Consider the following 72,089-nt stretch of genomic DNA (forward strand, 5'->3'; position numbering starts at 1 on the left):
GAGCATCGGGAGCGCGCCGGCCGGACAGGTAAGTATGAGAAAGCGGCGTAACAGTACCCCCTCTCTTACCCCCTCTCTTTAAAGCTGGAAAGGAATCTTTTCAAGATTACAGGAGCATTGATATTCTCCAGGGGTTCCCAATATCTTTCTTCAGGCCCAAAACCTTTCCAATCAATTAAGTAAAAAGTCTTACCCTTAACAAATTTCCTAGCGAGAATATCCTTAACCTCAAAAGAAGCATCGGAAGAAATAGGTAAATGAGAATTCTACGGAGCAGAATGAAAATTATTAAAAATTGCGGGTTTGAGGAGTGATACATGAAAAGAGTTAGGAATACGTAGCAAGGTGGGCAACTTCAACTTGTAAGCTACATCCTTAATTTGACTAGAAATCTCAAAGGGACCGATGTATCGTGGACCTAGATTTTAAGAGGGAATCTTGAGTCTAAAGAAATGAGAGGATAACCAGACCTTGTTGCCAGGACGATATGGAGGAACATCTGAACGCCTTTTGTCAGCATACTTTTTCAATCTGCAACTAGCCCTCTGAAGCGCCTCTTTAGTCTCCTGCCAAATTTTGGAGAACTCCAAGGACAAGGAATCCACCGCCGGTACACCTGAGGTGGGGGAAACAGGGAGAGGAATGCCGGGATGTTGCCCAAAAACAATAAAAAAGGAGATTTAGAAGAAGATTCACTTGTATAGTTATTATAAGCGAATTCAGCCCAAGGAAGAAGAGACACCCAGTCATGATGATGATGAGCATTAGTAAAATGGCAAAGATAAGATGTGAGAATTTGATTCACATGCTCCACTTGTCCATTGGACTGGGGATGGTATGCAAAAGAAAAATCTAATGATACCTTCAAAAGTCCACAAAGAGCTCTCCAAAAACGAGAGGTAAACTGAACTCCACGGTTGGACACGATATGCAAAGGGAATCCATGAAGTTGAAATACTTGATGTAAAAAGACCTTTGCTAATTCAGGAGCTGAAGGTAAATCGGGTAGAGAAATGAAGTGAGCCATTTTGGAGAATCTATCCACCACCACCAAAATTACAGTGCAATTAGAAGATTTCGGTAAATCAGTGATTAAATCCATTGTAATATGACTCCAGGGAACCGAGGGCACAGGAAGTGGATGCAGTGGTCCGAAAGGAAGCTGTCGTGGAACTTTGTTCCTAGCACATGAGGAACAAGAGACAACGAAATCCAAGACATCCTTGTGAAACGAGGGCCACCAGTAATGGCGAGAAATCAGGGTGAGAGTTATCTTGCCTCCAATGTGGCCAGCGAACCGGGAAGAATAACCCCAACGTAAAACATTCATTCTGTCACGATTTGACACGAAAGTTTTTCCCGGGGGGTGTAGTGATCACCTTCAGAGGAGCCAACAAAACAATCTTAGCAGGATCAAGAATATGCGCTGGTTTTCATCCAAAGGTTGAAAAGATCTAGATAGAGCATAAGCGTTAATGCTCTTATTCCCGGGTCGAAAATGTAACTCAAAGTCGAAACATCCAAAAAACAAAGACCATCTGGCTTGTCGAGGGTTTAGCCTTTGAACGGACTGGACATAGGACAGGTTCTTGTGATCTGTAAAAATAATGAAAGGGTGTACAGCCCCTTCTAGGAGGTCCGCCACTCCTCCAGGGCCAATTTTATGGCCAGTAATTCCTTGTCACCAATGGTATTCCATTCCGGAGGAGAGAAAGCTTTAGCGAAAAACCCACAGGTGACTAAACGACCCGAGTTAGACCTTTGGAGAAGGACCGCTCCAGCTCCGATAGAGGACGCATCAACCTCAAGGATAAACGGTTTGTTGGAATCTGGTCGATGGAGCACCGATGCTGAAGCAAACTCTTGCTTCAGAGTTTGGAAAGCAGCTTCAGCCTCTGGAGGACAAAGATTAGAGTTTACTCCCTTGCGGACCAGAGCAGAAATTGGTTTGGTTAGAGATGAGAAATGAGGGATGAACTGTCTATAGTAGTTGGTGAAGCCAAGGAATCGCTGAATAGCCTTCTCTCCTGAAGGATGCGGCCGACACTTTTTCAGGATCCATCTTCAGACCATCCTCAGAGACGATATAACCCAGGCAGGATACCGAGGACTGTTCAAAGACACATTTCTCAATCTTCGCGAAGAGATGATTCTGTCTTAAAAGCAGTAAGACCTGGCAAACATCACGTCGATGAGTGGATAAATCTGGAGAAAAGACGAAGATGTCATCCAAGTAGACTACGACACAGGTATAGAGGCAATCTCGAAAGATATTGTTGACAAATTCTTGGAACACAGCAGGAGCATTACAAAGTCCAAAGGGCATTACCAAATACTCATAGTGACCGTCTCGAGTGTTGAACGCAGTTTTCCACTCGTCTCCAGCTCGGATACGAATTAAGGTGTAGGCTCCCCGGAGGTCTAACTTGGTAAAAATTTGTGCTCCTCTCAGGCTGTCGAAGAGTTCTGAAATAGGAGGCAATGGGTATTTATTCTTCACCGTGATGTTATTTAACCCTCTGTAGTCAATACAGGGACGAAGGGTACCATCCTTCTTTTTCACAAAAAAGAAACCCGCCCTGCTGGAGACGATGATTTGCGAATGAAACCTTTGGTAAGGTTCTTTTGAATATAGTCCGACATAGCTTGAGTTTCTGCAGGCGACAGAGGATACATTCTTCCTCTAGGAGGAGTGGTACCAGGTACAAGGTCTACAGGACAGTCGTAAGGTCGGTGTGCCGGAAGAGTATCTGCCTCCTTTTTGTCAAAAACATAAGCAAAAGAAGCATAAGCAGAAGGCAACCCGGAAGGGATGGGGAAGGGACAGGGAACACCAACAGGACGCACCGGCAGCAGACAACGAGTCTGACAGGAATCCCCCCAGTGAAGAATGTTACCCCTATGCCAGTCTAAGAAGGGTTCGTGGACCCGTAACCACGGAAGACCGAGAAGAATGGCATGAGAGATGTTGGCTAAAACAAAGAACGAGATTCTCTCCCTATGTAGAGCCCCCACTTGAAGCTCAACTACCTGAGTAACTTGAGAGACAGTCTCTTGCAGAGGTCTTCTGTCTACGGAAGCGAGGAAAAGAGGATTCTCTAACGACCTAATAGGGACAGAAAATTTAACAACCTCCTCCAACCTGATAAAATTTCCCGCAGCACCGGAGTCCACATAAGCCTCAAGGGAAATACGCTTATCATAAATGTGCAACAATACAGGTAGAGTGAGGGGTAGAGAGGTTTCACATGCACCTAGGGAGGCCTCTCTTACCTGTCCTAGGTGGAGGAGTTTTCTGCATGATCTGAGCAGGCTCGGAGAAGATGAGAGAAGCTTCCACAGTAAAAACAGAGGCCCTGGGCGCGTCTCTCCTTCCGACGTTGTTTGGAGAGTTTAATGCGATCCATTTTCATCGGTTCTGGAGCAGGAACCGAAGCAGAAACTCTGGGCCGTGGACTGGGAGGTCTACGAGAAGGCATAGAAGAGTGAGGAAATCTCTTCTCCCGAGCTAGCTCCTGAAAGCGAAGGTCAATGCGGGTAGCCAAAGCAATTAAATCCTCCAAATCAGTGGGAGTATCACGACCCGCCAACTCATCCTTGATACGGCCAGATAACCCCCGCCAGAAAGCCCCCACTAACGCCTCATTATTCCAACCCAAGTCAGAAGATAAGGTCTGAAACTGGATAGCGTATTGCCCAACAGTTAAAGACCCCTGCAGTAAATTAAACAAAGCCTCAGTGGTTGAGGCCAAGCGACCCGGTTCATCAAATATCCGACGAAACGTCTCCAAAAATGGAGTGAGCGGAAAAACAACTGGATCATCCCGCTCCCAAAGAGGATTAACCCAAGCTAGGGCTTCCCCCTCCAAATGAGAGAAAATAAAAGCTACCTTGGCCCGATCAGTAGGATATTGCATAGGAAGGAGCTCAAAATGAAGACGGCACTGATTGAGAAATCCCCAACATAGTTTGGGATCTCCATTAAAGTGAGGAGGTTTGGCCAAACGGGGAGTGGGATGAGGTGCTAGAGCTGGTGAAGGAACAGATGCAGCAGACTGGATAGATAGAAGACGACTATCACCGAAGCCATGTATCCCAGAATTTGGGACTGAGCGTCACGCTGCTGTGCCAGTTCTTGTTGTAAACTGGCCAGCTGAGAGGCATTCCCCGGATCAGAGGACTGGAGGGCAGAGAGACGGGAGTCCATAGATTTCATAAAGGACATCATCCGAGACTGGTTCTCCCACAGGAAAACAAGCTCTTTCTGAGCAGCCGCAGCTCCAGCGGGATCCATGGCCTTTGCGTACTTTGAGGACTAGAGAAGTGGACCCTCTCGGTCATGGCTTCAGAGCCCCCGAGGGCGAGCGGACCAGATGGAGCCACCTCCTGTACAGGGAGTGTTAGGGACAGGCCCAAGGAGGGTGAATCCACAACTGCTGGAGCCAAAGGGACGACTGAGGATATGACAGAGGGAGAACAGAAGATGGAAGAAGGTCGGAGCTACAGAGCAGACCAATATGGCGGAGGCACAAGATGGACGGCAGCAGCAAAGAAAGAGTACTGACCGGTAAGATGAAAACACACGTTTGACGGAACACAACAGGAACACAGGACTGGAAGGCACGGCAGGAACTCAGGGCTAGTAGATACGACAGGAACACAGGACTGGTGGGCACGGCAGGAAACACAGGACTGGAAGACACAGCAGGAAAGGCAGGACTGACAGGAATGGCAGAAACACTGGACTGGAAGACACGGCAGGAACAGCAGGAACGGCAGGAACGCAGGACTGGCTAGAACAGCAGGAACACAGGACTGGAAGACACAGCAGGAACAGCAGGACTGGTAGGAAGGGCAGGAACACAGGACTGGCTAGAACGGCAGGAACACAGGAATTGGATTACTAAGAGTCACAGCAAGGATGCAGGGACCGGAGCCAAAGAACCTAGAGAGATGATGACAAAAGCCAGCAAACGCAATAGACGCAAAGGCGTCTGAGTAGGGCTGGCGCTGGGAAGAAGTACCCGATGGGCACCGCCATATTGGAGGCGGAGCCGGCAGGTTACGACCTCCCAGAAGCCCCAGCGAGGAAAGGAGCACGCCTGCGCATGCGCAGCCCAGAGAATGGATGAGCGCTGGAGAAGCTGGAAGATGGAGAGCAGGAAGGAGCATCGGTAGCGTGCCGGCCAGACAGGTAAGTATGGGAAAGCGGCATAACAGCACTCTGCACCACATGATCGTTGCGCTCCCACAGCGGCGTAGCCCACTCCAATGCCCTGTCCAACAGCAGAGAAATTATGAATCCCACTTTTGCCCGCTCTGTGGGAAAAAGTGCAGCCAGGAGCTCGGGGTGTATACTGCACTGGCTCACGAAACCCCTACAGGATTTACTGTCACCAGAGTATTTCTCTGGCAGCGGGAGGTGAGATAAGGTCGGAACAGAGATGGCAGTGGGTAAAGCTGCCACAGCCATGCTAGCAGCCTGAACAGCTATTGTGGTAACGTCCACCGCTGAGGTTGCACGCTCGAGAGCCGCCAACCTGCCCTCCAGCAGCTGAATGTACCCCTGTGTTATGGACCTGGTGGTTAGGAGCACCCGGAAAGACCTGATGAGTAAACTCAAAATCGGGACTAGCTCTGGGGAAGTGGGAACTCTGCTGACCGCAAACCCTACTCCTATCACACACACTAGAAATAGCCGTGGAGCGTACCTAACTCTCCCTAGACGCCTCTTCACAGCCTAAGAGCTAACTACACCTAAAGATAGAAATAGAAGCCTTACCTTGCCTCAGAGAAATTCCCAAAAGGTAAAGGCAGCCCCCCACATATATTGACTGTGAGTTAAGAGGAAAGTCACAAACACAGGAATGAAACAGGTTTTAGCAAAGGAGGCCAGACTTCACTAAATAGTCAGAGGATAGGGAAGGAAACCATGCGGTCAGCACAAAAAACTACAAAAAACCACGCAGAGTAAGCAAAAAGACTCCCCACACCGACTCACGGTGTGGAGGTGCCACTCTGCACCCCCAGAGCTTCCAGCTAGCAAGGGAATATCATGATAGCAAGCTGGACAACAATTTAGCAGTACTAAGAAATATATTCAGGAAGCAGTGCAACAAATGAACTAGCAAAGACTTAGCTTCTGCTGGAGTAGACAGGTCCTCAGAAGTCCAAGAGAGATCTGAACCAATACTGAAACATTGACAGCTGGCATGAAGTAACGATCTGAGTGGAGTTAAATAGGGAAACCAGCATAGCACTAAACGAGGGCAGCTGGTAAAACCAACCTCAGTAACCAGCAGTTCCGCTCGAAGCCACCAGAGGGAGTCCAAGAGCAGAACTAAACAAAGTACCATTCATGACCACAGGAGGGAGTCCGAGAACGGAATTCACAACAGTACCCCCCCTTGAGGAGGGGTCATCGAACCCTCACCAGGGCCCCCAGGCCGATAAGGATGAGCCAAATGAAAGGCACGAACCAAATCGGCAGCATGGACATCGGAGGCAACAACCCAGGAATTATCCTCCTGACCATAGCCCTTCCACTTAACCAGGTACTGAAGCTTCCGTCTCGAAATACGAGAATCCAAAATTTTTTCCACCACATACTCCAACTCCCCCTCAACCAACACCGGAGCAGGAGGATCAACGGAGGGAACCATAGGCGCCACGTACCTCCGCAACAATGACCTATGGAACACATTATGGATGGCAAAAGAAGCTGGAAGGACCAAAGAAACGAGGCTTAAACTTAGGAGAAGAAACCTTCATAGGAACATAACGAGAAGACAACCAAACCAAATCCCCAACACGAAGTCGGGGACCAACACAACGACGGCGGTTAGCGAAACGTTGAGCCTTCTCCTGGGACATCGTCAGATTGTCCACTACGTGAGTCCAAATTTGCTGCAACCTGTCCACCACAGAATCCACACCAGGACAGTCAGAAGGCTCAACCTGCCCGGAAGAAAAACGAGGATGAAAACCAGAATTGCAAAAAAAAAGGCGAAACCAAAGTAGCCGAACTAGCCTGATAATTAAGGGCGAACTCAGCCAATGGCAAGAAGGTCACCCAATCATCCTGATCAGCAGAAACAAAGCATCTCAGATAGGTTTCCAAAGTCTGGTTGGTTTGTTCGGTTTGGCCATTTGTTTGAGGATGGAAAGCCGAAGAAAAAGACAAATCAATGCCCATCTTTGCACAAAAGGACCGCCAAAACCTAGAGACAAACTGGGAACCTCTGTCCGACACATTGTTCTCCGGAATGCCATGCAAATGAACCGCATGTTGAAAAAATAATGGCACCAAATCAGAGGAGGAAGGCAATTTAGGCAAGGGTACCAAATGGACCATCTTAGAAAAGCGATCACAAACCACCCAGATGACAGACATCCTTTGAGAGACAGGAAGATCTGAAATAAAATCCATGGAAACATGCATCCAAGGCCTTTTCAGGACTGGCAAGGGCAAAAGCAACCCACTGGCACGAGAACAGCAAGGCTTAGCCCGAGCACAAGTCCCACAGGACTGCACAAAAGAACGCACATCCCGTGACAAGGAAGGCCACCAAAAGGACCTAGCCACCAAATCTCTGGTACCAAAAATCCCAGGATGACCAGCCAACACCGAGCAATGAACCTCAGAAATAACTCTGCTAGTCCATCTATCAGGGACAAACAGTTTCTCCGCTGGACAACGGTCAGGTCTATCAGCCTGAAACTCCTGCAGCACCCGCCGCAAATCAGGGGAGATGGCAGACAGAATTACCCCCTCTTTGAGAATACCAGCCAGCTCAGGGACTCCCGGAGAATCAGGCACAAAACTCCTAGAAAGGGCATCCGCCTTCACATTCTTAGAACCTGGAAGGTATGAGACCACAAAATCGAAACGGGAGAAAAACAGCGACCATCGAGCCTGTCTAGGATTCAACCACTTAGCAGACTCGAGATAAGTCAGATTTTTGTGATCCGTCAAGACTACCACATGGTGCTTGGCTCCCTCAAGCCAATGTCGCCACTCCTCGAATGCCCACTTCATAGCTAGCAGCTCCCGATTGCCAACATCATAATTACGCTCAGCAGGCGAAAACTTTCTAGAAAAGAAGGCACATGGCTTCATCACAGAGCCATCAGAACTTCTTTGAGACAAAACAGCCCCTGCTCCAATCTCAGAAGCATCAACCTCGACCTGAAAAGGGAGCGAAACATCTGGCTGACGCAACACAGGGGCCGAAGAAAAACGACGTTTCAGCTCCTGAAAAGCCTCAACGGCCGCAGAGGACCAATTCACCACATCAGCACCTTTCTTTGTTAAGTCAGTCAAAGGTTTAACAACACTAGAAAAATTAGCGATGAAGCGACGGTAAAACTTAGCAAAGCCCAGGAATTTCTGGAGGCTCTTCACAGATGTAGGTTGAGTCCAATCATAAATGGCCTGAACTTTAACAGGATCCATCTCGATAGTAGAAGGGGAAAAAATGAAGCCCAAAAAGGAAACCTTCTGAACTCCGAAGAGACATTTAGACCCCTTCACAAACAAGGAATTAGCACGAAAGACCTGGAATACCATTCTGAACTGTTTCACATGAGACTCCCAATCATCCGAAAAGACCAAAATATCATCCAAATATACAATCATGAATCTATCCAGATACTTTCGGAAGATGTCATGCATAAAGGACTGAAACACAGATGGAGCATTTGAAAGCCTGAATGGCATTACCTGGTACTCAAAATGGCCCTCGGGCGTATTAAATGCTGTTTTCCATTCATCGCCCTGTTTAATACACACAAGGTTATACGCCCCATGAAGATCTATCTTGGTGAACCAACTAGCCCCCTTAATCCGAGCAAACAAATCAGACAGTAGAGGCAAAGGGTACTGAAATTTAACCGTGATTTTATTGAGAAGGCGGTAATCTATACAGGGTCTCAGAGAACCATCCTTCTTGGCCACAAAAAAGAACCCTGCTCCCAACGGTGATGAAGACGGGCAAATATGCCCTTTCTCCAAGGACTCCTTTATATAACTCCGCATAGCGGCGTGCTCTGGCACAGATAAATTGAAAAGTCGGCCCTTAGGAAACTTACTACCAGGAATCAAATTTGTAGCACAATCACAATCCCTATGAGGGGGTAGGACACTGGATTTGGGCTCATCAAATACATCCTGGTAATCCGACAGAAACTCAGGGACTTCAGAAGGAGTGGAAGAAGAAATTGACACCAACGGAACATCGCCATGTACCCCTTGACAACCCCAACTAGACACAGACATTGATTTCCAATCCAATACTGGATTATGAACCTGTAGCCATGGCAAACCCAACACGACCACATCATGCAAATTATGCAACACCAAAAAGCCAATTTCTTCCTGATGTGCAGGAGCCATGCACATGGTCAACTGAGTCCAGTACTGAGGTTTATTCTTGGCCAACGGCGTGGCATCAATTCCCCTTAATGGAATAGGATACTGCAAAGGCTCCAAGAAAAAACCACAGCGCCTGGCAAACTCCAAGTCCATCAAATTCAGGGCAGCGCCTGAATCCACAAATGCCATAACCGAGTAGGATGACAAAGAACAAATCAGAGTAACAGACAAAAGAAATTTAGGCTGTACAGTACCAATGGTGACAGATCTAGAGAACCGCTTAGTGCGCTTAGGACAATCAGAGATAGCATGAGTGGGGTCACCACAGTAAAAACACAGCCCATTCTGATGTCTGTGTTCTTGCCGTTCAGTTCTGGTCAGAGTTCTATCACATTGCATAAGCTCAGGCCTCTGCTCAGAGGACACCGCCAAATGGTGCACAACCTTGCGCTCGCGCAAACGCCGATCAATTTGAATGGCCAAGGACATTGATTCATTCAGACCAGCAGGCGTGGGGAACCCCACCATAACATCCTTAAGGGCTTCAGAAAGACCCTTTCTAAAAATTGCTGCCAGGGCACACTCATTCCATTGAGTAAGCACAGACCATTTTCTAAACTTCTGACAATATACCTCCGCTTCATCCTGACCCTGACACAAAGCTAGCAAGATTTTCTCTGCCTGATCCACTGAATTCGGTTCATCATAAAGCAATCCAAGTGCCAGAAAAAACGCATCTACATTAAGCAATGCAGGATCTCCTGGCGCAAGGGAGAATGCCCAGTCTTGAGGGTCGCCGCGCAACAAAGAAATAATAATTTTTACTTGCTGAATGGGGTCACCAGAGGAGCAGGGTTTCAAAGCAAGAAACAGTTTACAATTATTTTTGAAATTCAGAAACTTAGATCTATCCCCAGAAAACAAATCAGGAATTGGAATTCTAGGCTCCAACATCGGATTCTGAACTACATAATCTTGAATAGGGTTGAGCGACTTTCATTTTTTTAAGATCGAGTAGGGTTTTGGGAAACCCGATTTTGTCCAGAGTCGAGTCGAGTGCATTCGGCCGATTATCGCTAAAAGTCGGGGATCGACCGAAACACGAAACCCAATGCAAGTCAATGGGGAAGCATAGTCGGCAGTGAGTGGAGGCCAGGAAAACACCTACAGTGCCCATTTTAATGCCAAAAACATCCATTCTTGTTTCTGAAGCTTGCCAATCGTAATTAACTTTATAATAATAGTTGGGCATAGGGAATTGGGGGTCATTTGGCAAAAGTTGTGGGGGGAGTAGGGCTGGCTCAAGTTTTTCGTGGGCCCAGGAAATGCGGACTACGTCACGGCGGTGTTGCAGGGAAAGGTAAGTATTTAAACGTTGCAAGTGCTGTGATCCTGAGCAAGCAGGGGGGGGCCCACTCGTTCGCATTGGCACTGGCACAGGGCCCCTCAAAGTACGGCGGTGTGTTTGCATGGCGGGGGCGCCTCCCACCAGCAGCGACACTTTTGCGTACTCTGAGGGGCCCTGTGCCAGTGACGTCGCCAACGAGTATGCCCCCCCACCTGATGAAGGAACCTGCACTTTCATCTGCACCTTCCTCTTTGTCCCTGTGTAAGGTGGTATAACATGCGGGAAGGGGAACCTTACTTTCAGCAGGGTCAGATTCTGGCTGTGTAGAGTACAAGGGGAATGTAGTGGTCTAGGTCAATGTACCAGCAGACTCATTTAGCAGTGGCTGGGCAATGGGCAGGATGAGGAGGAAACAGATATAGGGCCAAAGAATAAAGTAGGCAAAATGCAGTTCAAAATTGGTAACAGGACTAAACAGGCGGCATTGCTTTGTTCAATGGAGTAGCAAACCCAAGAGCAGCAGACACTGTTTCAAGGGCCTAACCACACTAGTAGGCCAAATGCAGTTTAATATCTGATAGTATAGGGCGAAAGGCAGAATGTGGAAGCTCAGCTTTGTTCAGTTGAGGACAACACCAGGGAGGGGCAGAAGCCGTTAGTAGGCCCTAACCACCATTTTGTTTTTTCAAAACCACTTAATGAGAGCCGGAAGGTTGAAGCTCAGCTTTATTTAGTTGAGGACAACACCAGGCAGGGGCACACAGACAGACACCTTTAGTAGGCCGGAAAAGCCTATTGCATTTTTTTAAATGGTAATTTGGAGCAGAAGGTTGAAGCTCAGCTTTATTTAGTTGTGGGCAACACCAGGGAGGGGCAGAAGCCGTTAGTAGGCCCTATCCACCATTTTGTTTTTTCAAAACCACTTAATGAGAGCCGGAAGGTTGAAGCTCAGCTTTATTTAGTTGAGGGCAACACCAGGGAGGGGCAGAAGCCGTTAGTAGGCCCTAACCACCATTTTGTTTAAAAACAGCAGTTAATCAGAGCCGGAAGGTAGAAGCTCAGCTTTATTCAGTTGAGGGCAACACCAGGGAGGGGCAGAAGCCGTTAGTAGGCCCTAACCACCATTTTGTTTTTTAAAAAACACTTAATGAGAGCCAGAAGGTTGAAGCTCAGCTTTATTCAGTTGAGGGCAACACCAGGGAGGGGCAGAAGCCGTTAGTAGGCCCTAACCACCATTTTGTTTTTTAAAAAACACTTAATGAGAGCCGGAAGGTTGAAGCTCAGCTTTATTTAGTTGAGGGCAACACCAGGGAGGGGCAGAAGCCGTTAGTAGGCCCTAACCACCATTTTGTTTTTTAAAAAACACTTAATGAGAGCCGGAAGGTTGAAGCTCAGCTTTATTTAGTTGAGGGCAACACCAGGGAGGGGCAGAAGCCGTTAGTAGGCCCTATCCACCATTTTGTTTTTTCAAAACCACTTAATGAGAGCCGGAAGGTTGAAGCTCAGCTTTATTTAGTTGAGGGCAACACCAGGGAGGGGCAGAAGCCGTTAGTAGGCCCTATCCACCATTTTGTTTTTTCAAAACCACTTAATGAGAGCCGGAAGGTTGAAGCTCAGCTTTATTTAGTTGAGGACAACACCAGGCAGGGGCACACAGACAGACACCTTTAGTAGGCCGGAAAAGCCTATTGCATTTTTTAAAATGGTAATTTGGAACAGAAGGTTGAAGCTCAGCTTTATTTAGTTGAGGGCAACACCAGGGAGGGGCAGAAGCCGTTAGTAGGCCCTAACCACCATTTTGTTTAAAAACAGCAGTTAATCAGAGCCGGAAGGTAGAAGCTCAGCTTTATTCAGTTGAGGGCAACACCAGGGAGGGGCAGAAGCCGTTAGTAGGCCCTAACCACCATTTTGTTTTTTAAAAAACACTTAATGAGAGCCAGAAGGTTGAAGCTCAGCTTTATTCAGTTGAGGGCAACACCAGGGAGGGGCAGAAGCCGTTAGTAGGCCCTAACCACCATTTTGTTTTTTAAAAAACACTTAATGAGAGCCGGAAGGTTGAAGCTCAGCTTTATTTAGTTGAGGGCAACACCAGGGAGGGGCAGAAGCCGTTAGTAGGCCCTAACCACCATTTTGTTTTTTAAAAAACACTTAATGAGAGCCGGAAGGTTGAAGCTCAGCTTTATTTAGTTGAGGGCAACACCAGGGAGGGGCAGAAGCCGTTAGTAGGCCCTATCCACCATTTTGTTTTTTCAAAACCACTTAATGAGAGCCGGAAGGTTGAAGCTCAGCTTTATTTAGTTGAGGGCAACACCAGGGAGGGGCAGAAGCCGTTAGTAGGCCCTAACCACCATTTTGTTTAAAAACAGCAGTTAATCAGAGCCGGAAGGTAGAAGCTCAGCTTTATTCAGTTGAGGGCAACACCAGGGAGGGGCAGAAGCCGTTAGTAGGCCCTAACCACCATTTTGTTTTTTAAAAAACACTTAATGAGAGCCAGAAGGTTGAAGCTCAGCTTTATTCAGTTGAGGGCAACACCAGGGAGGGGCAGAAGCCGTTAGTAGGCCCTAACCACCATTTTGTTTTTTAAAAAACACTTAATGAGAGCCGGAAGGTTGAAGCTCAGCTTTATTTAGTTGAGGGCAACACCAGGGAGGGGCAGAAGCCGTTAGTAGGCCCTAACCACCATTTTGTTTTTTAAAAAACACTTAATGAGAGCCGGAAGGTTGAAGCTCAGCTTTATTTAGTTGAGGGCAACACCAGGGAGGGGCAGAAGCCGTTAGTAGGCCCTATCCACCATTTTGTTTTTTCAAAACCACTTAATGAGAGCCGGAAGGTTGAAGCTCAGCTTTATTTAGTTGAGGGCAACACCAGGGAGGGGCAGAAGCCGTTAGTAGGCCCTAACCACCATTTTGTTTAAAAACAGCAGTTAATCAGAGCCGGAAGGTAGAAGCTCAGCTTTATTCAGTTGAGGGCAACACCAGGGAGGGGCAGAAGCCGTTAGTAGGCCCTAACCACCATTTTGTTTTTTAAAAAACACTTAATGAGAGCCAGAAGGTTGAAGCTCAGCTTTATTCAGTTGAGGGCAACACCAGGGAGGGGCAGAAGCCGTTAGTAGGCCCTAACCACCATTTTGTTTTTTCAAAACCACTTAATGAGAGCCGGAAGGTTGAAGCTCAGCTTTATTTAGTTGAGGGCAACACCAGGGAGGGGCAGAAGCCGTTAGTAGGCCCTAACCACCATTTTGTTTTTTCAAAACCACTTAATGAGAGCCGGAAGGTTGAAGCTCAGCTTTATTTAGTTGAGGGCAACACCAGGGAGGGGCAGAAGCCGTTAGTAGGCCCTATCCACCATTTTGTTTTTTCAAAACCACTTAATGAGAGCCGGAAGGTTGAAGCTCAGCTTTATTTAGTTGAGGGCAACACCAGGGAGGGGCAGAAGCCGTTAGTAGGCCCTAACCACCATTTTGTTTTTTAAAAAACACTTAATGAGAGCCGGAAGGTTGAAGCTCAGCTTTATTTAGTTGAGGGCAACACCAGGGAGGGGCAGAAGCCGTTAGTAGGCCCTATCCACCATTTTGTTTTTTCAAAACCACTTAATGAGAGCCGGAAGGTTGAAGCTCAGCTTTATTTAGTTGAGGACAACACCAGGCAGGGGCACACAGACAGACACCTTTAGTAGGCCGGAAAAGCCTATTGCATTTTTTAAAATGGTAATTTGGAACAGAAGGTTGAAGCTCAGCTTTATTTAGTTGAGGGCAACACCAGGGAGGGGCAGAAGCCGTTAGTAGGCCGTAACCAAAGTTGAAGGCCAAATGCAGTTTAATTTCTGATACTATAGGCCGAAAGCCAGAAGGTGGAAGCTCCGATTTAGACAGTGGAGGACAATTTGAATTATGGACTGCAGACATACTTAGTAGGCTGTCCCCTGTGGACCATGCATCCAACACATTAACCCATTGCGCCGTAATGGACACGTAATCTTCCGTGGCCATGCCTACAGGTCCATGCGTCTGTTGTCAGGTGCACCTTTGTACTCACAGATTGCCAGAGTGCATGGACAATGCGGTCTTCTACAAGCTGGTGGAGGGTTGGGATGGCTTTTCTCGCAAAAGAAGTGTCGACTGGTTAGCTTGTAGCGTGGTAAAGCGTAGTCCATCATGGCCTTATTAATAGTAAATAAAATATATAACTAGGCTCTATGAACTTTTAAATAGGTTCCAGGGGTACACGGGCAGCATTGGTGTGGTCAGTGGAGGAGTATTGCAAGTAGGGGCCGCAGACAGGCTATCAAAGGCCTAAAATAACAAACAGTAGGCAGTCATGGCAGTTTGAAATCGGTTACATGGATACACAGGCAGGCACTCCAGGCAGCATTGTGGTCAGTGGAGGAGTATTGCAAGTAGGGGCCGCAGACAGGCTCACAAAGGCCTAAAATAACAAACAGTAGGCAGTCATGGCAGTTTGAAATCGGTTACATGGATACACAGGCAGGCACTCCAGGCAGCATTGTGGTCAGTGGAGGAGTATTGCAAGTAGGGGCCGCAGACAGGCTATCAAAGGCCTAAAATAACAAACAGTAGGCAGTCATGGCAGTTTTACATCGGTTACATGGATACACGGGCAGGCAGCTTGGTGGTGAGTGGAGGAGTATTTAAAGTAGGGACCGCAGACAGGCTTCAAAGGCCTAAAATAACAAACAATAGGCTCATGGCAGTTTTACAGCGGTTACATGGATACACGGGCAGGCAGCTTGGTGGTGAGTGGAGGAGTATTTAAAGTAGGGACCGCAGACAGGCTTCAAAGGCCTAACATAATAAAATGGGCTGGCTGTAGGCACTTTATAATTGGTTCCAGGGGTACACGGGCAGCAGTGGTCTGGTCAGTGGAGGCCTAGTGGAAGGAGGGAGCGCAGAAAGGCTTCGAAGGCCTAACATAATAAAATGGGCTGGCTGTAGGCACTTTAAAATTGGTTCCAGGGGTACACGGGCAGCAGTGGTCTGGTCAGTGGAGGACTAGTGGAAGGAGGGACCGCAGACAGGCTTCGAAGGCCTAACATAATAAAATGGGCTGGCTGTAGGCACTTTAAAATTGGTTCCAGGGGTACACGGGCAGCAGTGGTCTGGTCAGTGGAGGACTAGTGGAAGGAGGGAGCGCAGAAAGGCTTCAAAGGCCTAAAATAACAAACAATAGGCTCATGGCAGTTTTACAGCGGTTACATGGATACACGGGCAGGCAGCTTGGTGAGTGGAGGAGTATTTAAAGTATGGACCGCAGACAGGCTTCGAAGGCCTAACACAATAAAATGGGCTGGCTGTAGGCACTTTAAAATTGGTTCCAGGGGTACACGGGCAGCAGTGGTCTGGTCAGTGGAGGCCTAGTGGAAGGAGGGACCGCAGACAGGCTTCTAAGGCCTAAAATAACAAACAATAGGCTCATGGCAGTTTTACAGCGGTTACATGGATACACGGGCAGCTTGGTGGTGAGTGGAGGAGTATTTAAAGTAGGGACCGCAGACAGGCTATCAAAGGCCTAAAATAACAAACAATAGGCTCAGGGCAGTTTTACAGCGGTTACATGGATACACGGGCAGGCAGCTTGGTGGTCAGTGGAGGAGTATTTAAAGTAGGGACCGCAGACAGGCTATCAAAGGCCTAAAATAACAAACAATAGGCTCATGGCAGTTTTACAGTGGTTACATGGATACACAGGCAGCTTGGTGGTGAGTGGAGGAGTATTTAAAGTAGGGACCGCAGACAGGCTATCAAAGGCCTAAAATAACAAACAATAGGCTCAGGGCAGTTTTACAGCGGTTACATGGATACACGGGCAGGCAGCTTGGTGGTCAGTGGAGGAGTAGGGACCGCAGACAGGCTATCAAAGGCCTAAAATAACAAACAATAGGCTCATGGCAGTTTTACAGCGGTTACATGGATACACAGGCAGCTTGGTGGTGAGTGGAGGAGTAGTGCAAGGAGTGTCTGTCCCAGTACTCCCAAAATATAAATAGATGTTAATGTCTCGCAAAACAACCAAAACAAAAAAAAAGGTGGCATACTTAGGTACAGGGGTGGGCTCATCTGCTGAGTTTCTGACATAGTAATTTGGCAGTAACTATTTAATGGTGCCAATATAGGACACAGACACAGACTACTTTAAGTTGCATCATAGATGTCTACAAATTTGTATTGTCAGTGCCAGACATTGAATGATGTCAGCGAATAGACTAAAGATTGGTGGAGCTGTGCGACATAATTTTGCACGTGGTAGAGCCCAGTTTGAGCTGGGGTAGGGGGGAACTCTCTTGAGGCCGGCGGGACCGCCCCAGGGCCACTCATGTTACAACGGTGTGTCTGACGTTGGGTGCGCACCACCACCGCCAGAGACACTACATTGTACTATGAGGGACCCAGTAGCAATGCCGTCAACCAAAAGCGAGCACACCCACCTCTTCAGACAAACAGCAGTCTCACGGGTGCTTGCGCCAAGTCGCGATACCACGGCCCCGTGTGGGGAGTTTGGCCATTTAGGGAGGTGTAAACATGTCGTATGCTGTACAATCTGCTGCAGCAAATTAGACATTAGAAAAGTAATTCACAGGCAAGAGCTTTTCATAGGAAAGCTAGGTGTCGGCCGGGCAAGGTGGGGCAAAAGATTTTGAAATCCAGTTGTGGTTCATTTTAATGAATGTTAGATCGTCAACATTTTGGGTAGCCAGACGAGTCCTTTTTTCGGTTAATATTGACCCTGCAGCACTGAATACTCTTTCTGATAGGACACTTGCTGCCGGGCAAGCAAGCTCCTGCAATGCATATTCTGCCAATTCTGGCCAGGTGTCTAATTTGGAGGCCCAGTAATTAAATGGGAATGACGGTTGAGGGAGAACATCGATAAGGGATGAAAAATAGTTAGTAACCATACTGGACAAATGTTGTCTCCTGTCACTTTCAATTGATGCAGCAGTACCTGTCCTGTCTGCGGTCATAGCAAAATCACTCCACAACCTGGTCAGAAAACCCCTCTGTCCAACGCCACTTCTGATGTGTGCACCCCTAACACTCCTAGTCTGCTGCCCCCTGGAGCTCGTGTGAGAACGATCACGTGCGCTGTGTGCTGGGAATGCCTGAAGCAAACGGTCAACAAGAGTTGATTGTTTGGTTGCTAATATTAGTTCCAAGTTCTCATGTGGCATAATATTTTGCAATTTGCCTTTATAGCGTGGATCAAGGAGGCAGGCCAACCAGTAATCGTCATCGTTCATCATTTTCGTAATGCGTGTGTCCCTTTGTACGATACGTAAGGCATAATCCGCCATGTGGGCCAAAGTTCCACTTGTCAAATCTCCGGTTGTGATTGGTTGAGGGGCAGTTGCAGGCAAATCTACGTCACTTGTGTCCCTCAGAAAACCAGAACCCGGCTGTGACACGCAACCAATTTCCTGTGCCCCCGTGAAAGTTTCCGCATTAAAAATATACTCATCCCCATCATCCTCCTCGTCCTCCACCTCCTCTTCGCCCGCTACCTCGTCCTGTACACTGCCCTGACCAGACAATGGCTGACTGTCATCAAGGCTTCCCTCTTCCTCTGGTGCAGACGCCTGCTCCTTTATGTGCGTCAAACTTTGCATCAGCAGACGCATTAGGGGGATGCTCATGCTTATTACGGCGTTGTCTGCACTAACCAGCCGTGTGCATTCCTCAAAACACTGAAGGACTTGACACATGTCTTGTATCTTCGACCACTGCACACCTGACAACTCCATGTCTGCCATCCTACTGCCTGCCCGTGTATCCTCCCACAAATAAATAACAGCACGCCTCTGTTCGCACAGTCTCTGAAGCATGTGCAGTGTTGAGTTCCACCTTGTTGCAACGTCTATGATTAGGCGATGCTGGGGAAGGTTCAAAGACCGCTGATAGGTCTGCATACGGCTGGCGTGTACAGGCGAACGTCGGATATGTGAGCAAAGTGCACGCACTTTGAGGAGCAGGTCGGAGAACCCAGGATAAGTTTTCAATAAGCACTGCACCACCAGGTTTAAGGTGTGAGCCAGGCAAGGAATGTGTTTCAGTTGGGAAAGGGAGATGGCAGCCATGAAATTCCTTCCGTTATCACTCACTACCTTGCCTGCCTCAAGATCTACTGTGCCCAGCCACGACTGCGTTTCTTGTTGCAAGAACTCGGACAGAACTTCCGCGGTGTGTCTGTTGTCGCCCAAACACTTCATAGCCAATACAGCCTGCTGACGCTTGGCAGTAGCTGGCCCATAATGGGACAACTGGTGTGCAACAGTGTCATCTGCCGATGGAGTGGTTGGCCGACTGCATTCTGTGGAAGAGCTGTAGCTTCTGCAGGAGGACGAGGAGGAGGAGGAGGGGGTGCGAACGCCTACAGCCAACTGTTTCCTAGACCGTGGGCTAGGCACAACTGTCCCTAAATTGATGTCGCCTGTGGACCCTGCATCCACCACATTCACCCAGTGTGCCGTGATGGACACATAACGTCCCTGGCCATGCCTACTGGTCCATGCATCTGTAGTCAGGTGAACCTTTGTACTCACAGATTGCCTAAGTGCATGGACGATGCGCTGTTTAACATGCTGGTGCAGGGCTGGGATGGCTTTTCTGGAAAAAAAGTGTTGACTAGGTAGCTCGTATCGTGGTTCAGCGTACTCCATCAGGGCTTTAAAAGCTTCGCTTTCAACTAAACGGTAGGGCATCATCTCTAACGAGATTAGTCTAGCTATGTGGGTGTTAAAACCCTGTGTACGCGGATGCGAGGATAAGTACTTCCTTTTTCTAACCAGAGTCTCATGTAGGGTGAGCTGGACTGGAGAGCAGGAGATCGTGGAACTTTCGGGTGTGCCGGTGTACATGGCAGACTGAGAGATGGTTGGAGACGGTATTGTTTCCGCCGGTGCCCTAGATGCAATATTTCCTCCTACTAAACTGGTGATTCCCTGACCCTGACTGCTTTTGGCTGGCAAAGAAACCTGCACAGATACTGCCGGTGGTGCGGAAAATGGTGGCCTTACAGTGACGGAAGGGATGTTGCGTTGCTGATTAGCTTCATTTGCCGAGGGTGCTACAACCTTAAGGGACGTTTGGTAGTTAGTCCAGGCTTGAAAATGCATGGTGGTTAAGTGTCTATGCATGCAACTAGTATTTAGACTTTTCAGATTCTGACCTCTGCTTAAGCTAGTTGAACATTTTTGACAGATGACTTTGCGCTGATCAGTTGGATGTTGTTTAAAAAAATGCCAGACTGCACTCTTCCTAGACTCGGATCCCTTTTCAGGGATTGCAGACTGAGCTTTAACCGGATGGCCACGCTGTCCTCCAACAGGTTTTGGCTTTGACACGCGTTTTGGGCCAGATACGGGCCCGGCAGATGGAACCTGTTGCGATGTTGATGCCTGCTGCGGCCCCTCCTCCACCTCCGCTTCTGAACTACTGCCGCCTGCACCCTGTTCCCCCAATGGCTGCCAATCGGGGTCAATAACTGGGTCATCTATTACCTCCTCTTCGAGCTCGTGTGCAACTTCGTCTGTGTCACTGTGTCGGTCGGTGGTATAGCGTTCGTGGCGGGGCAACATAGTCTCATCAGGGTCTGATTGTGGATCTGTACCCTGAGAGGGCAATGTGGTGGTCTGAGTCAAAGGAGCAGCATAGTACTCTGGCTGTGGCTGTGCATCAGTGCACTCCATGTCAGAATCTACTTGTAATGGGCATGGCCTGTTAAATGTTTCACTTTCTAAGCCAGGGACGGTATGTGTAAAGAGCTCCATGGAGTGACCCGTTGTGTCGCCTGCTGCATCCTTCTCTCTTGTTGTAGTTTTTGCTGAGGAGGACAAGGAAGCGACTTGTCCCTGACCGTGAACATCCACAAGCGACGCGCTGCTTGTACATTTACCAGTTTCTGAAGAGGAGGCAAAAGAGTTAGAGGCTGAGTCTGCAATGTAAGCCAAAACTTGCTGTTGCTGCTCCGCCTTTAAAAGCGGTTTTCCTACTCCCAGAAAAGAGAGCGTTCGAGGCCTTGTGTAGCCTGACGACGAAACTGGCTCCACAGCTCCAGACTTAGGTGGAATATTTTTATCCCCACGACCACCTGATGCTCCACTACCACTACCATCATTACCAGCTGACAATGAACGCCCACGACGACCTCTTGCACCAGACTTCCTCATTGTTTAAAAATCGTAACCAAAGTAACTTTATTTGTTGCTGTCAAACAACTTACACGGTGAGCTATAACTTCAGTATGATTTCAATATCCCTTAACAGGTTGGTGAGACCACAAGGAAAATCAGGCACAATGTTACACACTCTGTTTTCTGTGGCACCAAATCACAGAGATGACACACACGCAGGACTGTCACTCAAGCACTAATGTCAATATTAATCTCCCACCTAATTTATTTTTTTTTTTTTCTCTGGGAGACTTTAGAAACCAAATAATATTTAAAAAAAAACAAAAAAACAAGGCTTTCTATGGCCCACTGAATGAGAGATGGCACGCACAGGAGTGGCACACAAGCCCTGACTGAGGCCAATATTTTTCTCCCACTGATTGATGTAGTGTTTTTGTGTTGAGGTTGATTTTAAAACACAAATGAAGGAAAAAAATAAAAAGGCTTTCTATGGCCCACAATTAGAGAGAGAGGTGGCACACCCAGGAGTCAAGACTGGCACACAAGCTGAAAGGGCAATATTACTCTCCCACTGTTTTTTTATGTATTTTTTTTTTTATTTTCAGGGAGACTTTAGAAACCAAATAATATTAAAAAAAAAACCAAAAAAACAAGGCTTTCTATGGCCCACTGAATGAGAGGGACAGAGGTGGCACACCCAGGAGTCAAGACTGGCACACAAGCTGAAAGGGCAATATTACTCTCCCACTGTTTTTTTATGTTTTTTTTTTATTATTTTCAGGGAGACTTTAGAAACCAAATAATATTGAAAAAAAAAAAAAAAAAAAACAAGGCTTTCTATGGCCCACTGAATGAGAGGGACAGAGGTGGCACACCCAGGAGTCAAGACTGGCACACAAGCTGAAATGGCAATATTACTCTCCCACTGTTTTTTTATGTATTTTTTTTTTTATTTTCAGGGAGACTTTAGAAACCAAATAATATTAAAAAAAAAAAAAAAAAAACAAGGCTTTCTATGGCCCACTGAATGAGAGGGACAGAGGTGGCACACCCAGGAGTCAAGACTGGCACACAAGCTGAAAGGGCAATATTACTCTCCCACTGTTTTTTTATGTTTTTTTTTTTTTTTTTTTTCAGGGAGACTTTAGAAACCAAATAATATTAAAAAAAAAAAAAAACAAGGCTTTCTATGGCCCACTGAATGAGAGGGACAGAGGTGGCACACCCAGGAGTCAAGACTGGCACACAAGCTGAAATGGCAATATTACTCTCCCACTGTTTTTTTATGTATTTTTTTTTTTATTTTCAGGGAGACTTTAGAAACCAAATAATATTAAAAAAAAAAAAAAAAAACAAGGCTTTCTATGGCCCACTGAATGAGAGGGACAGAGGTGGCACACCCAGGAGTCAAGACTGGCACACAAGCTGAAAGGGCAATATTACTCTCCCACTGTTTTTTTATGTATTTTTTATTTTTTATTTTCAGGGAGACTTTAGAAACCAAATAATATTAAAAAAAAACAAAAAACAAGGCTTTCTATGGCCCACTGAATGAGAGATGGCACGCACAGGAGTGGCACACAAGCCCTGACTGAGGCCAATATTTTTCTCCCACTGATTGATGTAGTGTTTTTGTGTTGAGGTTGATTTTAAAACACAAATGAAGGAAAAAAATAAAAAGGCTTTCTATGGCCCACAATTAGAGAGAGAGGTGGCACACCCAGGAGTCAAGACTGGCACACAAGCTGAAAGGGCAATATTACTCTCCCACTGTTTTTTTATGTATTTTTTTTTTTATTTTCAGGGAGACTTTAGAAACCAAATAATATTAAAAAAAAACAAAAAAACAAGGCTTTCTATGGCCCACTGAATGAGAGGGACAGAGGTGGCACACCCAGGAGTCAAGACTGGCACACAAGCTGAAAGGGCAATATTACTCTCCCACTGTTTTTTTATGTATTTTTTTTTTTATTTTCAGGGAGACTTTAGAAACCAAATAATATTAAAAAAAAACAAAAAAAAACAAGGCTTTCTATGGCCCACTGAATGAGAGGGACAGAGGTGGCACACCCAGGAGTCAAGACTGGCACACAAGCTGAAATGGCAATATTACTCTCCCACTGTTTTTTTATGTATTTTTTTTTTTATTTTCAGGGAGACTTTAGAAACCAAATAATATTAAAAAAAAAAACCAAAAAACAAGGCTTTCTATGGCCCACTGAATGAGAGGGACAGAGGTGGCACACCCAGGAGTCAAGACTGGCACACAAGCTGAAAGGGCAATATTACTCTCCCACTGTTTTTTTATGTATTTTTTTTTTTATTTTCAGGGAGACTTTAGAAACCAAATAATATAAAAAAAAACAAAAAAACAAGGCTTTCTATGGCCCACTGAATGAGAGGGACAGAGGTGGCACACCCAGGAGTCAAGACTGGCACACAAGCTGAAAGGGCAATATTACTCTCCCACTGTTTTTTTATGTATTTTTTTTTTATTTTCAGGGAGACTTTAGAAACCAAATAATATTAAAAAAAAAACAAAAAAACAAGGCTTTCTATGGCCCACTGAATGAGAGGGACAGAGGTGGCACACCCAGGAGTCAAGACTGGCACACAAGCTGAAAGGGCAATATTACTCTCCCACTGTTTTTTTATGTTTTTTTTTTTTTATTTTCAGGGAGACTTTAGAAACCAAATAATATTAAAAAAACAAAAAAAAAACAAGGCTTTCTATGGCCCACTGAATGAGAGGGACAGAGGTGGCACACCCAGGAGTCAAGACTGGCACACAAGCTGAAAGGGCAATATTACTCTCCCACTGTTTTTTTAGGTATTTTTTTTTTTTCAGGGAGACTTTAGAAACCAAATAATATTAAAAAAAAAAAATAAATAAATAGGCTTTCTATAGCCCACGGAATGAGAGATAGCACACACAGCAGTGGCACACAAGCCCTGACTGAGGCCAATATTTTTCTCCCACTGATTGATGTAGTGTTTTTGTGTTGAGGTAGATTTTAGAACACAAATGAAGGAAAAAATAAATAGGCTTTCTATGGCCCACTCAGTGAGAGATGGCACACACAGGGATGGCACTCTAGCAGAAATGCCAATCTTAATCTCCCACAAAAAAAAAAAAAAAAAAAAAAACAGGGACTGTCCTACAATTACTATCTCCCCTGCAGTAATCTCAGCCAGGTATGGCAGGCAGCAATAGGAGTGGACTGATGCACAAATTAAATAAAAAGTGTGGACAAACAAAAAAGATAGCTGTGCAGAAAGGAAGGAACATGAGGATATGTGCTTTGAAAAAAGCAGTTGGTTTCCACAGTGGCGTACACACAGGAATACAGCTATCAGGGAGCCTTCTAGGGCAGCCCAATGAGCTACAGTGCTGAGGGGAAAAAAAAAAAAAATAGCTTCCACTGTCCCTGCACACCGAAGGTGGTGTTGGACAGTGGAAATCGCTGCAGCACAAGCGGTTTGGTGGTTAGTGGACCCTGCCTAACGCTCTCCCTGCTTCTGACGAAGCGGCAGCAACCTCTCCCTAAGCTCAGATCAGCAGCAGTAAGATGGCGGTCGGCGGGAATGCCCCTTTATAGCCCCTGTGACGCCGCAGACAGCAAGCCAATCACTGCAATGCCCTTCTCTAAGATGGTGGGGACCAGGACCTATGTCATCACGCTGCCCACACTCTGCGTTCACCTTCATTGGCTGAGAAATGGCGCTTTTCGCGTCATTGAAACGCGACTTTGGCGCGAAAGTCGCGTACCGCATGGCCGACAAGCACAGGGGTCGGATCGGGTTTCATGAGACGCCGACTTAGCCAAAAGTCGGCGACTTTTGAAAATGATCGACCCGTTTCGCTCAACCCTAATCTTGAATGCTCTGTATCCTTGCAGTGAGTTGATCCACACAAGAGGACAGAACTTGAATATCCATATCTACACCTGAGTCCCGAACCACCCAGAGGTTAAGGGGAAAAGAGAGACAAAACACACTGCAAAGAAAAAAAAAATGGGTTCAGAACTTCTCTTATCCCTCTTTTGAGATGCATTAACACTTTGTGGGCCAGGTGTACTGTTATGGACCTGGTGGTTAGGAGCACCCGGAAAGACCTGATGAGTAAACTCAAAATCGGGACTAGCTCTGGGGAAGTGGGAACTCTGCTGACCGCAAACCCTACTCCTATCACACACACTAGAAATAGCCATGGAGCGTACCTAACTCTCCCTAGACGCCTCTTCACAGCCTAAGAGCTAACTACACCTAAAGATAGAAATAGAAGCCTTACCTTGCCTCAGAGAAATTCCCCAAAGGTAAAGACAGCCCCCCACATATATTGACTGTGAGTTAGGAGGAAAGTCACAAACACAGGAATGAAACAGGTTTTAGCAAAGGAGGTCAGACTTCACTAAATAGTCAGAGGATAGGGAAGGGAACTATGCGGTCAGCACAAAAAACTACAAAAAAACACGCAGAGTAAGCAAAAAGACTCCCCACACCGACTCACGGTGTGGAGGTGCCACTCTGCACCCCCAGAGCTTCCAGCTAGCAAGGGAATATCATGATAGCAAGCTGGACAAGAATTTAGCAGTACTAAGAAATATATTCAGGAAGAAGTACAACAAATGAACTAGCAAAGACTTAGCTTCTGCTGGAGTAGACAGGTGCTCAGAGAAGTCCAAGAGAGATCTGAACCAATACTGAAACATTGACAGCTGGCATGAAGTAACAATCTGAGTGGAGTTAAATAGGGAAACCAGCATAACAATAAACGAGGGCAGCTGGTAAAGCCAACCTCAGTGACCTGCAGTTCCGCTCGAAGCCACCAGAGGGAGTCCAAGAGCAGAACTAAACAAAGTACCATTCATGACCACAGGAGGGAGTCCGAGAACGGAATTCACAACACCCCTGCAATCGCTGTTCATCCGTCATTACTTAGCCAGACCCTGGCACTAGTATAGTGTTAGGGCTAGCGAAACGCACCAAATAATTAGAGAAAAGGAATAAGGTGCGTTCGCAGCCCGGGGTCCACCATGCAGAGATGGAACCTGCTGCGAAGCAATGACGGACTATATGTTGGTACAATGAGGATACACACACGGGTTAGGTTCACCCTGTGTGAAAGAAGCGAACCCTGTTGCGTCACAGGGCCGGAGTACCGCACGTAACAGAAATAATAATTAAGTAGCATAAGAATGCATGCGGTGCCGCACTGGTGGACGCCACTAACCATCCAGACTTGGGTTTGGAAAGGGCGGTGATAGCGCACGGCGCCGCACTGGCAGTCACAGTAATAGACGCTGTTTGTGTACCAGTGTTGGTAACAAGTCGGGCGCTAGATTACAATCATCCTCCTTACACGAGCATTCAAACACAAGGGAGGGGATGATTAAAGAGCACCTATCACTCACAACACACACACATAAACAAGTGTATACTGTAGCGCCCCCACTGCCGCAGGGCCGAGGGGTACCCGGTACCGGGCCTCTGAGTCTCTGCTCTGGGGTTGTCACGGTGGCTAGGCCCGGTCCGTGACCCTGCTGAGGGGCGTACAATAATAGATGTGAATGGTGGTGGAGGTGCGGTGCAGTAAATAACGAGGACACCAGGTTGCAGTCTCTTTACCTCTTTACTGAAGGCTTCTGGGTCCTCAGTCCGGAATACGGTTAACAGGGTTGCGCAAGTCCGGCCAGTCCGATGGCACCTCCAGAGTTCCCTTTGCAGGTGGAAATCTGTGCCTACCTGCTAGCGCTTGTGTGTTGTGGTCCTTCCCTGCTGTGCTTACGGGATAGTACCCCACAACTGTTGTGTCTGTTTCTCATGTTCCCTCACAACTCGATTCTGATGTTCTTCTACGTCCCCCTGATCTTACGGTTAGGACGCACCCGTATGACGGGGAGGCTCGGAGGTTCTTCCTGGGCTCTATCGTCACCCCTCTCCTGTTGTTACCCCCCTGTGTCTTCCTGGGTCTGTGTGAGACAGCCCGCCTGTGACTGACTGTCCTGCCGTAGGTTTGAAGTTTGGCTTGGAGCTCTATACTTCCTCGGCGTTCCGGCCACCGGTTATTCGCCTCAATAGGATGTTGCCTCGATCTTACAGCACGACTCCTACTGGTATTCTCCTAGTTGCGTTGATCTCGTTTCTCACTCAGCACAATAAATCTTGCTTCTTGTCCTTTCTTGGGGTACCACCGCTATATCGTGCAGGCGCGGTCCTGTAACGTTCTCTCTGGTTGCTAGGCCTCTGTCAGGATCCCACCCCTGACAGGGACCCCTCCGAATCTTCCCCTACAACACCCTCTGCCACAAGGTGTTGCCTGGTTCCAACCCAGTCAGCTTTCTCTCTAACTTCCTGCCTAACCCCCAGTTTTACCAGACTGTGAGGAGTGGCCTAATAAATAGAACCCTTAGCTCCCCCTGGAGGCCAGACTGTGAAATGTATTGGTGTCTGTGATACCTGGTCAGATGAACTCCTTCAGTGCCATCAGACGTACCATAGCCCCCCTTAGCGGCGGAGCCACAGTACTGCAACGACCAGGACTCTGGGGCGCTGCACTCCCCCCGGTTAAATCCAGTACTCCTGGACTGGGAAGAAAACAACAATACATGTCAGCAAAAAGACATACACTTTTGAAAATGCAAGTACAAGTAAACTTTTTAGCAGAGCTTCCCTTTATGGGAGGTGAGGACACTTGAACGTTACAAACATGGCTAAATACTTTCAATAACAGGCTATAAATAACTTCTCTTACCCAACCGGGTATTCTACTAAGTGCAAAATCTTTGAACAATAATTTAACATTGCCTTTAAGGACGTACTCGCTAAATCCACTAAAGACCTTCTTATATCACATATAAGGCTAATTAACTTTTATGCATTCTCCTTCTTTATATCTGCAGGACCGCCTGTCCTAACTGCTCCAGACCTACTGCCTCTCCTTTCTGTTACAGGACCACCCCTTTCTGCCCGGGCCTACTGTCTTTCCACTACTATACACAGTATAGAACATATAATTTTTCTTTCAGTTCAAGATCACTGAGCCATCTCTGCATGGCTCCTAGGAGGACTCACTAACTAACCCCGTACGGGTTCACTTCCTGTCCTCATTCTTCTATTAACATCATTAAACATTTCCTACAATCAACTAGTTAGCTATATATAACTTTCACATGTCAACATTATCAGTACTTTCTTTCAAAACTTCATCATTCTTTAAGTGCTTTTGATGAACATCCCCTTTAAGAGGGGACCAAGTCTCTATGAGGTAGTGCAACTTCTCAAGCTGCAAGTCCGTACGCAGTAAGGACTCCAGTGCAGGTTCCAAGAACCGTATCTTCGCAAAGAGTCCATCTTTTATGTAAAACCAGTAGAGAGCACCTTTAAGAAGGTGCAAACTATATACAAGGAACTATATGCAAGGAGTTTGTATCATGCATTGTTAATGATTCAGCAGTTCTTGATAACTGGTGCAAAAAGTAGAAAACAAACAAAAAGCAATAGGGATCCCGGGTCAACGAAGGGATCCCTTTAAGAATAACCCTAGTCGGGTTTAAAGCAGCAAAAAGCAGGGAAACAAGCAGTTAACTATTTACATATCCATGGCATCGAGGTTTACTTTTGCTCTGGCGGCCGTAGCTCCGCATAGACCTCGCTCGGCAAGGTGATCGTCGAGATCGGGGCCTTTAAGGAGTGCTCCATACCCGTGGCCCAATCCCAGGGTGTAAGGCGCCGGAGTCTATATATCTCCCAGGGAGAGGGGGTAACGCGACGGGGCCTATCAGCAGGTCCTCTGCTGGCAGGGCAGGGTCGTTCTTCATACCTGCTTCAGATGCGGTCCCTCCGGTGCCGATCTGCTCCGTCTCCGCTGGGATCTGGAACGCTGATTGCAAGGCCTTGCGCTGCGGCGTTGTCATCTCCATTTGCAGCATCTCGCTTTCTGGCAGAGCCTTGCTTTCTGGCTTCGGAGTGCTGGAACTTCTTTCCTGCTCCGGACCAGACGAGGCTGCTGACAGATGTCTGGTGAGGCTCCCGATGAAGGTCTCCTTCCACCCGGCCTCAGTGCTCAGCTGCGTCCGCAGGAGTTGGTCGCTGAGCTCATCCACTCCGGCCCCACGCTCCAGCTCCGGGTGGCTGGCCATGGCGTCCTCCATGTCACTGACTTCTTCTTCCTGGTCCTTTTCCCGCTCTCTCCTTCGTGGGCGGTTTCGCTTTCTCTGTCTCTGCCCACCATTGAGGATCAGGAGGCGGATCTCGGCTGCTGACGGACACGTCCTCAAAGGGCCGAAATATTTAGACTGGACGGCCATTGTCTTTCGCGCTCCTCAGCTTGTCTACGCCCACTCCACGCCCCTCTTCTTCTCCTGCGCTCTCCTTAGCGCTGTAATGGCGGAGGTTTTGGCGGGAACTTTTGGCGGCAAGTGGCAGTACACAGTCTTTGCAATAAGTCACAGTCCAAGTATAATAAATCACAGTTCCAAGGCACACATGACCTGATTCTTCAGGCTTAAGTAGATCCTGTTCGTGACGCCAAGTTGTAGCGCCCCCACTGCCGCAGGGCCGAGGGGTACCCGGTACCGGGCCTCTGAGTCTCTGCTCTGGGGTTGTCACGGTGGCTAGGCCCAGTCCGTGACCCTGCTGAGGGGCGTACAATAATAGATGTGAATGTTGGTGAAGGTGCGGTGCAGTAAATAACGAGGACACCAGGTTGCAGTCTCTTTACCTCTTTACTGAAGGCTTCTGGGTCCTCAGTCCGGAATACGGTTAACAGGGCTGCGCAAGTCCGGCCGGTCCGATGGCACCTCCAGAGTTCCCTTCCAGGTGGATATCTGTGCCTACCTGCTAGCGCTTGTGTGTTGTGGTCCTTCCCTGCTGTGCTTACGGGATAGTACCCCACAACTGTTGTGTCTGTTTCTCGTGTTCCCTCACAACTCGATTCTGATGTTCTTCTACGTCCCCCTGATCTTACGGTTAGGACGCACCCGTATGACGGGGAGGCTCGGAGGTTCTTCCTGGGCTCTATCGTCACCCCTCTCCTGTTGTTACCCCCCTGTGTCTTCCTGGGTCGGTGTGAGACAGCCCGCCTGTGACTGACTGTCCTGCCGTAGGTTTGAAGTTTGGCTTGGAGCTCTATACTTCCTCGGCGTTCCGGCCACCAGTTATGCGCCTCAATAGGATGTTGCCTCGATCTTACAGCACGACTCCTACTGGTATTCTCCTAGTTACGTTGATCTCGTTTCTCACTCAGCACAATAAATCTCGCTTCTTGTCCTTTCTTGGGGTACCGCCGCTATATCGTGCAGGCACGGTCCCGTAACGTTCTCTCTGGTTGCTAGGCCTCTGTCAGGATCCCACCCCTGACAGGGACCCCTCCGAATCTTCCCCTACAACACCCTCTGCCACAAGGTGTTGCCTGGTTCCAACTCAGTCAGCTTTCTCTCTAACTTCCTGCCTAACCCCCAGTTTACCAGACTGTGAGGAGTGGCCTAATAAATAGAACCCTTAGCTCCCCCTGGAGGCCAGACTGTGAAATGTATTGGTGTCTGTGATACCTGGTCAGATGAACTCCTTCAGTGCCATCAGACGTACCATAGCCCCCCTTAGCGGCGGAGCCACAGTACTGCAACGACCAGGACTCTGGGGCGCTGCAATACTAGCACATGGCCGTGCGGCCATGCAAACCTTTTATAGCTGCCTTCCTTTGCGCATGCTCAGAAGGGGAAAAGCAGGACTTAGTCCCAGAGACGTCTGCTCACCGCTGATCAGTACAGGCTACAATTGCAGAGCCTGGAAAGGCAGCAGTAACCCTTTGCACAGAATCAGACTGAGCGAGATGCTGGGACCGACGTCTCCGCTGAGCAGGCTCCACTGTGGCTGATGTAGAATAAGAGACTGCAGCAGAGATGATTCGAGATTCCCCCTGTGCAGCGGCGGGAACTTGACTCCTAACACTTATTGCTCGGGTTTTCAAACAGAAACTATCAAAAATGATTAATCTCATCACAAAATCACATATTTATGGTGAGATGCAGTGCTGGATGTATTCAGTTGAATGGCAAAAAAGAGGCCTTCCTCACGCCCACATCTTGATCTGGCTGAAGCAAAAAATACAGCCTACCGAAATTGACAATATCATCAGTGCCGTATTGCCAGACCTTCAGATTGACTCGTTGCTGTTTGACACCATCACAAAAAACATGATCCATGGTACGTGTGGGAGTCTCAACAAAAATTTTCCCTGTATGATTGATGGCAGGTGTTCAAAGCATTACCCACGATCCCTGGTCCAAGAAACCCAAACAGGACAAGATGGATATCCAGTCTACCGAAGAAGAAAGCCACGGGATGGTGGTTTCACAGTAAAGCTCAAAATGAGTGTTGGATCATCACTCCAAGAGATAGAAATTGACAACAGGTGGGTAGTGCCTTACAACCCTTTGCTCTCAAAAATCTTCCAGGCCCACATAAATGTCGAATCTTGCCAGTCTGTGAAATCAATCAAGTATATCTGCAAATATGTCCACAAAGAAAGTGATCAAGCAGTTTTTGAACTCTATCAAAATGGACCTATTATTGATGAAGTGGAGGCATTCCAGATGGGCAGGTACATAAGCAGCAATGGAGCTGTTTGGAGAATACTAGGATTCTCTATTCATGAGCGCTACCCACCAGTTGTGCATCTGAGTATGAACTTGGAAAATGGACAGATAATTTACTTTAACCCAGCAAACTTGCAACAGCAACTCCTAACACCACCTAAGACCACCCGCTTGGCATTTTTTAAGCTGTGTTTAAGCTGTGTCAACAAGACCCTTTTGCAAAAACAATTCTTTACTGTGATTTACCAAAGTACTACACTTGGAATGCTTCCAGAGAAACACTGGAACGGAGGAAACGGGGGCTTGATATTGAAGGCTATCCAGGGGTGAAAGCAACTGATACTCTTGGTCATGTCTACACTGTTCATCCGTCAAATGCAGAGTGCTTCTACCTGCGCATGTTACTTCATGTTGTCAAAGGCCTTACATCATTTTCTGACCTGAAGACCATTGGAGGACATGTGTGTGAAACATTGAGGGAAGCTTGCCAAAGAAAAGGACTTCTGGAAAATGATGGACACTGGGACATGACCCTCAGTGAAGCAGCAGCCACACAAACCCCAAAGCGACTAAGACACCTCTTTGCTATTATTCTGATAACCTGTAGCATTTCAAATCCTCTTGAGATTTGGACAAAGTACAAAACTGATCTCAGTGAGGACATACTCATACAGATTAGAAGGGAAAACCCCCAGCAACTCATCAACTTCACTGAGGAAATGTTCAATGAAACTTTAATGCTCCTTGAAGATCAGTGCATAGCAATGTCAGGAAAAGTCTTACAGTTGCTTGGTTTGCCTGCTCCAATAAGAAATCCTGAAGGCATCCAAATGTGTAGGGAGATTTTCATAGAAACAAACTACAATATTGATGAACTGACAGCATCTTTGTCTCAGAAAAAGCCAATATTGGTACCAGATCAAAGGGACACCTATAACTACATTTTAAGTTTCAGTGAAACCAACAAAAGTGGGATTGTCTTCCTTGATGTTCCAGGTGGAACAGGAAAAACATTTGTAATCAACTTGCTCCTGGCAAAATTTCGACAACAAAAAAAGATTCCACTTGTAGTGGCATCTTCTGCAATTGCAGCTATACTTTTAAAAGGTGACAGGACAGCACATTCGACACTCAAACTACCACTTAACCTGTCTCATAGTGACAGCCCCGTGTGTAATAATGCTAAGGGATTAGGATTGGCCAAATTGCTTCAAAAATTCAGTGCCATCATTTGGGATGAATGCACCATGTCACACAAAAGGGCTCTGGAAGCAGTGCACAGACTGCTGCAAGACCTGCGTAGCAACAAATATATCATGGGAGGAGTAGTTGTTGTTTTGGCAGGTGACTTCCGCCAAACACTACCTGTTATTCCAAGATCAACCCTTGCAGACGAACTCAATGCCTGTCTCAAAGCATCGTACCTTTGGAGAAAAGTAAAGAAAATATCACTGAACACAAACATGAGGGTCTACATGACAGATGATGTTTCTACTGGACTGTTTTCGAGCCAGCTGTTGACTATTGGAGATGGCAAGGCACCAGTAAACTCAACCACTGGACAGATCACCTTCCCAAGCAACTTTTGTTGCATTGTAACTTCCATTGAGGAGTTGAAAGCAAAGGTGTTTCCAAACATTCAACTCCACTTCAAAAATTCTGGCTGGCTGTGTGAAAGGGCTATTGTAGCTCCCAAAAATGACAGTGTCAACAAGATCAATCTTCAAATTCTAAATCTCCTTCCAGGTGTGTGCACAACCTACAAGTCAGTGGATACAGTAATAGACCCTGCTCAAGCATTATTTTATGCAACTGAGTTCCTCAATTCCTTGGAGCTACAAAGACTTCCTCCTCACAACCTCTTTCTAAAACCTGGAGCACCTATTCTGCTATTGAGAAATTTGGATCCACCAAAGCTGTGTAATGGAACATGACTCTTGATTAAGAATCTGTTTCCACATGTAATTGAGGCAACTATTTTGACAGGATGTGCCACAGGAGAAGATGTTTTCATTCCAACAATTCCTCTCATTCCATCTGATTTGCCTTTTGATTTTAAACTCCTCAAATTTCCTGTTCAACTGGCATTTGCTATGTCCATCAACAAGGCTCAGGGACAGTCCTTGAAAGTAGTTGGAATCGACTTACAATCTCCATGCTTTTCTCATGGTCAACTTTATGTGGCTTGTTCAAGAGTTGGAACAGCCAAAAATCTGTTCGTCTTTGCATCTGAAGGAAAAACTAAGAATGTTGTTTATCAAAAGGCTCTTGAATAAGTAGAAGAAGATTACTTTACATTACTTGGCCAATTTAGTTAAATCTGTGTGGAATATCTCTGGTGTTGAAATATATGTTGTGAAATGCTTCTATTAGCTTAGTTTTTGCCTTTTAATAATTACATTTCTATCTTTTTTTTTTGTGGTTTTTGTGTGCAGACTTAATTTTTGTTAACACATTCTATTTTGCTAACAGCAGTTATTAACCCGGGCAAAGCCAGGTCGTACAGCTAGTCTATCAATAAAAAAGGAATAACCTGATCGCTGAACTGCGTAGCGAGAAAAAAATTGAAACACCAGAATTATGTTTTTTTTGGTCGCCACGACATTGCATTAAAATGCAATAACGGGCGATCAAAAGAACATATCTGCACCAAAATGGTATCATTAAAAACATCAGCTTGGCATGCAAAAAATAAACCATCACTCAACCCTAGATCACGAAAAGTGGAGACGCTACAGGTATCGGAATATTTTTTTTAGCAAATTTTGGAAATTTTTTTAACATTTACATAAAAAATAACCTAGACATGTTTGGTGTCTATGAACTTGTAATGACCTGGAGAATCATAATGGTAGGTCAGTTTTAGCATTTATTGAACCTAGCAAAAAAGCCAAACAAAAAACAAGTGTGGGATTGCACTTTTTTTGCAATTTCACCGCACTTGGAATTTTTTTCAAATTTTCTAGTACAAGACATACAAAAACCAATGATATTGTTCAAAAGCACAACTTGTCCCACAAAAAATAAGCCCTCACATGGCCATATTGTCGGAAAAATAAAACAGTTATGGCTCTTGGAAGTAGGGGAGCGAAAAACGAAACCGCAAAACCAAAAAAAGCTGGGGTCATGAAGGGGTTAAGTGGACCGCTGTGGTCGATGGTGACGTAGCTGGGATGGTTCTGCTCCCCACAGGTGGATTGAAGCCCCAGGGCTACCAGTATAGATGGCAAGAGATCATAGAGGATGTGGTGCAGGACTGAGGGTGAGGGAAATGACTGCAGAACACAAGGATTGCAGTTTCTTTTACCTTTACTTTTTAGTGCAGGTGAAGTCCCGGGGCACAGACAACAGATGATGATGGGGTCCGGGCAGCCTGGAAGCAACTTGGGATCCACCTAGCCAGGGGAGTTTGGAGGCCTTCCTTCTGCGCAGTTCTCTAGGTCCTTGCTGCTTTAAGCTCTCCACAGTCCCTCTCCTTCAGGTTGCTTCTAACCTGTATGGCAGGCAGTGTGAGCCTATCATGGGCACTGCCTTTTCACTGGCAGCTCCGGCTCTTGGTCTGCTGCTGTGCCTGCAGTTCCCTGCCCTCCAGATTCGGCTGTTGGGGCATACAGCACCCACACAGCCAAGGACTCTGGCGTCCTCTTTGTCGGTGCTCTGTCCTGAGGTGAGCTTAGCTACAGCTCCACTCCCCAGGCTCTCCTCAATTTCTCTCCTCTCAGTCTCCTCACTAGACTCAGACTGACTAACTCCACCTCCAGGACAGAACTTATAGGGAAGCTCCCCTGAAACCTGGTGTTAGAGCTCACCCTTCTGGTCTGGAGTAGGAAAAGTGTTGGATGCTGGTGTTACCTGGTAAGGGGACTCCTCCTTGCTTCCAGGTATGACATCACCCCCTGTGAGGGAGGCAATGCAACTGTGGCAACCGGACTCTGGTGGTGCCACATAAAGTCATTGCACTGGAGACAGAAGCAGAGCACCGGGGAAATGGAAGCGAGGTGACTATGATGCTGTTTTAATTCTTGTGTATGGGATGTTTGCATGTATATAGGGATGCTATATGGGGATCATGCTCTATATAAAGAGGCTATGTGGAGGCTCATTCTGTATATAGGAGACTATATAGGGCTCATTCTATAGATGGGAGGTTTTGTGGGGGCTCATGCACTGTGTGGGTGGCTACTTTGGGCTCATGCTGTATAATTAAGACTCATGTTGTATATATATGAAGCAATGTGGGGCTCATGCTGTAATAGGAAGCTATGTGCAGGCTCATACTTTATATAAGACTATATGTGAGGCCTCATATGGTATAAAGGGGGCTGTGTGTGGGCTCATATGTTATAAAGGGGGGCTGTGTGTGGGATGATAGGATATATAGGGGTTGACAGCATGCTTAATTCTGCTCAATAGTACGTGATACAATTAATAATTAAAATTATGTTAATATTAATATTGAGAATAATTAATTTCAGCCTATTTGTTCGGCCATCTACAACAGTCATGGTCTATCTTTTGGCCCTTTGTGGTGACAGATACCCTTTAAAAATTATTTCACTTGACAAACTAATGTGTTGCTTACACATTGGGTGACTGGCAAGGCCGATAAATTGCATATTTGAAGTGACATATTGATTATTTTTATGATAAAACACAAGCACTTATCTCAATAAATACAACTAGTGTAGGCCATTGTCACAAAGTCAAAGTTCATGAGGAATGTTGGTAATATTTTATCATGTTTATATGTGAGCAGTTGACAGGAGCACACACAAAGTATACCTATCTGCACAGAATAAAAGAGCCTAAAACATATAAAAAAGCTACCAAAAATTTAGTTACTCTTTAAATGTTTAATAGTGCCACTGTCTGTGTCTCATCAGTACTGTGGTTCCTGTTTGTTGCACTCTGATGATGGCTGGTAACATTAACTCCCAGGTTCATGCAATACAATTGTAAGGGTGCTTGTGCTAAAATGCTTGTGCATGCCCTCATCATCTCCCGCCTTGACTACTGCAACATCCTTTTCTGTGGCCTCCCTGCTAACACCCTTGCACCTCTCCAGTCCATCCTTAACTCTGCTGCCCGACTAATCCATCTCTCTCCTCGCTACTCCCCCGCTTCCCCCCTCTGCAAATCTCTTCACTGGCTCCCATTTCCTCAGCGTATCCAGTTCAAATTACTAATACTGACCTACAAAGCCATCCATAACCTGTCTCCTCCATATATCTCTGAACTAACCTCACGTAATCTCCGGTCCTCCCAAGACCTCCTTCTCTACTCCACACTTATTCGCTCCTCATCCAATCGCCTCCAAGACTTCTCCCGAATATCCCCCATCCTCTGGAATTCTCTTCCGCCTGGTGGGTGACGCGCCCACCAGGCGGACGCACTTCCACACAACTCCACCAGAGCTGCCCTATGGGAACTCGGCTCTTTCTCCTCTCCTCTACCTCTTTGGCATAAGTGAGGTTTTGATAAAGACCCGCTGGGGTCGAAACGTTACCCGAATTGAATAGTCCGCCACCCATTTACCTCCTAAAAAAGCACCTGGTGATGTTTATTGTATATGTTAATAAAGAAACTACACAGTTTGCTGCACTTTCAACCAATTGAGTGCGGCTGATTTTTCCTATACTTGGACTATTTTTGTTCATGCCTGCACCAACCCAGTGACAGTGTGCACATCTTTTTCCTGGATTTATTGTACAAGCACAGCACATAGACTATGAATACAGCTGTATGAAAGAGACTATATAAAGTACAAGTACAAGTGTCAGACTAAAACCCCATATACTTTAGAAAGCTAGTGGCCGAACTATGGTTCGCCTGGCAGCTATCTCGCTCAAGTCTCCATACACAGGAATGATCACTTCTCCGAGTTCTTATGTGATCTGTTTTATAAAGCTGCTGTCAGACATCTCTGCTGGTCGATTTTTTTAAATAACAAAAGGATGAGCCGATAGTAGACGTGCCAGATCATTAACTCACCCGACAATCATCTGTCATGGGCTCTGTACATATTAGACTAAAGGTACCTTCACACTGACCAACTTTCCAACGATAACGATAGCGATCCGTGATGTTGCAGTGTCCTGGATAGCGATATCGTTGTGTTTGACACGCAGCAGCGATCTGGATCCTGCTGTGATATCGTTGGTCAGAGCTAGAAGGCCAGAACTTTATTTGGTTGTCAGATCGGCGTGTATCGTTGTGTTTGACAGCAAAAGCAACGATGCCAGCAATGTTTTACAATGGTAACCAGGGTAAATATCGGGTTATTAAGCGCAGGGCCGCGCTTAGTAACCCGATATTTACCCTGGTTACCATTGTAAAAGTAAAAAAAAAACACTACATACTCACCTTCTGATGTCTGTCACGTCCCCAGGTGTCCGCGCTGCTGCTCAGAGCTTCCTGCACTGAATGTGTCAGTGCCGGCCGTAAAGCAAAGCACAGCGGTGACGTCACCGCTGTGCTTTAGGGCCGGCGCTTACACAGTGCAGGGAAGCGGACGCCGGGGGACGTGACAGGCACTGAAATGTAAGTATGTACTGTTTGTTTTTGTTTGCATTTACACTGGTAACCAGGGTAAACATCGGGTTACTAAGCGCGGCCCTGCGCTTAGTAACCCGATGTTTACCCTGGTTACCCGGGGACTTCGGCATAGTTGGTCGCTGGAGAGCTGTCTGTGTGACAGCTCTCCAGCGACCACACAACGACGAAACAGCGACGCAGCAGCGATCGGCATCGTTGTCTATATCGCTGCAGCGTCGCTTAATGTGACGGTACCTTAAGTTATCATGAGTGCAATCCAAACTTGTTAATGTGGCCTGAAAAGCCCCTTTTTCATCCAAAAATGTTTTAAATTGCTGAGAGCTATGACTAAGTGATAAGACAGCATTGATGTTCGGGTCAGTATAATTACAGCGATAACATACCTATATAGATTTATAATGGGTTTATTATATTTTTACATCGCCAAATTCAAAGATGCATAACTTTTCATTTTTCCACCGAGAGAGCCAAGTGAGGGCTTGAATTTTGCAGCATGAGATGTTTCAGTGCTAAAATATATATTTACATATGACCTTTTGATCTCGTTACCGGTATATTCCAATTTTTGTGCAGCAGTATGATGAAAAAACATCATTCTTCCTGTGTTTTTGGTTATTTTTCTAACTGTATTCATTGTAGGGCTTAAATAATGTGACAGTGTAACACACTGTGATATTTTGAATGTGACTATAGCAATTATGTGCACTCTTGTTTATTTTTGTTTTTACATAAAAATGTGTTTTAATTTATGAAATGGATTATTTTGTTCTTTATTTTGTGTTTCTTTCAGGTTTTTTTACAGACTATTTTACAATTGTGTTTAAACTTTTTTTCTACTTTGTCTGCCATGGACCTTCAACTTTAATTTGTGGCCTACTACACTAAAACACTTATGCATGTACTGGACCTGTCAGTGCAGAGTCTAACAGGCCACTGCATCTTTGACCTGTAGGGATTACGACAACCATCGGCACATCATGGTCATGTCATGGAGGGTTGGAAGGAGGGCCATGAGGTGGAAGAGAGAGTTCTGATCCTCTCGCAACCCTATAGATGCCGCTGTCACTATTGATTGTGACATGTAGAGGGTTATGCAGCCAGGAAAGTGCTTTCACCGGTCTTGGTTGATAAAGCAGGAGCTCGGCTGTCAATTAAGCTGAGTTCCTGGCGTTGACTGAGTGGGTACAGCGAGTGAGCCCACATATCTACCATAATTTAATAATACGTCAATTTGCAGGAACACCTTCCTGATCATGGTGTGCATGTACGTCAAATGTTGGGAAGGGGATAACTAATGATAGTATTCAGGCACATTAGACTTTATATTATTAGAATTTCTCATAGTTTGTGCCAGTTATAGGGTGGAAAAACAGTGTGAATGTATATTTGTGAAGTCTAAATTCCTCTTTCCCAGGCTACCAGCACTTTTTGATGTATTACAATGATTTTAAAGGACTGGTACATGTACTATTAATTAAACTTCTAAATCAACCAAGTTTATCTGCTGTATTCAAAGAGCAATAGCTAAAAGTATAAAGGCACAAATACTCTTAAACTTCTCTCACTATCTTTATGCTTTTTAACAAACATGAACTTTAAAGTACATTTTATATAAAAAAATATTATATTTATATATTTATTTTCAGTTTAAAACATTAATTCATTAAAACAATTTAGCTAAAAAAAATTTGGTCTGTACCTTGTCATAGATAAAAATGGCACTGTGCTTGTAAGACAGCTGCCATGTTTTCCTAATGATATTTAAATCCTTTTAATTGTTATCAGATACATTTTTATAAGATACTAACTATGCTCTAATCTCCAGCATTCCGACATTAAATTGAGTAGCAAAAGCGTAATTATTAGGGTATGTGCACACGTATCTGTGAGGGCTGCGGATTTTTCCGCAGCGGATTTGATAAATCCGCAGGGCAAAACTGCTGCGTTTTTGCCTGCGGATTTATCATGGTTTCTATTGCGGATTCCGCTGTGGGTTTACACCAGTAGTTTTCTATTGGAGCAGGAGTAAACCCGCAGTGGAATCCGCACAAAGAATTGACATACTGCAGAATTCAAACCGCTGTGTTTCCGCACGTTTTTTTCCGCAGCATGTGCATTGCGGATTTTGTTTCCCATAGGTTTACATTATACTGTAAACGCATGGGAAAGTGCTGCGGATCCACTGTGGATCCGCAGCAAAATCCGCAGCGTGTGCACATACCCTTAGTGATGAGCGAGTATACTCGTTGCTCGGGTTTTCCCCAGCACGCTTGGGTGACCTCCGAGTATTTGTTATTGCTCAGAGATATAGTTTTCATCCCCTCAGTTGCATGATTTACGGCTTCCAGATACGCTGAATAAATGTGGGGAATGCCTGTTTGTTAAGGAATTCCCACATGTATTCAGCTTATCTGGAAGCTGTAAATCATGCAACTGAGGCTATGAAAACTATATCTCCGAGCAATAACAAATACTGGGAGGTCACCCGAGCAACGAGTATACTCGCTCATCACTAGTACGGTAATTATAATGTAATCATAGTGGAAAGTAGAATTTTATTGAGTTACTATACAATACATTAAACGATCATTATTAAGCTAATTCCAAACATCATCTATATAGAATATGTAACATTTTAATGTCATTTTTAGTATCTGTAATAATTAGTGCACCGTATACAGTTTACTCCAGTGTCAAAGCTTCTAAACCATGGTTCAAGCACTCTTTCCACTCCCATTGCTTTTCTCATTAATCCCTCTTTGCAATTTACAAAACTGCAAACAGCTTGGAAACCTTTAACATATAAGAAAAAACAGCAATGTGCAAATTTAAATCCATATACTAACTCAGTTATAGCTATAATTAATTTAGGAGAACTGGAGTTTTTGGTATAAAAATACCATTTATTAAATACAAACAATAACAAGACAAAAAAATTGCAAGAATATTACATATATCACATAATTTCCATATTAGCATAGATAAAATTAGAAAGTGTGATCCCAAATCGGTGCAAACGCACAGCGGTCGCTATCCTGGGCTGATTGGAGCAGCAATGAACAGTTTAACTTTTAAGTGGCCACAGTTAGCGGCATGAAAAAAACTGACCTCCACTACACGTATATTAGTAAGGGAAGAAACTCCTCCTCTATATAGATTCAAGTATTATCAGCCGGAATGCCACATATATTTTAACAGAGATTGCTGCCCTGAGATAATAAATAAAATAAAAGGTTAATTACCCATGATGTGTTGTATTCAGTCCAGGACCAGACCGCTCTCCCTGACGCGCGGGCGTGGTCTCTAATGAATAGACGTCGGCATTAAATACACGGCCGTTCCGGTCAGATGACCAGGAAAAGGCCAATAGCATTTCCTGCCTTCGTGCATGCGCGGACGCTATCCCCCGGTCCCGCAGCTGTGACCCCGCGTCACCAATGCACATGCCGGATACAGCGGCACAGACGGTCCCGAACTATAGCGTGCACGCAAGAGCAAATGACAGCACATCAGGAATTTAAACAGCCATATATACAAAGCATACGTGACATAGTGAACAGATGAGCAAGAGCTCATATAGTATTACTAAAATAGATGAAAACATTACACATGAGGAAACTGATTTAACAATAATGTGCTACGTATGCATACAGTGAAATAATATAGAAATAAAAATAAAAGAATACCAAAAAAAAAAAAAAATACCAACACGTGCCTTTATGCGACATACACTAGTGGAGTCTCTTTTAAAAGACAATATAAAAATATTATAGCTACACATACATATTGATGCACTTAACTATAAAAATGTGTCATCACATGCCTGATAATGGCATACCATAATATTGTGAAGTCTCCATAAGAGATAATATAAAAAACCACCATAATTGGTTTATAAATAATGTGCCGTACATGTCTATATAGTGAAACAAAATGAAAAGTGACGACATATGCCCATTTATGACTAAAAATAATCCAGTAAATCTCCATATGCAATACATATAAATAACTCACAGTATAACTACATGAGTATTGCACATAAATATTCATACATCACATACACTAATAATAGAAAAATGACTGTGCTGTAAAGTATTTTGATGAGTTTTCCTGAGGGTCGTCACTTGCATGAACAGATGTTCAACCGTTATTCAGAATCTTTGCATATTCAGATCACAATGGAATATAAAACTAAAATAGGAAGGCGAGAAAAAAGAGGTTAAAAATTGTATATTAACCCCTTTCTGACATCTGACGTACTATCTCGTTGAGGTGGGCCCGTATGACCACCGACGGGATAGTACGTCATACGCGATCAGCCGCGCTCACGGGGGGAGCGCGGCCGATCGCGGCCGGGTGTCAGCTGCATATCGCAGCTGACATCCGGCACTATGTGCCAGGAGCGGTCACGGACTGCCCCCGGCACATTAACCCCCGGCACACCGCGATCAAACATGATCGCGGTGTACCGGCGGTATAGGGAAGCATCGCGCAGGGAGGGGGCTCCCTGCGGGCTTCCCTGAGACCCCCGCAGCAACGCGATGTGATCGCGTTGCTCCGAGGGTCTCCTACCTCCCTCCTCGCCACAGGTCCCAGATCCAAGATGGCCGCGGCATCCGGGTCCTGCAGGGAGGGAGGTGGCTTACCGAGTGCCTGCTCAGAGCAGGCGCTGGTAAGCCTGCAGCCCTGCACAGCAGAACGCCGATCTGACAGAGTGCTGTGCACACTGTCAGATCACCGATCTGTAATGTCCCCCCCTGGGACAAAGTAAAAAAGTAAAAAAAAAATTTCCCACATGTGTAAAAAAATAAATACAAAATAAATTCCTAAATAAAGAAAAAAATATATATATTATTCCCATAAATACATTTCTTTAAATAAAAAAACAAAACAATAAAAGTACACATATTTAGTATCGCTGCGTCCGTAACGACACAACCTATAAAACTGTCCCACTAGTTAACCCCTTCAGTAAACACCGTGAGAAAAAAAAAACGAGGCAAAAAACAACGCTTTATTACCATACCGCCGAACAAAAAGTGGAATAACACGCGATCAAAAAGACAGATATAAATAACCATGGTACCGTTGAAAACGTCATCTTGTCCCGCAAAAAATGAGCCACCATACAGCATCATCAGCAAAAAAATTAAAAAGTTATAGTCCTGAGAATAAAGCGATACCAAAATAATTATTTTTTCTATAAAATAGCTTTTATCGTATAAAAGCGCCAAAACATAAAAAAATGATATAAATAAGGTATCGCTGTAATCGTACTGACCCGAAGAATAAAACTGCTTTATCAATTTTACCAAACGCGGAACGGTATTGTTATGACCCCAATGGTGAGGGTCTCAGAGGAACAAGTAAGTCTGCGAAGTACAAAAATCCAGCTCATAGGGCAGTGGTAACTGGGTTGACCATATATCTACTCCTAACGCCAACACTAGAAGTAGCCGGGGAACATGCCTACGTTGGTCGCTAGATGTCTCGCGCCAGCCGGAGGACTAACTACCCCTAGAAGAGGAAAACAAAGACCTCTCTTGCCTCCAGAGAATAGACCCCAAAAGTAGGATACAAGCCCCCCACAAATAATAACGGTGAGGTAAGAGGAAATGACAAACACAGAGATGAACTAGGTTTAGCAAAGAGAGGCCCACTTACTAATAGCAGAATGTAGTAAGATAACTTATATGGTCAACAAAAACCCTAACAAAAATCCACACTGGAGATTCAAGAACCCCCGAACCGTCTAACGGCCCGGGGGGAGAACTCCAGCCTCCCTAGAGCTTCCAGCAAGGTTAGGATACAGATTATATACAAGCTGGACAAAAAATGCAAACAAAAACAAATAGCAAAAAGCAAGAAAGCAGACTTAGCTTAATTTAGCAGGAACCAGGATCAGTAGACAAGAGCACAACAGATTAGCTCTGATTACAACGTTGGCAGGCATTGAACTCAAGGTCCAGGGAGCTTATATAGCAACACCCCTGACCTAACGACCCAGGTGAGCATACAAGGGATGGCAGACATTCCCAGAGTCAAATCACTAGTAACCACTAGAGGGAGCCAAAAAGATAAATTCACAACAGTACCCCCCCCTTAGTGAGGGGTCACCGAACCCTCACCAAGACCACCAGGGCGATCAGGATGAGCGGTGTGAAAGGCACGAACCAAATCGGCCGCATGCACATCAGAGGCGACCACCCAGGAATTATCCTCCTGACCATAGCCCTTCCACTTGACCAGGTACTGAAGCCTCCGCCTGGAGAGACGAGAATCTAAGATCTTCTCCACCACGTACTCCAACTCGCCCTCAACCAACACCGGAGCAGGAGGCTCAGCAGAAGGAACCACAGGCACAACGTACCGCCGCAACAAGGACCTATGAAATACGTTGTGGATGGCAAACGACACCGGAAGATCCAGGCGAAAGGATACAGGATTAATGATTTCCAATATCTTGTAAGGACCAATGAAGCGAGGCTTAAATTTGGGAGAGGAGACCTTCATAGGAACAAATCGAGAAGACAGCCATACCAAATCCCCAACGCGAAGTCGGGGACCCACACCGCGGCGGCGGTTGGCAAAACGCTGAGCCTTCTCCTGTGACAACTTCAAGTTGTCCACCACATGACTCCAGATCCGCTGCAACCTATCCACCACGGAATCCACCCCAGGACAGTCAGAAGGCTCCACATGTCCCGAGGAAAAATGAGGATGGAAACCAGAGTTGCAGAAAAATGGCGAAACCAAGGTGGCGGAACTAGCCCGATTATTAAGGGCAAATTCAGCCAACGGCAAGAAGGTCACCCAATCATCCTGATCAGAAGAGACAAAACACCTCAAATAAGCCTCCAGAGTCTGATTAGTTCGCTCCGTTTGTCCGTTAGTCTGGGGATGGAAAGCGGATGAAAACGACAACTCAATGCCCATCCTACCACAAAAAGATCGCCAGAACCTGGAAACAAACTGGGATCCTCTGTCCGACACAATATTCTCAGGAATGCCGTGCAAACGAACCACGTTCTGGAAGAACACAGGAACCAGATCAGAAGAGGAGGGCAGCTTAGGCAAAGGAACCAAATGGACCATCTTGGAGAAACGATCACATATCACCCAGATGACAGACATGCCCTGAGACACCGGAAGATCTGAAATGAAATCCATAGAGATGTGTGTCCAAGGTCTCTTCGGGACAGGCAAGGGCAAGAGCAACCCGCTGGCACGAGAGCAGCAAGGCTTAGCTCGAGCACAAGTACCACAGGACTGCACAAATGACCGCACATCCCTTGACAAGGAAGGCCACCAAAAGGACCTGGCCACCAGATCTCTGGTGCCAAAAATTCCCGGGTGCCCTGCCAACACCGAGGAATGAACCTCGGAAATGACTCTGCTGGTCCATCTAGCAGGCACAAACAATCTGTCAGGTGGACAAGAGTCAGGCCTACCAGCCTGAAATCTCTGTAACACACGTCGCAGATCTGGAGAAATAGCAGACACGATAACTCCTTCCTTAAGAATACCCACAGGTTCAGCAACTCCAGGAGCATCAGGCACAAAGCTCCTAGACAGAGCATCGGCCTTCACATTCTTAGAACCTGGTAAATACGAGACCACAAAGTCAAAACGGGAGAAAAACAATGACCAGCGGGCCTGTCTAGGATTCAGGCGTTTAGCAGACTCGAGATACATCAGATTTTTGTGATCAGTCAAGACCACCACACGATGCTTAGCACCCTCGAGCCAATGACGCCACTCCTCAAATGCCCACTTCATGGCCAACAACTCCCGATTGCCCACATCATAATTTCGCTCTGCCGGCGAAAACTTCCTAGAGAAAAAGGCACAAGGTCTCATAGTAGAGCAACCAGGGCCCCTCTGCGACAAAACGGCCCCTGCCCCAATCTCCGAAGCATCCACCTCAACCTGAAAGGGAAGTGAGACGTCAGGCTGGCACAAAACAGGCGCCGAAGTAAACCGGCGTTTCAACTCCTGGAAAGCCTCCACGGCAGCAGGAGCCCAGTTAGCTACATCAGAGCCTTTCTTGGTCATATCCGTCAGCGGTTTAACAACGCTAGAGAAATTTGCGAAAAAACGACGGTAGAAGTTAGCAAAACCCAAGAACTTCTGAAGACTCTTAACTGACGAGGGTTGAGTCCAATCATGAATAGCTCGGACCTTGACTGGATCCATCTCCACAGCAGAAGGGGAAAAAATGAACCCCAAAAAGGGAACCTTCTGTACACCAAAGAGACACTTTGAGCCTTTTACAAACAAAGAATTTTCACGCAGAATCTCAAAAACCATCCTGACCTGCTCCACATGCGAGTCCCAATCATCAGAAAAAACCAGAATATCATCCAGATAAACAATCATAAATTTATCCAGATACTTCCGGAAAATGTCATGCATGAAGGACTGAAAAACTGAAGGTGCATTAGAGAGCCCAAATGGCATCACCAAGTACTCAAAATGACCTTCGGGCGTATTGAATGCGGTTTTCCATTCATCGCCCAGCCTAATGCGCACAAGGTTGTACGCACCACGAAGGTCTATCTTGGTGAACCACTTGGCACCTTTAATCCGGGCAAACAAATCTGACAACAGCGGCAAAGGATACTGAAATTTGACAGTGATCTTATTTAAAAGCCGATAGTCAATACAAGGCCTCAAAGATCCGTCCTTTTTGGCCACAAAAAAGAATCCCGCACCAAGAGGGGAAGAAGAAGGACGGATATGCCCCTTCTCAAGGGACTCCTTGATATATGAACGCATCGCGGTATGTTCAGGTACCGACAGATTAAACAGTCTCCCCTTAGGAAACTTACTGCCAGGAATCAAATCTATTGCACAGTCACATTCCCTATGAGGAGGCAGTGCACTGGACTTAGACTCGCTGAAGACATCCTGATAATCAGACAAATACGCCGGAACTTCCGAAGGCGTAGAAGAAGCAATAGACAAGGGCAGGGAATCTCCATGAATTCCATGGCAGCCCCAACTTGACACTGACATAGCCTTCCAGTCCAAGACTGGATTATGGGTCTGTAACCATGGCAAACCCAAAACAACCAAATCATGCATTTTATGCAGAACAAGAAAACGTATTACCTCCCGATGTTCGGGAGTCATGCACATGGTAACCTGTGTCCAAAACTGCGGTTTATTTTTTGCCAATGGCGTAGAATCAATACCCCTAAGAGGGATAGGATTTTCCAATGGCTCAAGAACAAATCCGCAGCGCTTGGCAAATGACAGATCCATAAGGCTCAGGGCCGCACCTGAGTCCACAAACGCCATGACAGGATACGATGACAGTGAGCAAATCAAAGTTACAGATAGAATAAATTTAGGTTGCAAATTACCAATGGCGACCGGACTAACAACCTTAGTAAGACGTTTAGAGCATGCTGAGATAACATGTGTAGAATCACCACAGTAGTAACACAAGCCATTCTGGCGTCTATGAATTTTCCGCTCATTTCTAGTCAGGATTCTATCACATTGCATTAAATCAGGTGCCTGTTCAGACAACACCATGAGGGAATTTGCGGTTTTGCGCTCCCGCAACCGCCGGTCGATTTGAATAGCCAGGGCCATAGAATCATTCAGACCTGTGGGAATGGGAAAACCCACCATCACATTCTTAATGGCTTCAGAAAGGCCATTTCTAAAATTTGCAGCCAATGCACACTCGTTCCACTGGGTCAGCACGGACCATTTCCGAAATTTTTGCCAATACACTTCAGCCTCGTCCTGGCCCTGAGACATTGCCAGCAAGGCTTTTTCTGCCTGAATCTCAAGATTGGGTTCCTCATAAAGCAAACCGAGCGCCAGAAAAAACGCATCAATGTCAGCCAATGCCGGATCTCCTGGCGCCAGCGAGAAGGCCCAATCCTGAGGGTCGCCCCGTAAAAAAGAAATAACAATTTTTACTTGCTGAGCGGAGTCTCCAGATGAACAGGGTCTCAGGGACAAAAACAATTTACAATTATTCCTGAAATTTCTAAATTTAAATCGGTCTCCGGAAAACGGTTCAGGATTCGGTATCTTAGGTTCTGACATAGGATTTCTGATAACATAATCTTGTATGCCCTGCACACGAGCAGCAAGCTGGTCCACACTTGTAATCAAGGTCTGGACATTCATGTCTGCAGCAAACACAAGCCACTCAGAGGTAAAGGGGAAAAGAAAAAAAAATGAGAGAGAGAAAAAAAAAAACTCAGAACATTCTTTCTTATAATCCCGCTTCTGCAATGCATTTAACATTTAATACTGGCCTGGCAAACTGTTATGACCCCAATGGCGAGGGTCTCAGAGGAACAAGTAAGTCTGCGAAGTACAAAAATCCAGCTCATAGGGCAGTGGTAACTGGGTTGACCATATATCTACTCCTAACGCCAACACTAGAAGTAGCCGGGGAACATGCCTACGTTGGTCGCTAGATGTCTCGCGCCAGCCGGAGGACTAACTGCCCCTAGAAGAGGAAAACAAAGACCTCTCTTGCCTCCAGAGAATAGACCCCAAAAGTAGGATACAAGCCCCCCACAAATAATAACGGTGAGGTAAGAGGAAATGACAAACACAGAGATGAACTAGGTTTAGCAAAGAGAGGCCCACTTACTAATAGCAGAATGTAGTAAGATAACTTATATGGTCAACAAAAACCCTAACAAAAATCCACACTGGAGATTCAAGAACCCCCGAACCGTCTAACGGCCCGGGGGGAGAACTCCAGCCTCCCTAGAGCTTCCAGCAAGGTTAGGATACAGATTATGTACAAGCTGGACAAAAAATGCAAACAAAAACAAATAGCAAAAAGCAAGAAAGCAGACTTAGCTTAATTTAGCAGGAACCAGGATCAGTAGACAAGAGCACAACAGATTAGCTCTGATTACAACGTTGCCAGGCATTGAACTGAAGGTCCAGGGAGCTTATATAGCAACACCCCTGACCTAACGACCCAGGTGAGCATACAAGGGATGGCAGACATTCCCAGAGTCAAATCACTAGTAACCACTAGAGGGAGCCAAAAAGATAAATTCACAACAGGTATAAACGCCTCCCCCAAAAGAAATTCATGAATAGCTGGTTTTTGATCATTCTGCCTAACAAAAATCAGAATAAAAAGCGATCAAAAAATGTCATGTGCCCGAAAATGTTACCAATAAAAACGTCAACTCGTCCCGCAAAAAACAAGACCTCACATGACTCTGTGGACTCAAATATGGAAAAATTATAGCTTTCAAAATGTGGTAACGCAAAAAATATTTTTTGCAATAAAAAGCGTCTTTCAGTGTGTGACGGCTGCCAATCATAAAAATCCGCTAAATAACCCGCTATAAAAGTAAATCAAACCCCCCTTCATCACCCCCTTAGTTAGGGAAAAATAATAAAATTAAAAAAATGTATTTATTTCCATTTTCCCATTAGGGTTAGGGGTAGGGCTAGGGTTAGGGTTAGGGCTAGGGTTAGGGCTAGAGTTAGGGCTAGGGTTAGGGCTAGGGCTAGGTTAATTGCTAGGGTTAGGGCTGAGGCTAGGGTTATTGCTAGGGTTAGGGCTAGGGCTAGGGTTAGGGCTAGGGTTATTGCTAGAGTTAGGGCTAGGGTTAGGGCTAGGGTTAGGGCTAGGGTTATTGCTAGGGTTAGGGCTAGGGTTAGGGCTAGGGTTAAGACTAGGGTTAAGGCTACAGTGAGGGTTGGGGCTAAAGTTAGGGTTAGGGTTTGGATTACATTTACGGTTGGGAATAGGGTTGGGATTAGGGTTAGGGGTGTGTCAGGGATAGGGGTGTTGTTAGGGTTAACTGTTGTGAATTTGGATTCTGGGCTCCCCCGGTGGCTACTGGTGGAATTGAACTTGTGACATCATCTTCCCTGTTCACCTGTTCTGATTAGATCTGGGTGTCGCTATATAACCTGGCTTCTCTGTTAGATGCTTGCCGGTCAACAATGTTATCAGAAGCCTCTCTGTGCTTGTTCCTGCTCCCAGACATCTACTAGATAAGTTGGACATTCGTCCATGTTTTGTTTTTGTATTTTGGTTCCAGTTCACAGCTGCAGTTTCGTTACTGTGTCTGGAAAGCTCTTGTTGATCAGGAATTGCCACTCTGGTATTATGAGTTAATGCCAGAGTCCTAAAGTAATTTCTGGATGTGTTTTGTTAGGGTTTTCTACTGACCATGAAAGTATGCTTTCTGTCTTCTGCTATCTAGAAAGCGGACCTCAAATTTGCTAAAACTATTTTCCTGCTGCGTTTGTTGTTTCATCTCATATCACCGCCAATATATGTGGGGGGCTTCTGTCTCCTTTTTTTTGGGCATTTCTCTAGAGGTGAGTCAGGTCTTATATTTCCCTCTGCTAGCATTATTTAGTTCTCCGGCCGGCGCTGGGCATATAGGGATAAAAAGTAGGACATGCTACCTGGCTACTTCTAGATGATGCGGTAGGTTTAGTTCATGGTCAGTATAGTTACATCTTCCAAGAGCTTGTTCCTATAGAGGCTTATGCTAGTTCTCTGGCCATGGAGATCATGACAGTTTGACCGGCCCACTAAAGGGTTAAAATCCTTGGCTGAGAAAGGAGAGAAATAAGAAGTCTGCTGAGAGTTTTTTTTTTTTTTTTTTTTTCTGTGCTCTTAATTGGATCACTTGCCAGTCTGTCTATGCTGCAGTCTTTCTTTTTTTTCTCTCTCCTTATAATCTTTGAATGGCTTTGTGTTCACCTGTTAATAATGGATCTTCAGAGTGTAACTGCAGGTTTGAATAATCTCACCACGAAAGTACAAAATTTGCAAGATTTTATTATTCATGCTCCGGTATCTGAGCCGAGAATTCCTTTGCCGGAATTCTTCTCAGGGAATAGATCTAGCTTTCAGAATTTTAGAAATAATTGTAAGCTATTTTTGTCCCTGAAATCTCGTTCTGCTGGAGACCCTGCACAGCAGGTTGGGATTGTGATTTCCTTGCTCCGCGGCGACCCTCAAGACTGGGCTTTTGCATTGGCACCAGGGGATCCTGCGTTGCGCAATGTGGATGCGTTTTTTTTGGCCTTGGGCTTGCTGTATGAGGAACCTCATTTGGAACTTCAGGCAGAAAAAACTTTGATGTCCCTATCGCAGGGGCAAGATGAAGCTGAAATTTACTGCCAAAGATTCCGTAAATGGTCTGTGCTTACTCAGTGGAATGAGTGTGCCTTGGCGGCTACTTTCAGAGAGGGTCTCTCTGATGCCATTAAGGATGTTATGGTGGGGTTCCCTGTGCCTGCGGGTCTGAATGAGTCCATGACAATGGCCATTCAGATCGATAGGCGTCTGCGGGAGCGCAAACCAGTGCACCATCTGGCGGTGTCCACTGAGAAGACGCCAGAAAGCATGCAGTGTGATAGAATTCTGTCCAGAAGCGAGCGGCAGAATTTTAGACGGAAAAATGGGTTGTGTTTCTATTGTGGGGATTCTACTCATGTTATATCAGCATGCTCTAAACGTACTAAAAAGCTTGATAAATCTGTTTCCATTGGCACTTTACAGTCTAAATTTATTTTGTCTGTGACCCTGATTTGCTCTTTGTCATCTATTACTACTGACGCCTATATCGACTCTGGCGCCGCTTTGAGTCTTATGGATTGGTCCTTTGCCAATCGTTGTGGGTATGATTTAGAGCCTTTGGAAACTCTTATTCCTCTGAAGGGGATTGACTCCACCCCATTGGCTAATAATAAACCACAATACTGGACACAAGTGACTATGTGTATTAATCCGGATCACCAGGAGACTATTCGTTTTCTAGTGCTGTATAATCTACATGAGGATTTGGTGCTGGGATTGCCATGGCTGCAGTCTCACAACCCAGTCCTTGACTGGAGAGCTATGTCTGTGTTGAGCTGGGGATGTAAGGGGACTCATGGGGACGTACCTTTGGTGTCCATTTCATCATCTATCCCCTCTGAAATCCCTGAGTTCCTGTCTGACTATCGTGACGTCTTTGAAGAACCCAAGCTTGGTTCACTACCTCCGCACCGTGAGTGCGATTGTGCTATAGATTTAATTCCGGGTAGTAAATACCCAAAGGGTCGTTTATTTAATCTGTCTGTGCCTGAACATACTGCTATGCGAGAATATATAAAGGAGTCCTTGGAAAAGGGACATATTCGTCCATCGTCATCTCCCTTAGGAGCCGGTTTTTTCTTTGTGTCAAAAAAAGACGGCTCTTTGAGACCATGTATTGATTATCGGCTTTTGAATAAAATCACGGTTAAATATCAATACCCATTGCCGTTGCTGACTGATTTGTTTGCTCGCATAAAGGGGGCCAAGTGGTTCTCTAAGATTGATCTCCGTGGGGCGTATAATTTGGTGCGGATCAGGCAGGGGGATGAGTGGAAAACCGCATTTAATACGCCCGAGGGCCACTTTGAGTATTTGGTGATGCCTTTTGGTCTTTCTAATGCCCCTTCAGTCTTCCAGTCCTTTATGCATGATATTTTCCGCGATTTTTTGGATAAATTTATGATAGTGTATCTGGATGATATTCTGATTTTTTCGGATGACTGGGACTCTCATGTCCGGCAAGTTAAGAGGGTTTTTCAGGTTTTGCGGTCTAATTCTCTGTGTGTCAAGGGTTCTAAGTGCGTTTTTGGGGTTCAGAGAATTTCCTTTTTGGGATATATTTTTTCTCCCTCTTCCATTGAGATGGATCCTGTCAAGGTTCAAGCTATTTGTGATTGGACGCAGCCCTCTTCTCTTAAAAGTCTTCAGAAATTTTTGGGCTTTGCCAACTTTTATCGTCGATTTATTTCTGGTTTTTCGGATGTCGTTAAGCCATTGACCGATTTGACTAGACAGGGTGCTGATGTTGCTAATTGGTCCCCTGATGCTGTGGAGGCCTTTCAGGAGCTTAAGCGCTGTTTTTCTTCTGCCCCTGTGTTGCGTCAGCCTGATGTGACTCTTCCTTTTCAGGTTGAGGTCGACGCTTCTGAGATCGGAGCTGGGGCAGTGTTGTCGCAGAAAAGTTCTGACTGCGCCGTGATGAGGCCTTGTGCCTTCTTTTCCCGTAAATTTTCGCCCGCTGAGCGGAATTATGATGTTGGGAATCGGGAGCTTTTGGCCATGAAGTGGGCGTTTGAGGAGTGGCGCCATTGGCTCGAGGGGGCCAGACATCAGGTGGTGGTATTGACTGACCACAAAAATTTGATTTATCTTGAGACCGCCAGGCGCCTGAATCCTAGACAGGCGCGCTGGTCATTATTTTTTTCTCGGTTTAATTTTGTGGTATCGTACCTACCAGGTTCTAAGAATGTTAAGGCGGATGCCCTTTCTAGGAGTTTTGAGCCTGATTCACCTGGCAACTCTGACCCCACAGGTATTCTTAAGGAGGGAGTTATCTTGTCAGCCGTTTCTCCAGACCTGCGGCGGGCCTTGCAGGAGTTTCAGGCGGATAGACCGGATCGTTGTCCGCCTGATAGGCTGTTTGTTCCTGATGATTGGACCAGTAAAGTCATCTCTGAGGTGCATTCTTCTGCGTTGGCAGGTCATCCTGGAATTTTTGGTACCAGGGATTTGGTGGCAAGATCCTTCTGGTGGCCTTCCCTGTCACGAGATGTGCGAGGCTTTGTGCAGTCTTGTGACGTTTGTGCTCGGGCCAAGCCTTGTTGTTCTCGGGCTAGTGGATTATTGTTGCCCTTGCCTATTCCTAAGAGGCCTTGGACACACATCTCGATGGATTTTATTTCAGATCTGCCTGTTTCTCAGAAGATGTCTGTCATCTGGGTGGTGTGTGACCGTTTTTCTAAGATGGTTCATTTGGTTCCCCTGCCCAAATTGCCTTCTTCTTCCGAGTTGGTGCCCCTGTTTTTTCAAAATGTTGTTCGTTTGCATGGTATTCCTGAGAATATCGTTTCTGACAGAGGAACCCAATTTGTGTCTAGATTTTGGCGGGCATTTTGTGCTAGGATGGGCATAGATTTGTCTTTTTCGTCTGCCTTTCACCCTCAGACTAATGGCCAGACCGAGCGGACTAATCAGACCCTGGAGACATATCTGAGGTGTTTTGTGTCTGCTGACCAGGATGATTGGGTTGCTTTTTTGCCATTGGCGGAGTTCGCCCTCAATAATCGGGCCAGCTCTGCCACCTTGGTTTCCCCGTTTTTCTGTAATTCGGGGTTCCATCCTCGATTTTCCTCCGGTCAGATGGAATCCTCGGATTGTCCTGGAGTGGATGCGGTGGTGGAGAGATTGCATCATATCTGGGGGCAGGTGATGGACAATTTAAAGTTGTCCCAGGAGAAGACTCAGCTTTTTGCCAACCGTCACCGTCGTGTTGGTCCTCGGCTTTGTGTTGGAGATTTGGTGTGGTTGTCTTCTCGTTTTGTCCCTATGAGGGTCTCATCTCCTAAGTTTAAGCCTCGGTTCATCGGTCCGTATAAAATATTGGAGATTCTTAACCCTGTTTCCTTCCGTTTGGACCTCCCTGCATCCTTTTCTATTCATAACGTTTTTCATCGGTCGTTATTGCGCAGGTATGAGGCACCGGTTGTGCCTTCCGTTGAGCCTCCTGCTCCGGTGTTGGTTGAGGGTGAGTTGGAGTACGTTGTGGAAAAAATCCTAGACTCCCGTGTTTCCAGACGGAGACTCCAGTATCTGGTCAAGTGGAAGGGATATGGCCAGGAGGATAATTCTTGGGTCACGGCATCTGATGTTCATGCCTCTGATCTGGTTCGTGCCTTTCATAGGGCCCATCCTGATCGCCCTGGTGGTTCTGGTGAGGGTTCGGTGCCCCCTCCTTGAGGGGGGGGTACTGTTGTGAATTTGGATTCTGGGCTCCCCCGGTGGCTACTGGTGGAATTGAACTTGTGACATCATCTTCCCTGTTCACCTGTTCTGATTAGATCTGGGTGTCGCTATATAACCTGGCTTCTCTGTTAGATGCTTGCCGGTCAACAATGTTATCAGAAGCCTCTCTGTGCTTGTTCCTGCTCCCAGACATCTACTAGATAAGTTGGACATTCGTCCATGTTTTGTTTTTGTATTTTGGTTCCAGTTCACAGCTGCAGTTTCGTTACTGTGTCTGGAAAGCTCTTGTTGATCAGGAATTGCCACTCTGGTATTATGAGTTAATGCCAGAGTCCTAAAGTAATTTCTGGATGTGTTTTGTTAGGGTTTTCTACTGACCATGAAAGTATGCTTTCTGTCTTCTGCTATCTAGAAAGCGGACCTCAAATTTGCTAAAACTATTTTCCTGCTGCGTTTGTTGTTTCATCTCATATCACCGCCAATATATGTGGGGGGCTTCTGTCTCCTTTTTTTTGGGCATTTCTCTAGAGGTGAGTCAGGTCTTATATTTCCCTCTGCTAGCATTATTTAGTTCTCCGGCCGGCGCTGGGCATATAGGGATAAAAAGTAGGACATGCTACCTGGCTACTTCTAGATGATGCGGTAGGTTTAGTTCATGGTCAGTATAGTTACATCTTCCAAGAGCTTGTTCCTATAGAGGCTTATGCTAGTTCTCTGGCCATGGAGATCATGACAGTTAACGTTTGGATTAGGGTAAGGGGTGTGTTTGGATTAAGGATTCAGTTATAATTGAGGGGGTTTCCACTGTTTAGGCACATCAGGGGCTCTCCAAACGGGACATGGCATCCGATCTCACTTCCAGACAATTCTGCATTGAAAAAGTAAAACAGTGCTCCTTCCCTTCAGAGCTCTCCCGTGTACCCAAACAGGGGTTTACCCCAACATATGGGGTATCGGCGTACTCAGGACAAATTGCACAACATCTTTTGGGGTCCAATTTCTCCTGTTACCCTTGGGAAAATACAAAACTGGGGGCTAAAAAATAAGTTTTGTGGGAAAAAAAAGATTTTTTATTTTCACGGCTCTGCGTTGTAAACTGTAGTGAAACACTTGGGGGTTCAAAGTTTTCACAACACATCTAGATAAGTTCCTTGGGGGGTCTAATTTCCAATATGGGGTCACTTGTGGGGGGTTTCTACTGTTTAGGTACATCAGGGGCTCTGCAAATGCAACGTGACGCCTGCAGACCAATCCATCTAAGTCTGCATTCCAAACGGCGCTCCTTCCCTTCCGAGCTCTGCCATGCGCCCAAACAGTGGTTTACCCCCACATATGGGGTATCAGCGTACACAGGACAAATTGGACAACAACTTTTGGGGTCCAATTTATTATGTTACCCTTGTAAAAATACAAAGCTGGGGGCTAAAAAATCATTTCTGTGAAAAAAAAGAGGAATTTTTATTTTCACGGCTCTGTGTTATAAACTGTAGTGAAACACTTGGGGGTTCAAAGCTCTCAAAACACATCTAGATAAGTTCCTTAGGGGGTCTACTTTCCAAAATGGTGTCACTTGTGGGGGGTTTTAATGTTTAGGCACATCAGGGGCTCTCCAAACGCAACATGGCGTCCCATCTTAATTCCAGTCAATTTTGCATTGAAAAGTAAAATAGCGCTCCTTCCCTTCCGAGCTCTCCCATGCGCCCAAACAGTGGTTTACCCCCACATATGGGGTATCGTCGTACTCAGGACTAGGGTTGAGCGACTTTCATTTTTTTAAGGTCGAGTCGGGTTTTGTGAAACCCGACTTTGTCCAGAGTCGAGTCGAGTGCGGTCGGCCGATTATCGCTGAAAGTCGGGGATCGACCGAAACACGAAACCCAATGCAAGTCAATGGGGAAGCATAGTCGGCAGTGAGTGGAGGCCAGGAAAACACCTAAAGTGCCCATTTTAATGCCAAAAACAACCATTCTTGTTTCTGAAGCTTGTCAATCTTAATTAACTTTATAATAATAGTTGGGCATTGGAAATTGGGGGTCATTTGGCAAAAGTTGTGGGGTTAGGGCTGGTTCAAGGTTTTAGTGGGCACAGGAAACGTGGCCTACGTCACGGCGGTGGAGCAGTGAGAGGTAAGTATGTCAAGTTTGCAAGTGCTGTGATCCTAAGCAAGCAGGGGGGCCCACTCGTTGGCATTGGCACTGGCACAGGGCCCCTCAAAGTACAGCGTTGTGTTTGCACGGCGGGGGCGCCTCCCACCAGCAGCGACACTTTTGCATACTCTGAGGGGCCCTGTGCCAGTGACATCGCCAACAAGTATGCCCCCCCACCTGATGAAGGAACCTGCACTTTCATCTGCACCTTCCTCTTTGTCCCTGTGTAAGGTGGTATAACATGCGGGAAGGGGAACCTTACTTTCAGCAGGGTCAGATTCTGGCTGTGTAGAGTGCAAGGGGAATGTAGTGGTCTGGGTCAATGTACCAGCAGACTCATCTAGCAGTGGCTGGGCAATGGGCAGGATGAGGAGGAAACAGATATAGGGCCAAAGAATAAAGTAGGCTAAATGCCGTTCAAAATTGGTAACAGGACTAAACAGGCGGCACTGCTTTGTTCAGTGGAGTAGCAAACCCAAGAGCAGCAGACACTGTTTTAAGGGCCCAACCACACTAGTAGGCCAAATGCAGTTTAATATCTGATACTATAGGCCGAAATCCAGAAGGTAGAAGCTCAGCTGTATTCAGTTGAGGGCAACACCAGGGAGGGGCAGACACCGTTAGTAGGCCCTAACCACCAATTTTTAAAAACACAGCACTTAAAGAGAGCCAGAAGGTTGAAGCACAGCTGCATTCAGTTGAGGACAAACACCAGGCAGGGGCAGACACCGTTAGTAGGCCGGAACCACCAATCTTTTAAAAAACAGCACTTAAAGGGAACCTGTCACCTGAATTCGGCGGGACCAGTTTTGGGTCATATGGGCGGGGTTTTCGGGTGTTTGATTCACCCTTTCCTTACCCGCTGGCTCCATGCTGGCCGCAATATTGGATTGAAGTTCATGCTGTGTCCTCCGAAGTACACGCCTGTGCAAGGCAATATTGCCTTGCGCAGGCGTGTACTCCGGAGGACAGAGAATGAACTTCAATCCAATATTGCGGCCAGCATGCAGCCAGCGGGTAAGGAAAGGGTGAATCAAACACCCGAAAACCCCGCCCATATGACCCAAAACTGGTCCCGCCAAATTCAGGTGACAGGTTCCCTTTAATGAGAGCCAGAAGGTAGAAGCTCAGCTTTATTCAGTTGAGGACAAACACCAGGGAGCAGCAAAGAGAGGTATTAGGCCCCATCCAGCAATTAAAAAAAAAAAAAAAAAAAAAAAGCTTAATCAGAGCCAGAAGGTAGAAGCTCAGCTTTATTCAGTTGAGGACAACACCAGGCAGGGGCAGACACCGTTAGTAGGCCCATAACCACCAATTTTTAAAAACACAGCACTAAAAGAGAGCCAGAAGGTAGAAGCTCAGCTTTATTCAGTTGAGGACAGCACCAGGCAGGGGAAGACACCGTTAGTAGGCCGGAACCACCAATCTTTTAAAAAACAGCACTTAATGAGAGCCAGAAGGTAGAAGCTCAGCTTTATTCAGTTGAGGACAACACCAGGCAGGGGCAGACACCGTTAGTAGGCCGGAACCACCAATCTTTTAAAAAACAGCACTTAATGAGAGCCAGAAGGTGGAAGCTCAGATTTATTCATTTGAGGACAACTTGAATTAGGGACTGCAGACAGACTTACCAGGCTGTCCCCTGTGTGGACCATGCATCCAATACATTAACCCATTGCGCCACAAAGGACACGTAACCTTCCGTGGCCATGCCTACCGCTCCATGTGTCTATTGTCAGGTGTACCTTTGGACTCACAGATTGACAGAATGAAAGGACAATGTGGTCTTTAACATGCTGGTGGAGGGGTGGGATGGCTTTTCTCGCAAAAGAATTGTCAACTGGGTAGCTCATAGCGTGGTACAGCGTAGTCCATCATGGCTTTATTAATATTAAATAAAATAAAAAAATAGGCTCTATGCACTGTAAAATTGGTTCCAGGGGTACACAGGCAGCAGTGGTCAGGTCAGTGGAGGCCTAGTGGAAGGAGGGACCGCAGACAGGCTTCGAAGGCCTAACATACTAAAATGGGCTGGCTGTAGGCACTTTATAATTGGTTCCAGGGGTACACGGGCAGCAGTGGTAAGGTCAGTGGAGGCCTAGTGGAAGGAGGGACCGCAGACAGGCTTCGAAGGCCTAACATACTAAAATGGGCTGGCTGTAGGCACTTTATAATTGGTTCCAGGGGTACACGGGCAGCAGTGGTCAGGTCAGTGGAGGCCTAGTGGAAGGAGGGACCGTAGACAGGCTTCAAAGGCCTAACATACTAAAATGGGCTGGCTGTAGGCACTTTATAATTGGTTCCAGGGGTACACGGGCAGCAGTGGTCTGGTCAACGGAGGCCGATTGTAATGAGTGTCTGCTAGTTAGTAGTCCAAAACAACAAATAAATGTGAATGTCTCGCATTAAAACAAAACAAAAACACTAAATGGTGCAATCATTAGGTTCAGGGGTGGGATCCTCTGCATTGTTTCAGACCTACTAATTTAGCGCACAGTATTTACTGTGGTAAATAGAGGACACTGCCCCTGACTATGTTAAGTACCATCATACATGTCAACACAATGGTATTGTCAGTGGCAGGTATGGAAGGATGTCAGCGCATAGACTAAACATTGGTGGAAGTGTGAGAGATAACTGTGGAAGTGGTAGAGCAATGTTTGACCTGGGGGTGGGTGAACTCTCTTGTGGCCGGCGGTACAGGCCCAGGGCCCCTCATGTTACAACAGTGTGTCTGACGTTGGGTGCGCACCACCACCGCCAGAGACACTTTATTGTACTATGAGGGACCCAGTAGCAATGCCGTCGACCAAAAGCGAGCACACCCACCTCTTCAGACAAACAGCAGTCTCACGGGTGCTTGCGCCAAGTCGCGATACCACGGCCCCGTGTGGGGACTTTGGCCATTTAGGGAGGTGTAAACATGTCGTATGCTGGACAATAAGCTGCAGCAAATTAGACATTAGAAAAGTAATTCACAGTAGTCCACAGGCAAGAGCTTTTCATAGGAAAGCTAGGTGTCGGCCGGGCAAGGTGGGGCAAAAGATTTCGAAATCCAGTTGTGGTTCATTTTAATGAATGTTAGATCATCAACATTTTGGGTAGCCAGACGAGTCCTTTTTTCGGTTAATATTGAACCTGCAGCACTGAATACTCTTTCTGATAGGACACTTGCTGCCGGGCAAGCAAGCTCCTGCAATGCATATTCTGCCAATTCTGGCCAGGTGTCTAATTTTGATGCCCAGTAATCAAATGGGAATGACGGATGAGGGAGAACATCGATAAGGGATGAAAAATAGTTAGTAACCATACTGGACAAATGTTGTCTCCTGTCACTTTCAATTGATGCAGCAGTACCTGTCCTGTCTGCGGTCATAGCAAAATCACTCCACAACCTGGTCAGAAAACCCCTCTGTCCAACGCCACTTCTGATCTGTGCACCCCTAACACTCCTAGTCTGCTGCCCCCTGGAGCTCGTGTGAGAACGATCACGTGCACTGTGTGCTGGGAATGCCTGAAGCAAACGGTCAACAAGAGTTGATTGTTTGGTTGCTAATATTAGTTCCAAGTTCTCATGTGGCATAATATTTTGCAATTTGCCTTTATAGCGTGGATCAAGGAGGCAGGCCAACCAGTAATCGTCATCATTCATCATTTTCGTAATGCGTGTGTCCCTTTTTAGGATACGTAAGGCATAATCCGCCATGTGGGCCAAAGTTCCAGTTGTCAAATCTACGGTTGTGATTGGTTAAGGGGCAGTTTCAGGCAAATCTACGTCACTTGTGTCCCTCAAAAAAACAGAACCCGTCCTTGCCACGCAACCAATTTCCAGTGCCCCCGGGAAAGCTTCCGCATTAAAAATATACTCATCCCCATCATCCTCCTCGTCCTCCACCTCCTCTTCGCCCGCTACCTCGTCCTGTACACTGCCCTGACCAGACAATGGCTGACTGTCATCAAGGCTTTCCTCTTCCTCTGGTGCAGACGCCTGATCCTTTATATGCGTCAAACTTTGCATCAGCAGACACATTAGGGGGATGCTCATGCTTATTATGGTGTTGTCTGCACTAACCAGCCGTGTGCATTCCTCAAAACACTGAAGGACTTGACACATGTCTTGTATCTTCGACCACTGCACAACTGACAACTCCATGTCTGCCATACTACTGCCTGCCCGTGTATGTGTATCCTCTGTTGGCACAGTCTCTGAAGCATGTGCAGTGTTGAGTTCCACCTTGTTGCAACGTCTATGATTAGGCGATGCTGGGGAAGGTTCAAAGACCGCTGATAGGTCTGCATACGGCTGTAGTGTACAGGCGAACGTCGGATATGTGAGCAAAGTCCACGCACTTTGAGGAGCAGGTCGGAGAACCCAGGATAAGTTTTCAATAAGCACTGCACCACCAGGTTTAAGGTGTGAGCCAGGCAAGGAATGTGTTTCAGTTGGGAAAGGGAGATGGCAGCCATGAAATTCCTTCCGTTATCACTCACTACCTTGCCTGCCTCAAGATCTACTGTGCCCAGCCACAACTGTGTTTCTTGTTGCAAGAACTCGGACAGAACTTCTGCGGTGTGTCTGTTGTCACCCAAACACTTCATAGCCAATACAGCCTGCTGACGCTTGCCAGTAGCTGGCCCATAATGGGACAACTGGTGTGCAACAGTGTCATCTGCCGATGGAGTGGTTGGCCGACTGCGGTCTGTGGAAGAGCTGTAGCTTCTGCAGGAGGACGAGGAGCAGGAGGAGGGGGTGCGAACGCCTACAGCCAACTGTTTCCTAGACCGTGGGCTAGGCACAACTGTCCCGAAATTGATGTCCCCTGTGGACCCTGCATCCACCACATTCACCCAGTGTGCCGTGATGGACACATAACGTCCCTGGCCATGCCTACTGGTCCATGCATCTGTAGTCAGGTGCACCTTTGTACTCACAGATTGCCTGAGTGCATGGATGATGCGCTGTTTAACATGCTGGTGCAGGGCTGGGGTGGCTTTTCTGGAAAAAAAGTGTCGACTGGGTAGCTCGTATCGTGGTTCAGCGTACTCCATCAGGGCTTTGAAAGCTTTGCTTTCAACTAACCGGTAGGGCATCATCTCTAACGAGATTAGTCTAGCTATGTGGGCGTTAAAACCCTGTGTACGCGGATGCGAGGATAAGTACTTCCTTTTTCTAACCAGAGTCTCATGTAGGGTGAGCTGGATTTGGAGAGATGGAGATCGTGGAACTTTCGGGTGTGCCGGTGGACATGGCAGACTGAGAGACGGTTGGAGACGGTATTGTTTCCGCCGGTGCCCTAGATGCAATATTTCCTCCTACAAAACTGGTGATTCCCTGACCCTGACTGCTTTTGGCTGGCAAAGAAACCTGCACAGATACTGCCGGTTGTGCGGAAAATGGTGGCCTTACAGTGACGGAAGGGATGTTGCGTTGCTGACTAGCTTCATTGGCCGAGGGTGCTACAACCTTAAGGGACTTTGGTAGTTAGTCCAGGCTTGAAAAGGCATGGTGGTTAAGTGTCTATGCATGCAACTAGTATTGAGACTTTTCAGATTCTGACCTCTGCTTAAGCTAGTTGAACATTTTTGACAGATGACTTTGCGCTGATCAATTGGATGTTGTTTAAAAAAATGCCAGACTGCACTCTTCCTAGCATCGGATCCCTTTTCAGGGATTGCAGACTGAGCTTTAACCGGATGGCCACGCTGTCCTCCAACAGGTTTTGGCTTTGACACGCGTTTTGGCCCAGATACGGGACCGGCAGATGGAACCTGTTGCGATGTTGATGCCTGCTGCGGCCCCTCCTCCACCTCCGCTTCTGAACTACTGCTGCCTGCACCCTGTTCCCCCAATGGCTGCCAATCGGGGTCAACAACTGGGTCATCTATTACCTCCTCTTCGAGCTCATGTGCAACTTCGTCTGTGTCACCTTGTCGGTCGGTGGTATAGCGTTCGTGGTGGGGCAACATAGTCTCATCAGGGTCTGATTGTGGATCAGTACCCTGAGAGGGCAATGTTGTGGTCTGAGTCAAAGGAGCAGCATAGTACTCTGGCTGTGGCTGTGCATCAGTGCACTCCATGTCAGAATCTACTTGTAATGGGCATGGCCTGTTAAGTGTTTCACTTTCTAAGCCAGGGACGGTATGTGTAAAGAGCTCCATGGAGTAACCCGTTGTGTCGCCTGCTGCATCCTTCTCTCTTGTTGTTGTTTTTGCTGAAGAGGACAAGGAAGCGACTTGTCCCTGACCGTGAACATCCACAAGCGACGCGCTGTTTTTACATTTACCAGTTTCAGAAGAGGAGGCAAAAGAGCTAGAGGCTGAGTCTGCAAGGTAAGCCAAAACTTGCTGTTGCTGCTCCGGCTTTAAAAGCGGTTTTCCTACTCCCAGAAAAGAGAGCGTTCGAGGCCTTGTGTAGCCAGACAACGAACCTGGCTCCACAGCTCCAGACTTAGGTGGAATATTTTTATCCCCACGACCACCTGATGCTCCACTACCACTACCATCATTACCAGCTGACAATGAACACCCACGGCCACGACCTCTTGCACAAGACTTCCTCATTGTTTTAAAAACTTAACCAAAGTAACTTTATTTGTTGCTGTCAAACAACTTACACGGTGAGCTATAACTTCAGTCTGATTTCAATATCCCTTTACAGGTTGGTGAGACCACAAGGAAAATCAGGCCCAATGTTACACACTATGTTTTCTGTGGCACCAAATCACAGAGATGCCACACACGCAGGACTGTCACTCAAGCACAAATGTCAATATTAATCTCCCACCTATTTTATTTTTATTTTTTTTCAGGGAGACTTTAGAAACCAAATATTAAAAAAAAAAAAAAAAAAAAAAGGCTTTCTATGGCCCACTGAGTGAGAGATGGCACACACAGGAGTCAGGAGTGGCACACAAGCCCTGAGGCCAATATTTTTCTCCCACTGATTGATGTAGTGATTTTATTTCAGGTAGATTTTAGAACCCAAATCAAGCAAAAAAATTAATAGGCTTTTTATGGCCCACAATTTGAGAGAGAGAGATGGCACACCCAGGAGTCAAGACTGGCACACAAGCAGAAAGGGCAATATTAATCTCCCACTGTTTGAATTTTTTTTTTTTTCAGGGAGACTTTAGAAACCAAATAATAAAAAAAAAGGCTTTCTATGGCCCACTGAGTGAGAGATGGCACACACAGGAGTCAGGAGTGGCACACAAGCCCTGAGGCCAATATTTTTCTCCCACTGATTGATGTAGTGATTTTATTTCAGGTAGATTTTAGAACCCAAATCAAGCAAAAAAATTAATAGGCTTTCTATGGCCCACTGAGTGAGAGATGGCACACACAGGAGTCAGGAGTGGCACACAAGCCCTGAGGCCAATATTTTTCTCCCACTGATTGATGTAGTGATTTTATTTCAGGTAGATTTTAGAACCCAAATCAAGCAAAAAAATTAATAGGCTTTCTATGGCCCACTGAGTGAGAGATGGCACACACAGGAGTCAGGAGTGGCACACAAGCCCTGAGGCCAATATTTTTCTCCCACTGATTGATGTAGTGATTTTATTTCAGGTAGATTTTAGAACCCAAATCAAGCAAAAAAATTAATAGGCTTTTTATGGCCCACAATTTGAGAGAGAGAGATGGCACACCCAGGAGTCAAGACTGGCACACAAGCAGAAAGGGCAATATTAATCTCCCACTGTTTGAATTTTTTTTTTTTTCAGGGAGACTTTAGAAACCAAATAATAAAAAAAAAGGCTTTCTATGGCCCACTGAGTGAGAGATGGCACACACAGGAGTCAGGAGTGGCACACAAGCCCTGAGGCCAATATTTTTCTCCCACTGATTGATGTAGTGATTTTATTTCAGGTAGATTTTAGAACCCAAATCAAGCAAAAAAATTAATAGGCTTTCTATGGCCCACTGAGTGAGAGATGGCACACACAGGAGTCAGGAGTGGCACACAAGCCCTGAGGCCAATATTTTTCTCCCACTGATTGATGTAGTGATTTTATTTCAGGTAGATTTTAGAACCCAAATCAAGCAAAAAAATTAATAGGCTTTCTATGGCCCACTGAGTGAGAGATGGCACACACAGGAGTCAGGAGTGGCACACAAGCCCTGAGGCCAATATTTTTCTCCCACTGATTGATGTAGTGATTTTATTTCAGGTAGATTTTAGAACCCAAATCAAGCAAAAAAATTAATAGGCTTTCTATGGCCCACTGAGTGAGAGATGGCACACACAGGAGTCAGGAGTGGCACACAAGCCCTGAGGCCAATATTTTTCTCCCACTGATTGATGTAGTGATTTTATTTCAGGTAGATTTTAGAACCCAAATCAAGCAAAAAAATTAATAGGCTTTCTATGGCCCACTGAGTGAGAGATGGCACACACAGGAGTCAGGAGTGGCACACAAGCCCTGAGGCCAATATTTTTCTCCCACTGATTGATGTAGTGATTTTATTTCAGGTAGATTTTAGAACCCAAATCAAGCAAAAAAATTAATAGGCTTTCTATGGCCCACTGAGTGAGAGATGGCACACACAGGAGTCAGGAGTGGCACACAAGCCCTGAGGCCAATATTTTTCTCCCACTGATTGATGTAGTGATTTTATTTCAGGTAGATTTTAGAACCCAAATCAAGCAAAAAAATTAATAGGCTTTCTATGGCCCACAATTTGAGAGAGAGAGATGGCACACCCAGGAGTCAAGACTGGCACACAAGCAGAAAGGGCAATATTAACCCCTTAACGACCGCCGATACGCCTTTTAACGGCGGCCGCTAAGGGTACTTAATCCACAGCGCCGTTAATTAACGGCGCTGTGGAAAAAGTGAATAGCGCCCCCCAGAGTCGGATTTTCTCTGGGGTCTCGGTTGCCGAGGGTAGCCGAGACCCCAGAGAACATGATTCGGGGGTTTTTTACCGACCCCCGAGTTGCGATCGCCGGTAATTAACCGTTTACCGGCGGTCGCAACAAAAAAAAAAAACGCGATTTGCCGTTTAATTTCTCTGTCCTCCGATGTGATCGCACATCGGAGGACAGAGAAATGTGGTCCCCGATGGCCCCCAATAGCCCCCCAATACTTACCTACCTCCCCCAGTGCTCCTCGTGTCTCCCCATGGGCGCCGCCATCTTTTTTCCGGGAAAAAATGGTGGGCGCACGCGCAGTGCGCCCGCCGCCCGGCACTCGGATGTTCTTTGGGGTCTCGGCTGCCGGGGGTAGCCGAGACCCCAAAGAACATGATCGGGGTCGGTTTGCACCGACCCCTGCTTTGCGATCGCCGGTAATTAACAGTTTACCGGCGACCGCAAAAAAAAGAAAAAAGCGATCAGTTATTTCTCTGTCCTCTGATGTGATCGCACATCAGAGGACAGAGAAATAGGGGGATTCGGGGACCCTATCATACTCACCCGGGGTCCCTGGGTCCTCTTCTGTCTTCTCCTGCCAGCCGGCTTTTTCATCATGGCGGGCGCATGCGCAGTGCGCCCGCCATCTGCTGCCATCTGCCGGCCGGCAGGAGAAGACAAGTTGGGGCTAAAATTAGGGTTAGGGTTAGGGTTAGGGTTAGGGTTAGGGTTAGAGTTAGGGTTAGAGTTAGGGTTAGGGTTGGGGCTAAATTTAGGGTTAGGGTTAGGGCTATGGTTAGGGTTAGGCTACTTTCACACTAGCGTTTTTTGGCTTCCGTCGCAATGCGTCGTTGGAGAAAAAACGCATCCTGCAAAAGTGCTTGCAGGATGCGTTTTTTCTCCATTGGCTTGCATTAGCGACGCATTGCGACGGATTGCCACATGTCGCATCCGTCGTGCGACGGATGCGTCGTGCTTCGGTGGAACGTCGACACAAAAAAAACTACATGTAACTTTTTTGTGCGACGTGTCCGCCATTTCCGACCGCGCATGCGTGGCCGGAACTCCGCCCCCGCCTCCCCGCACCTCACAATGGGGCAGCGGATGCGTTGAAAAAACAGCATCCGCTGCACCCGTTGTGCGGCGCTTACAACGCTAGCGTCGGTACGTCGGCCCGACACACTGCGATGGGCCGAGTACGACGCTAGTGTGAAAGTAGCCTTAGGCTTCTTTCACACTTGCGTCGGTACGGGGCGGTCGCAATGCGTCGGCCCGATGTACCGACGCACGTTGTGAAAATTGTGCACAACATGGGCAGCGGATGCAGTTTTTCAACGCATCCGCTGCCCAGTCTATGTCCTGGGGAGGAGGGGGCAGAGTGACGGCCACGCATCCGCGGAAATGGCGGACGCGACGTACAAAAAAAAGGTTACATTGAACTTTTTTTGTGACGACGGGGGCTAAAGTTATGGTTAGGGTTGGGGCTAAAGTTAGGGTTGGGGCTAAAGTTAGGGTGAGAGTTGGGATTAGGGTTAGGGTTTGGATTAGGGTTGGGATTAGTGTTACGTTTGGGATTAGGGTTGGGATTAGGGTTAGGGTTGGGATTAGGGTTAGGGGTGTGTTGGATTTAGGGTTTTGATTAGGGTTATGGTTAGGGTTGAGATTAGGGCTGTTTTGGGATTAGGGTTGTGATTATCGTTAGGGTTGTGATTAAGATTATGGATCGGGTTGAGATTAGGGTTAGGGCTGTGTTGGGGTTAGGGTTGGAGTTAGAATTTGGGGGTTTCCACTGTTTAGGTACATCAGGGGGTCTCCAAACACGACAGCCAATTTTGCGCTAAAAAAGTCAAATGGTACTCCCTCCCTTCTGAGCTCTGCCGTGCGCCCAAACAGTGGTTTAACCCCACATATGGGGCATCAGCGTACTCGGGATAAATTGGACAACAACTTTTGGGGTCCAATTTCTCCTGTTACCCTTGTGAAAATAAAAACTTGGGGGCTAAAAATCTTTTTTGTTGGAAAAAAATATATTTTTTTATTTTCACTACTCTGCATTATAAATTTCTGTGAAGCACTTGAGCTTTCAAAGTTCTCACCACATATCTAGATAAGTTCCTTAGGGGGTCTAGTTTCCAAAATTTGGTCACTTGTGGGGGTTTCTACTGTTTAGGTACATTAGGGGTCTGCAAACGCAACATAACGCCCGCAGACAATTCTATCAAAGTCTGCATTCCAAAATGGCGCTCCTTCCCTTCCGAGCTCTGCCGTGCGCCCAAACAGTGGTTTACCCCCACATATGGGGTACCAGCATACTCAGGACAAATTGGACAACAACTTTTGGGGTCCAATTTCTCTTGTTACCCTTGTGAAAATAAAAATTTGGGGGCTAAAAAAATCTTTTTTGTGGGAAAAAAAATATTTTTTATTTTCACTACTCTGCATTATAAACTTCTGTGAAGCACTTGGGCATTCAAAGTTCTCACCACATATCTAGATAAGTTCCTTGGGGGGTCTATTTTCCAAAATGGGGTCACTTGTTGGGGGTTTCTACTGTTTAGGTACATTAGGGGTCTGCAAACGCAACATAACGCCCGCAGACAATTCTATCAAAGTCTGCATTCCAAAATGGTGCTCCTTCCCTTCCGAGCTCTGCCGTGCGCCCAAACAGTGGTTTACCCCCACATATGGGGTACCAGCATACTGAGGACAAATTGGACAACAACTTTTGGGGTCCAATTTCTCTTGTTACCCTTGTGAAAATAAAAATTTGGGGGCTAAAAAAATCTTTTTTGTGGGAAAAAAAATATTTTTTATTTTCACTACTCTGCATTATAAACTTCTGTGAAGCACTTGGGCATTCAAAGTTCTCACCACATATCTAGATAAGTTCCTTCGGGGGTCTATTTTCCAAAATGGGGTCACTTGTTGTGGGTTTCTACTGTTTAGGTACATTAGGGGTCTGCAAAGGCAACATAACGCCCGCAGACAATTCTATCAAAGTCTGCATTCCAAAAAGGCACTCCTTCCCTTCCGAGCTCTGCCGTGCGCCCAAACAGTGGTTTACCCCCACATATGGGGTACCAGCATACTCAGGACAAATTGGACAACAACTTTTGGGGTCCAATTTCTCTTGTTACCCTTGTGAAAATAAAAATTTGGGGGCTAAAAAAATCTTTTTTGTGGGAAAAAAATATTTTTTATTTTCACTACTCTGCATTATAAACTTCTGTGAAGCACTTGAGCATTCAAAGTTCTCACTACACATCTAGATAAGTTCCATGGGGGGTCTAGTTTCCAAAATGGGGTCACTTTTGGGGGGTTTCTGCTGTTTAGGCACATCAGGGGCTCTCCAAACGCGACATGGCGTCCGATCTCAATTCCAGTCAATTTTGCATTGAAAAGTCAAATGGCGCTCCTTTGCTTCCGAGCTCAGCCATGCGCCCAAACAGTGGTTTACCCCCACATATGGGGTGTCGGCGTACTCAAGACAAATTGTACAAAAGCTTCTGGGGTCCATTTTCTCCTGTTACCCTTGGTAAAATAAAAATTTGGAGGCAAAAAGATCATTTTTGTAGAAAAAATGCGATTTTTTTTATTTTCACGGCTCTACGTTATAAACTTCTGTGAAGCACCTGGGGATTTAAAGTGCTCACCACACATCTAGATAAGTTCCTTAAGGGGTCTAGTTTCCAAAATGGTGTCATATGTGGGGGGTCTCTACTGTTTAGGCACATCAGCGGCTCTCCAAACGTGACATGGCGTCCGATCTCAATTCCAGCCAATTCTACATTGAAAAAGTAAAACGACACTCCTTCTCTTCCAAGCTCTGCGGTGCGTCCAAACAGTGGTTTACCCCCATATATGGGGTATCGACGTACTCAGGAGAAATTGCACAACAACTTTTGTGGTAGAATTTCTCCTGTTACCCTTGTGAAAATAAAAATTTGGGGGCAAAAAGATCATTTTTGTAGAAAAAATGAGATTTTTTATTTTCACGGCTCTACGTTATAAACTTCTGTGAAGCACTTGGGGGTTCAAAGTGCTCACCACACATCTAGATAAGTTCCTTAAGGGGTCTAGTTTCCAAAATGGTATCACTTGTGGGGGGTTTCCACTGTTTAGGCACATCAGGGACTCTCCAAACGCGACATGGCATCCGATCTCAATTCCAGCCAATTCTGCATTGAAAAAGTCAAACGGTGCTCCTTCACTTCCAAGCTCTGCGGTGCGCCCAAACAGTGGTTTACCTCCACATATGGGGTATCGACGTACTCAGGAGAAATTGCACAACAACTTTTGTGGTCTAATTTCTCCTGTTACCCTTGTGAAAATAAGAATTTGTGGGCGAAAAAATCATTTTTGTGAAAACAAATGCGATTTTTTATTTTCACGGCTCTACGTTATAAACTTCTGTGAAGCACTTGGGGGTTCAAAGTGCTCACCACACATCTAGATAAGTTCCTTGGGGGGTCTAGTTTCCAAAATGGTGTCACTTGTGGGGGGTTTCCACTGTTTAGGCACATTAGGGGCTCTCCAAACGCGACATGGCGTCCGATCTCAATTCCAGCCAATTCTGCATTGAAACAGTCAAACGGTGCTCCTTCACTTCCAAGCTCTGCGGTGCGCCCAAACAGTGGTTTACCTCCACATATGGGGTATCGGCGTACTCAGGAAAAATTGCACAACAAAATTTGTGGTTAAATTTCTGTTTTTACACTTGTGAAAATTTAAAAAAATGGTTCTGAAGTAAAATGTTTGCAAAAAAAAGTAAAATGTTCATTTTTTTCTTCCACATTGTTTTAGTTCCTGTGAAGTACGTAAAGGGTTAATAAACTTCTTGAATGTGGTTTTGAGCAGCTTGAGGGGTGCAGTTTTTAAAATGGTGTCACACTTGGTTATTTTCTATCATATAGACCCCTCAAAATCACTTCAAAGTTCCAGAGTTATAACCTCATAAAGTGACACTGGTCAGAATTGTAAAAATTGGCTCGGTCATTAAGTACCAAATTGGCTCTGTCACTAAGGGGTTAATCTCCCACTGTTTGAATTTTTTTTTTTTTTTTCAGGGAGACTTTAGAAACCAAATAATAATAAAAAAAAAGGCTTTCTATGGCCCACTGAGTGAGAGATGGCACACACAGGAGTCAGGAGTGGCACACAAGCCCTGAGGCCAATATTTTTCTCCCACTGATTGATGTAGTGATTTTATTTCAGGTAGATTTTAGAACCCAAATCAAGCAAAAAAATTAATAGGCTTTCTATGGCCCACAATTTGAGAGAAAGAGATGGCACACCCAGGAGTCAAGACTGGCACACAAGCAGAAAGGGCAATATTAATCTCCCACGGTTTGAATTTTGTTTTTTTTTTTCAGGGAGACTTTAGAAACTAAATAATAAAAAAAAAGGCTTTCTATGGCCCACTGAGTGAGAGATGGCACACACAGGGGTCAGGAGTGGCACACAAGCCCTGAGGCCAATATTTTTCTCCCACTGATTGATGTAGTGATTTTATTTCAGGTAGATTTTAGAACCCAAATCAAGCAAAAAAATTAATAGGCTTTCTATGGCCCACTGAGTGAGAGATGGTACACACAGGAGTCAGGAGTGGCACACAAGCCCTGAGGCCAATATTTTTCTCCCAATGATTGATGTAGTGATTTTTTTTTCAGGTAGATTTTAGTACCCAAATCAAGCAAAAAAATTAATAGGCTTTCTATGGCCCACTGAGTGAGAGATGGCACACACAGGGATGGCACTCTAGCAGAAATGCCAATCTTAATCTCCCACAAAAAAAAAAAAAAAACAGGGACTGTCCTACAATTACTATCTCCCTGCAGTAATCTCATCCAGGTATGGCAGGCAGCAATAAGGAGTGGACTGATGCACAAATTAAATAAAAAGTGTGGACAAACAAAAAAGATAGCTGTGCAGAAAGGAAGGAACAAGAGGATTTGTGCTTTGAAAAAAGCAGTTGGTTTGCACAGCGTCGTACACACACAGGCACAGCAACGCAGCTATCAGGGTCAGGGAGCCTTCTAGGGCAGCCCAATGAGCGACAGCGCTGAGGAAAAAAAAATGTAGCTTCCACTGTCCCTGCAAACAAAAGGTGGTGTTGGACAGTGGAAATTGCTACAGCACAAGCGGTTTGCAGCTTTATGTACCCTGCCTATCACTATCCCTGCTTCTGAAGAAGCGGCAGCAACCTCTCCCTACGCTCAGATCAGCAGCAGTAAGATGGCGGTCGGCGGGAACGCCCCTTTATAGCCCCTGTGACGCTACAGA

The sequence above is a fragment of the Ranitomeya variabilis genome, chromosome 1 (assembly GCF_051348905.1).
Source record: "Ranitomeya variabilis isolate aRanVar5 chromosome 1, aRanVar5.hap1, whole genome shotgun sequence".
In the NCBI taxonomy this organism is placed as follows: domain Eukaryota; kingdom Metazoa; phylum Chordata; class Amphibia; order Anura; family Dendrobatidae; genus Ranitomeya; species Ranitomeya variabilis.